The sequence below is a fragment of the Aythya marila genome (genome assembly GCF_965140915.1).
Source record: "Aythya marila genome assembly, chromosome: 10".
In the NCBI taxonomy this organism is placed as follows: Eukaryota; Metazoa; Chordata; class Aves; order Anseriformes; family Anatidae; genus Aythya; species Aythya marila.
The window spans coordinates 4,079,810-4,150,240 of NC_139051.1; the positions used below are offsets into that span (position 1 = coordinate 4,079,810).

Here is a 70,431-nt window from a genome sequence, read left to right on the forward strand (position 1 = left end):
GCTGCAGGGGACACTGAGGGGTTGTGCAGTGAGGGTGACAAGGGTTTGTCCTCGACCTGCCACCCTCGGCCACCCCAGGAGCGTTTCCACAGGCCCATGGGGCAGGCGTAGCACAGGCCTGGGGCCGAGCTTCTGGGCAAGAGCCACTCTTTGCCTCCTCAGGAGTTTCTCAGACCTACGGCTTGTGCTTTCTGGTGAAGCGCGCTTATGGATCTGCGAGGGATCGATGAGGATGTTGTTGGAAGGCTAGGGAAACGCTGTCAAAACGCCTTAAATTCAGAGCAGCCTCTGCATGGGCTGGTGACTTGACCCAAACGGAGAAGGGACTTGAAGGCAGCTGTTGAGGTGCTGATGAAGGCAGAGGGGGGTCTGTACCCCAGGAACACGAAGCCCTGAGGCGAGCGGTGCCCCCCTGCCCCTCAGGGCTGCCTGGGGGTGCCCTGCGGGCCCCGGCAGGAGGAGGAGGACGAGGACGAGGACGAGGAGGAGGAGGCATGCTCCGGCCTTCCTCCCCCGGCCCCTCTGCCCCTTGCATTTTGGGGAGCGGCCCCAAAACCCCCCCCGGGCCTTCCCCGTCCCTGCTGCGGGCTCCGGGGCGGGGGCGCCTCAGCCCCGAGCCCCTCGGGGGGGGACACGGGCGGGCGGGGAGCGGTCCTGGGGGCAATGAGGGAAGGGGAAGGGAAGGGAGACGAAGGGAATGGAAGGGCAGGGAATGGAAGGGCATGGAAGAACAGGGGTCGCTTGCAGCTCAAAGCACCCTCCCCGCTTTGGGGTCCCGGCACGGGGGGGTGGTTGTGTGCACTCCCCCCCAAACCCTGAGGGGCACAGCCCCGGCTCTGCACCCCCCACAGGGTGCTCCCCACCGCCTTCTCCCCAGCCCTAGGGGTGGGACCCCGCGGCCAGGGGGGCGCCCCCCGCCCCGCTCCCCTCTCTCCGCTCCGCTCCCCCGGCGGGGCTGGCGGCGGGGCCGCCTCCATTGGCCGCGGCGCGGCAGCGAGCTCCGCCCGCCGGAGCGGCGCGGGGAGGAGGAGGAGGAGGAGGAGGAGGGAGAGAGAAGGAGAGGGAGGGAGGGCGCCGGGCTGCGCTGCTAGTCTGGAGCCGAGCCTGGCAGCGGCAGGAGCGGCGGCGGCGCGGGGGTGAGGAGCAGCCCGGAGCCCGCTGGCCGCAGGCAGCCCCCGTCGCCCTCCCCTCCCTCCCTCCCTCCCTTCCACCCGCCCTCCCTCCCCCTCGCGGCTTTCTTTGTGCGCAGGGCAGGGGCGGCCCCGATCCATGGTCATGGGCGACAAGAAGAGCCCGACCAGGTGAGAGCGAGCGGCGGGGCAGCCGGGGAGGGAGGGAAGGAAGGAAGAAAGGTGGGAGGCAGGGAGAGAGAGAGAGAGAGGGGAGTCCGGGTAGGAGCCCCTAAGATGGAGGTGAGCGCGGGGAGGGGGCGGCTGGGCCGGCGGCTCGGCGCTGTAGGCCCCTGGCTGGCAGCGGTGTGCGTGCGCTCCGCCGCGGGCGGGCGGGCGGCGGCGAGGGGGCGCCTAAGATGGAGGGAGGGCGGGCGGGAGGAGAGGAGGGGGGGCCGCCGCGCCGCCCCGCCAGGTGGGCCAACTCCGCGCCGCCCCGGCCCCGCGGGGTGGCTTGCGGGCTGGGAGGGAGGCTCCTAAGATGGAGGGGAGCGTGGAAGGGCAGCGGGAGAACGAGGAGGAGGTGGTGGAGGAGAAGTGCTCGTGCCTCCCCGCTCGCCGGTGCCAGGGCTGCTGTGGTGTGAGAGCAGCCATGGCGGCGCGGCTCGCACACGCACTCCCGCCCCGCACACTCACTTCTCCCAGACAAAGGGAGATTTAACAAGGTGGAGGCGGCGGGCGGGTGCCGAACACGCCTCCCGGCCTTCAAACTCTTCGCCGCCCGCCCCTCCGAAAAAAAAAAAAAAAAAAAAAAAAAAAAAGGAGGGCGAGGGGAGGCGTGGGGGGGGAGACGGCCCCCGCCCCAACGCCGCTGCCCCCGCCCCGACGGCGGCGCCCCTCTGGGGCTGGGGGGCTCGGGGGGGCCCGGCCCGGCTCGGCCCGGCCCGGGCTGGCCCTCGGGGGGGGCCGGGGCACGGAGCCGCCAGCACCGCTGAGGGGCCCCGCGGGGCTCCGGAGCCCCCCGGTGATGAGGAGGGGAGCGGGGAGGGCAGGAGAAGGCGCTGGGCTGGAGGGCTGTGTAATATGGTTTCTAATGTGTGTGTTTTCCTTCTCTCCTCCTCCCCTCTCTCTCTCCTCTCTCTCTCTCTCTCCTCCTCCTGCTTCTTTTCTCCTCCTCCCCAAACACACACACACACACACACGCACACACACACGCGCTTTCCCTCTCCCTCCTCAAGGCCAAAAAGGCAAGCCAAACCTGCAGCCGACGAAGGCTTTTGGGATTGTAGCGTGTGCACCTTCAGGAACAGCGCCGAAGCCTTCAAATGCAGCATCTGCGATGTCCGGAAAGGCACCTCCACAAGGTAATGCCCGCCTTCAGCCGCGGCTCTCAGCCTCGCTGACTTGTTGATTTCCACCCTTTTCCACATCCCCCTTCTTCGTGTCCCCCCCCCGCTCCTTCCCCGAGATGTAGTCCCGGCTGTCCCCGTTGAAAATATTGGGGTTTTTAAAAATTCTCTTTCAAGCGCTTAATTAGAGCTGGAAAATGTGTTTTGTGACTGTGGCGGCGACCTGAATCTTTTTGTTGTGCCGTGCTTCTCTGTTGCTGTTGTGAGAAAGACTTCTTAAAGCTCTGCAGGCAGTCCGAAATGTTCGGGCTGTGTTTTGGGGCCGATGGTTTCCTGTGTTTTGGGGAGAGAGCTACCTGTGTTTTCCCCAGGAGTAAAAAACAAAAATAACTGAGGATTAGGGAGTGAGACGGGAAACAGCTGAAACCAAGGATGCCACAAGAACAACAGCTCCCTTCCTGAGATGTTGATCTCTCTGTCTGTTGTCATCTCAAAGGAATCGGCTTTCGTGGGAATGGTGCGGATTGCTGGAAGCTTTAGCTGTCACTTCTCGCTGGTTGCCTTATGCTGAGGACCTGGGAGTCTTTGCGAGGTTGTGCAGCTGGCGCACGGTGGCTAATTTAATTCCTAAAACCCCCAAATTGCACTTCTGCCGTTTAATTGGTCCAGAAAGTTGGTTCTGGAAATACCAGTTGGTGCTGAAATAGGCACGTGGTGGTCTGCTTTTTCTCTTTTCTTCTGATTTGTTCTATGATGTTGTCTTCTGATTTGCTTTTTGTGAATGTTGTATGGCCCGAATTCGAGTTCACGTTACTCTTCCGTCAAGGAAGCTGTGTGTAAGAGCTGCGTTGCGAAAAGTGTCATTTTCCTTCTTTGAAAGAAACAGTGTGTTGAGATGCCCTCATGGGCGGGCTGTTCTCGTGATTTGGGTGTCTTGACTTGATTGACAAAGGAGGTTAAAGTGTTTTTGGTTAGTTACTGTTCGCACTGTGCTTTAAGCAATGTGGAGTGCCTGCATTTGTAATGGGGAGCGTGCTTTTGGGCCATGGAAGCTCTGAGTTACAGCCATGGAGTTGTAGCACTTTGCTGGGTGTTTCGCTATGCATGTTGATTACAAGTATCCCTACACATTTTACAGAATATGCCGAGGTGTTGAACTTAACTATGCTATTTAAAATTGTTTTACATCATTGAATAAGGTCCGGGCTTTCGGGACAGTGGCGTTCTGTATGCGCATAGATCTGATTCTTCACTGGCTTTGTTCAATCTTGTTTTGTCATGCAACTAAACCTTCAAAGCGTGCCTGATTTCTGTGGGTTTCTGTTGTCTTGGCTTCCCCATTGATTCAGGTAAAACACGTTGGTCCTGCAGTTGTCTGGTATTTAGCTGTGCTGCTGCAGCACAGTGCAGCCTTGCAGGCAGTCGCTGAAAGTTCTCCCAGCATAATGCCGAGCATGTGCACGAGTGTTTGGAGGAGGAGAGTCGTAATGAGATGTAGGAGTCCACATGGATTGTATCTGCTATCATACCAGCTCATTTTCATTTGGCCACCATACTGACATTCATTTTGAGAGCAGAAGGCTTTTTTTTTCCTCCTTTTTTTTTTTTTAATGAGAAGTTTCAAAAGGTTTGTTGAGATAGTAAGATGTTTTTCTTTTAAAGGGCCCTTAAAAGGGGATAGCAATTGATTTCAGGTTAAGAACTGTAGCCTTACTTGCCAGATGTGATCCTCGTGTCTAGAACGTTGCACTTCTGCTTAGCTTTTAATAGACTCTTCTGAATGGCTTCTAATTTTAATTCATTTAATTCATCAGCTTTCTATTCATTTTTGCTGCTTTTTAAATTGCTTTTGTTTGTGGAGTTTGAGAGAAAGTATTCTAAATATTCAATGGACCATCATGTCTTCTTGCATATTGATGTGATTTGTGAATAAATCTAACCGAAAGCAGGAGGGGCTGGATGTTGAGTGAACTCGGTGCGTTGAGAAGACCTGGGAGGTCAGAGCTCTTTGTTGTGGTATTGCTCTGAGTGTTACAGGGTGAGAGGTACAAGGCAATGGCTGGGAAATTCATCAGAATTTTTTAATAAGTCACTGGTGGAAGAAAACCTAGTGAGTTATGATTGATAATTTATTACTTAAAATATGAGATGAGCTTGACCTTTAAGTTGTAATTTGATGGGTTGATGACACCTATCCCCCATTTAAAACCACCATGCTTCATTAAGGCTGGCTTTGGTAACACTTAACAGAAACTAAAAACAACAAAAAACTAACTCAACAGAGTAGTGAAAGAAGGACTTTGTAGATGTGATGAGGCAACTGGTTTTCATCAAATTGTAGTGGGAAATAACAGTATGCTCAGTATTTTAATAAGACCTAGTATGACCCACATCCCACCCCGAAGTCAGTTATTTGCTGTAGAATTTACTTTGGAGCCCAAATATTCTCCAATTTGAGAGCTAGTAAGGCCGTTAGCTAATTCTTACTGTGCGAGTGTTTTTTCAGACTTGATACGATCTTTGTGTGGTGTGTGTGGGAGGGGTGGCTGGCAGCCTGTAGGATTTTTGCTTTCTCAGATCCAACTATCCCCTTTCCATAGGCTCTAATAAAAGGAGCTTTAGCTCCGTGCAGTAACTCTTAGGGTTGATCTACAGTGATTTTTATTTGGTATGTGCTAAATAGTTGAGCTGCATCTGAATGCTTTCTCAAGGGATTGTTTGTAAATATTTCGGACTTTAAAAAAAAAAAAAAAAAAAAAAAAGGTCAAATCCATCTCAAGAGAATTGAGAGTTTTCAGGCAAAGATTATATTAAACCTTGAATACTGAATTTATTCCATGTCGCCAGCACACTTTCCCCAACTCGATCCTTGCTTTTTTATGGTTAAACTTCATTTCTCTGTACTTAGGCAGGTATAATGAGTATGGAGCATCTTGAGTTTTCCTTAAGTTTCCCTCTCAGAGGCTAGCAGCAAAGATGCAAGCTGTGTTCAGCACAACATCCAGTTCAGTGAGATGACAATTTAATTGGCTAGCTTGGGAATGAATAATGGTAATGTGCTTGCTGGGGTTTGCAATGATTTTCTTTCCTGGAGGTTTTTGTATTGGTGTAATGGCTCGGGGAAGTGGTGCTAGTCACTGCTTCCACTTGTGTCCTTTGGCTGTCCTGGCGGCTTGCTCTGCTAGAGCCCCGTCGGGTCCCGAACACAGAGGAAGACTCGAATTAAAACTTCTGCTGGGAATTTTGCTCCACAAACACACGTTCCCTTCCAATATCCATTACTACTTCAAACATGGAAAGAAAGTTTACTCTGGATTTCCTGAGAATGTTGGGGCAGAATTTGGCCTTGCATTTCCTACTGGGGGGGTTGTAGGTTCCTATGTGAGACCATCTCCCTGTTTACTTTTTTTTTTTTCCTAAGGGTATTCTTGCTCCTCTTCCCTGTTTTTTCTCTTCTGGTTCACATGTGTTATGTTCCTATGCACTTGTAGCTTTCTCTCTCCTCCCAGGCGTGGCTGTGCAGAATGTTTCCGTGTGCTTTAAAGCATCGTTATGAAGCAGATTATTCCCCCTTCCCTCTGATTCCTCACAGGTAGTTGTTTTCTGCAGTTTTCCATTTGGTTTAACAGGCGAGCAGTGCGAGGTGGCAGAGCTTCCATGATGGTAGGTTTTGTCTAACTTGAGGATAAGCACTTTGTTAGCTGAGTTTCATGTCCTTTATAGTGAAGAAGCATGCTGAAAGTAGTCACCAGAAGGTGTGAGGGCAGCAATTAGATACCTGACGTGCAAATTAAGAAGAAAAAAGGGGACTTTTTAATAGAAAAATAATAAATTGTAGCATACATGCCCTCTGGAAGGAATACACTTATTACTAGGAATTTGTTGTATTTGTTGCTAATATCTGCATACCCAACGTACGTGATATGGAGGCTGCATGGGGAGGTGAGCACTCCACAATGAAATACACGTTCAAGGAGCATGCATCTGTAGTGTTTCGCTCTCCTGCCATGCTTCCTTTTGAGGGGAGGCCGAGCAGAGTAATTTTAACATGGACTTTGTTTTGCGTGGAGCAGGTGCCTCGGATGCTGGTGCTCTTCCTCTTCAGTTCTTCAGAGAATCCCTTTGCACGTCTGCAGTATCTAAGCTAGCACCTTGAGGGACATCAGCTGCTGTCCATGTCACCAGCGCCAGTACTCTTGTTCTGTACCCAGGCCGGGCTGACCAGAATAGCCCCCAGATAGTCCTGCTATTCCTGGAATGAGGAATCAGGCTTCCGAGCCCAGCCTCTGTAGAGCCAAGATGTGCCCTGCTTATTTGCCATCTATTAGCAGGACCCTTCTAAAAATACGCGCTGGTGTGCCGTGGTGGTGTAGATTAGAGGCAAAGTGGTTTTCATTCAGTTCTTTAAGTATCTTTCACCTGCGTTAGGCGGGGTTTTATTTTTGCAGCAGGGCTGTCCTTTCTACAAATATGGAGTATGGGACTTTTAGGAGGAGCTGTCGGAGAAGGGAAGTTGGTTCTCAGTTGGTGATCGATGAGAGCAGCATAATCGTGCCTTGGTCACTCTGAGAGCTGGGCTTCACAACATGCATTTGCTAAACGTTCAACCACGTGTAGGGAGCTCTTCAGCCCCTGGTTTTCTCAAGTCTTGTTTACCAGCACTGCCTAAAACTAACCGGCTCTTACTCTCTGAATTTGTGGATGAAGAGTACTTTCGCTAAGTTTGGCAAGCCCACTGTGGCACGGCAGCTAAGAATAGGAGCCTTCTGCAAATCTTGCATCCAATCAGCCCTTCAGAAGCAGAAAATGCCGATTGTTCCCAGCCAGACCTGAACTCCGGGGCTGTGCTTTGGCGACACACCGCTTGACTTCATGACTTATATTGTCAGACCCGAAATGCATCAGCCATGAGCCATTATAAGCTGTCTGCTGGTACAGATTCATGGTGTGCTTTTCTAACCAGCATAGCCTTAGTCTGTAAGGCTTCATCTGAGCGGATGAAGCTATTCAGCTTCGGATCTGGTATTATCTGTCATCCTGGTGCAGGCAGAAAGCTGGCATAGGATCAGTCTCCTGTGCTTTGGCTGCTGGAAGGAGTACGAGTGGTGTCCTGATTTGCTCTTTGCCGGTGTTTGGGTCTGGCATTGATGATCTCATTACCACAAACGTAGTTTTTTTCCTCTTGGGCCTCAGCACCTCTGGGGAATTGTTCTGAGTGGGGAGGATCCTCTGCATTGATGTGGAGCGTCTCGGGATGGCTCCTGGCTCCACTTTGCAGCTTTGGGTACCTGAAATGCTGTAGGTGTGCTGGCAGCTGGGACTCGCTTCTCTGCTACCACTTTTTGGTCCTGAAGATCGTGGTCAGGCATACTGACTGCTTCTATCGTGGCCCTTTGGTAGCAGGGGAAGAAAAAAATGCATTTAATAGCACAGTAAAATGCTGAGTGTGGATGAGGTGTATTACAGTTCTCACGGAGGTTACATGTTCGGGTTAAGTGATCGCAGGTGGTAGGATTTAAAGCTCCGTCCCCTGCTTCCACTGAGACAGTCTAAAGGTCTAATTGATAAACCGCGGCGCTGAGTGTGTTAATCTGCCATCGATAGCACGCAGCGTGGATATTATTCATTTTCTCCTTCCTCCATGGACTGCTTTTTTTGGAGACGGGAATCTAAATCAAAGTCTGCATGTGCGCGTGGGAGGAGAGGGCACGCAACTTTCTCCTAGAGCTGAGAGCAGGCGGTGCAGACAGTGGGACGTGGGCCTCACAGGTCCTCGTGCAGGACTCGTGGGCTGAGGAATGCAGCCTGGCTTTCTCTGCCTGCCTGTCTCAAACCCACCGGGTTGTTTTCGTGCTGCTCCGGCTGCAGGATCAGCGCGTGTCCTGTGCCCTGATGCAGGTTTGTTCATCAAATAGCTGGGACCTCGTACGGCCTGGAAATGGGAACTTTTCTGCACAGCATCGCCCTGAGGAGCAGCTGCAAGGAGGGAAGTGGTGGATGCAGTTCTCTGTGGACACCCTTGGCTCACACACGGTCTGGCTTACTGTGTGTGCTGCATGCTAACATCCCCCGCCAGCCCCAGTGCTGTGGGGCTGCTTTGGCTGAATTATGAGGTCTCTGAAAACAATGCCTGTGACCCGAGACCCCGGAGGGATGAAAGGTGTCAGGGAACGTGCTGTGGGCCAGATGAATTATTTTGGTTGTCTTCATCCAGGCTTCGTGCTCGGGTACCTCTGCCATAACTCCAGGCCAGTTTGCTGCTGGTTGTGAATCAGGTGTCGCTTGTGCTCTGGCTACTGCAAGGCCCCCTCTGCTTCAGGCCTGAATTACTGACACAGCTTCACTGCTGTAGCTTCTGCTCCTTTCCTCCCTGCCTCGCCAGACCTGAAAGAGCGGGGTAAAAAATAGGATTTGCAGCGTGCTCCTGCCTTCGTTTGGTGAAGGACGCAATCTCAGTGCTCTTTGTTACGTCTGCGTCTTTTTGCCTGTGTAATTCTTCCTACCAGGAAACCCACTGACCTATTTTGTGGGCTTTCAGGTGGTTCTGTAGGTTAGTGGGTTTGAATTCCACAATGTAGGTCACTTGCAAGGTGTGCTGGAGTTTCGTAACACGCAGCGCTGACCTGAAATAAGACTCACACACACTACAGATGTGGCTGCGTCTTGCAGTGGCGCTTTGCATCTCTGTGCACTCTCCTTCTTCCCAAGGCAAAAGGAGAAATTTGGGCATTTCTGCTCAAATATTCATACCCTGAATATACATCCCTGCTGTAAGCAGATGTCCAGGATTAGATGGTGTAACAGAAATAAGGTGAAAATGCCTGTTTTGCTTATGAAAGTGCCTTTTGCAGGTTATATCTGCTAACTACAGTGATTTTCCTGTATATCAACCACAGCTCGATTCACACTTTTTCATTATGTCTGGAGGTATGACCGAATCCTCAGCGTTGTTCTTCCCATAAGCCAGCTATTAATTAGGAACGTGTTCTTTGGAGAAGACTGCTAATTGGTACGCCAACAAATTCACTCGCTGTTAAGCACTGGGAAGATTGTAATTCTGAGTGGCTCAACTAAAAGGAGAAAAAGCATCACTCCTTGCTGGCCTAGAGTGTTTCATTCGACTGTTCACTAACTTGGGATCTTCAGAGGTGGATCTTAACTCCTTAAAAGAAGCAAAACTGGTTAAAATTGGGCCTTATTTGGTAGTGTTCTGTTATTGAAAGTGCTGCCTGTGTTTCTTGAAGTGAAGAGTAGACCCACAGTTAACGTTCTGTTAATAAGCGATACTGGAATTAGGTGAGGATAAGGGGTTCTACGGATTTGAGGTTTAGATCCTGAAACCAGGAGGCCTGATTTTGAGAAGCATGGTGTGTTCTTGGGGCGCTGGCCTGTGATTGTGGAGTAGCAATCCGTGCTGCGAGGATCAGAATAGCAAGATGTGAAATTAGGTACCAGAGAAGCAGGATTCTTCTGATTTTTAGATGGATTTTAACTTTGGCTGATGCAGTTTGAACCTCCCTTGTTGAGCACGTTGCTGAGAGCTGGGCTGTTCCATGTTTAAACCCAGCCTGTGCTTTTTATCAGTTGTGATACGGAGGTGCAAACTTCCAGAAGTCCAACTTAATGCTTGGACATCTCCAGGAGTCCCAGAAACTCTAGCGTGAGGATCTTATCAGACTCGGTGGAGTCCCTTTAGGGGTAAGTGAGGAATAAATATTTAGATGTGTTTTCTGAGGCAGGCTGTTCGTTGGGATTTCAGAGTTGTGATGGATTGCTTGTAGCGTGCAGAGGTGCTAAGTGAGACAAAACGTCTTGCCTGAGATAAAGCTGCCTACTTTGGATTTATATTGTTGGGCAGACAAATGCGAGACTGATTACAATCAGAAATTTTTCCTCAACTAAATTATTTTCGTGCAGGCGGAGCGATGTCTGGGTAATTCATGTGCAATTTGACATAGTCAAATCGCAGAAGTGGACCTACGATGGGGGAGGACTGGATCAGAAAGTCGATCAGGACACTGCTGGATGGGGTTTAGTGCCCGTGTCCTGTTCCTGCTGCAGAATGTGCAGCATTTCTCAAATCACAGGGGTAGTTCCTGACTGAATAGATCCCTCCTTTTCCTTTTTCCATGTTATTATCAACATAGTAGATAAGATCTGTGTGTGCTCACTTCCATTTGCAGGTGTCAGTGGGGATAACACCGCGTTAGTGTCATTTGCGGCAGTGTGCAAGGAGCTGAAACTCACCTGGTAGCAAATCAGCTGCCTAAATACCCTCAAGGCTCCCTTCTTCAGTCTGTATGGCTGTATTTGCCGTTTGTGTTTTAGCTTGACCAGGTAAATTATGCCTAGAGTAGCTGTTTCATTCCTCTTCTTACAAACAAACAAAAAACCCAGCACCACCAGAAGACCTGGATTAGCATAAGGACGTAAATCATTTTTGTCCTGGTTGAACAAAGCGTACGTATGTACATTGGGGTTGCTGGAAATGTGTCTTTCTGCTGAAACATTTGGCTCTAATTGTGTGCCTTGGAGCTCTTATTCTGAAAGCGCTTCCCCTGTTTTCCCGAAGTGGTGCGAGCACTTTTTTCTCTTCCCGAGATGAGATTTCAATAAAGGAGGCAATACATTGATGGACGATGGCCCCGTGATGGAGTCAATCAGGCAGTGCAGTCATTTGTCTCCTGGGGATAGCAGGGTAGAGCACATCATTAGCATCGGCAGGAGAGGCTTTCCTCTGTGATGCTAATCCGGCGAGGGAGCTCGCTCGGTGCCTGTTTGCTGCTATTACTGAGTTATTACAGGTGCCGTATGGAGAAGGGAGGGGAAACAGGGCCATTGGCAGCGTTATCTGCAGCAGGCATGGCTGTGTGGATCAGCTGAACACAAATATTAAATGCGCTCTGTGTTTCCAGTTCGGCATGGTATTAGCTAAAGGGAATCCTACAGCAGGTAAAAACTTTGTCATAGAAATTGACTTATTTTGGGGGAATTGTGTGCCTTTTGTTGTTTTTACACACCTATCCCGAAGGAACTCTAGGACTGGGGTTCGGCTTTTGTCTGAGAAGTGAAGTATCGAAGGAGCAAGGACATCTTAAAAAGTTACTGGGTTTTGTGTTTTGCCTCATTGCAGCAGGAAGAGAAAGCAGGACTCATTCACCCACTTACGATGAGCATTTTCTGTCAGTACGAGCGGTGTTTTACGATTCAGTCAAATGTGGTGTGTGCTGCTTACACGTGAAGTTACGGTGTAAAATTGTAAACGCCCCTGACGTGGAGCAGCTGAGTGTCCATAGAGCTTCACCGTGTCACTGAGGAGCTGTGGCCTGCCTAACTCGGTAATCTGCTCCAGGGAGAAGTGATCACTGGAAAATTGTCAGCAATTTGGGCAGCTGCAACTGGAATGGACTTCTTTGGTGAATAGAGCCGGGCTCCTGAAAGCTGCTTTCCTCGGTTATTTATTTATTTCTACTATATTCCATGGCGCTTTTTCCAGTGGTTGGTTTCAGTCTTTACAAACCCTAAAATGTCTTTGGGAAAAAAAGGAGCTGTGTGGGATTTCTCCCACCCTCGGAAGTGCGAAGAAAACGTCAGAGGAGGAGCGTGGCAGACCTTCAGCGCCGAGCACAGCTGCGAGATGTGCTCTCCTAGGGGCTCCTTCCCTCAACTCCTACAAACCTCATGTGGCTTTACGGCAGGGAGTTGCTCTTTCGTGCTTAATCTCCGCTCGGCGTGCTGGTAGTGAGCTCCCTGGTTTTGCAGGGGACATCTCTTTGCTTGGATTTGAGGACGGCACATCTTAACTCGGAGGGAAACCACTGGAAACATGGGTGTTTGGGGTAACCGGTGTGATTTCAGGGCTGGGCGTCCTGCGTGAGTAGTGCCTCGTAGTGCCTCGGTGTCCAGAGCTGTTGAATTGCCACGTGATATAAAACGAAACCGAAATTGGCAGGAGTGGTGGCAGCAGGCATGGCTGAGCAGGGTGTTCAGGGGGCGAGGTGCTGCTCCTCTTCCCTTTAGCTCCCGGTCCCATCACAGCTGGGTGATGGCGTGCAGGTCGAGCAGGTGTAATTATAACTCCCCCCCACATACAGCTTGCAGGAGGGGAAGTCAATTTTTGGAAAATGCTTCAAAATCCTGAACTGTTCTCTGAAAAACCGCACATGGGGTCAGACTTCACAGCAAGTCTCCTGTTCTCCAAACGGCACAGAGGTGCTCATCTCAAACAAGAGCAAGTGCAGCAAGAAAGTGAATGGTGATGCAGCTGCAAATTGATTCCTGGAACGAGGTGGGCAGGCGTTGTCCACTGCTTTGCCCTCAAAAATGGTGATATCTTTGCTCTGTGGCTCCGGTGAAACCTCACGGCTGCCTTGTGCACGGCACCAGGAGCTGCATAACTTCACGTGCGGGCTAGCAGAGCGAGGAGCGTGCTCAGCTGTGGGTGTAGGAATACAGTGCTCTGGGAGCAATTAAGAGTCATTAACTCCAAGTACTTGTTAGCGGATGTGACGCAAGTTAGCTGCAAGTTGCTTAACTCCTGAGGTCAAGATGAGCTCACACATCTCCGGACAGGCTGCGACACCGGGGCTCAGCCTGCGAAACCCTGAGGTTTGTTACATGATTCAGGTGCAACGGCAGCTTCACAGCACCTCTGCCAGCTGGGACCACGTGTGTGTGCGTTGGGAGGTGCAGACCCGTGGGTTCCCAGCTTGTGTCTCTTGTGTTGAAGGGCTGGGAATTGACACCGCTGTGCTGGGACTGTCATTCAACCAGCCTTCAAAGATGCGATGGTGAAACTTGGTAATAAGCAACAGCCTCCTTACCTGCGTGAAGAGGATGATGGTTTTTTCCCTATTACAAATGAACCAACTGATACAGAAGTCAACAATGAACAGAGTGGAAGAGCACCATGTCTGCTCTGTAAATGCATAGGAGATGGCACCTTAATATTCAGTGTCTGCATTTATCACGATTTAAACGTGAGGACAGTCTCACCTCCTGTACTTGGGAGACTCATGCTTGTGCCAGATGTCAGTCATGGAAAGCAGCCCGTAATAAGGTACATGTGATGTTTCTCTGCCACTTCTCAGATATTTTTTTCTAATGTGTAGCAATAACACCTCACAGTACATGGGTTTTGTTTCCATCTCTTTAGTTTTTCTTCCTCCTGCCTTTTTTTTTGCACTGTAAACCAGGCACTCCAAATTCAAAGTTAGGAGATTGTACAGCTTTGTACTACGCTTGCTTGTTTCTAAAAGGCTGTTGCAAACACGAGAGGCTTTTTTTTTTAACGTATACAGCATGAGGAGCATGCTTACTTAGTCATGGGTGTGGGAATCCACAGTGCTGCTCTGAAATTAGTTTAATAACAGTTGGTGGCTTTATTTCTGAACGTGCTAGCATTTGAAACTCCATCGTGGTTCGGCAGGTAGCTGACACATGCAGAGAACATGACCTTTTGTTGTTCACATGGGGTTTTTCTGATTCATGTCCAGGGGCAGCAGCAGTGAGGGCAGCCCTTGGCTGTCAGTTGCAGGAGCCGGGTCGGGCGTCTGGGACTGACACGCTGAGAAGAATGGGAGTGAGATGACATTCAACTTAAGCAAGATCACAAAAAATAACTGCGTTTTTTCCAGGACTATTTTTTTTTTTTCTAGAGAGTGTTTTTTAATAGATAAAAAAGAATTGAGAAATGAATTGTATTGTATAAACCCTAAACGAGGCTCTGGGGAGTAGTTCTGTGCCCGTTTGAGCAGAGAACTCCTTCAGATTTCTCGTTGCTGTCCTTGTCCTGGTAGTCTCTGAAGTTAGGGCAGAGCTGAGACTGATAAACTTTCTTTTTTAAATTTAAATGCATGTCATAGGTAGCAATCAAACCCAACCCAGCTGATTTCTTGCTACTAAGTGGAAGGAAACAAAATAAGGCATGGTCCTGGTTCCTGATGAGTCTCATCTGTCAAAAGTTTCTTCTTTCTACTGCTAAATTCTTGGGTTTTGATCTTAGCATATAACTATAGAGACCATATTCCTTCCCCTGAGTTGTATCCCTGCCTGTGCTCATTTAGGTGGCAGGTGAGCAGTAGGTGTGATGAGACGACTACCAGCAGCACGCTGCTTTTCCTTGCTTCTCCTCCCTTCATCTCCAGTAGCTCAAAGCAAAGCTCCTCCTGGAAGAATTTCTGGCTCAAGGCGGGGGGGGGGAAAAAAAGTTTTGTTACCAGTTCTGAACTGCTGGGGCTATTGTGTTTTTTGAGATCCTATTCATCTCTTCACAAAAGTTTTACAAGTACATCTTGAATCATGCGTAGCCTGAAGAATATCCCGGGGGCAGGGTGGCACAAATAGCTGCTTGCTTGGGCTGCTCTGGTGTGTGGCTTGTGTCGTGTTGAGTACATGGACAGGACTGACTTTTATTTAGTGCTGTGCTAAGAGTTGTCCCAGTCTGAAGTGGAGCATTTATCTCACTAAAACTTAGTGTGCTGTTAAGCAAGACCACGCAAATATATTTTGACTTCAGTTTGTGAAAAGGTTGTGGGTCTGTCACCTTTCAAAAACTGGGCAGGTTCACCCACTGGAGTCTTAGAAGTCAAATGAAATCCTATTGTAAGGAAAACACTTTCTGGTTAATAATTACATCAGTTAATATATAATTTTCTATCTCACTAGATTTCTGGAAAAAAAAAACCCACATCTTGTGTATTCAGTGGTTGTTAGCAGGGAGAGCAGAAATGTGAGCCATGTATCAACATTGTTTTTATTAAAAATAAACTTAGCTTTTCCTACTGCAGGAAAATAAATTCTTGTGCTCAAAACATGCAGCAAAAGCAATCCCATGAAAATCAATTAGAATAATAGAGTACAGCCATTGCAAAATATCATTACAATGGTTAAGTAATTATCCCACTGCATGACTTAGCAAGAGGGATAAATAATGCATGCAGAATTGTGTTGGGGCTTGCGAGGGAGCTTCACGCTGGCGGAGGGGATGGAAAGGGCACACAGCTTCCAAGGGAGGGGGCTGCTGGGTGCAGTGGGTGCTGGTGATTGAGATCTTGTAGTGCCTGTGATGAGTAAGATGCAAAAGGGACACAATTTTCTATGTTTCTTACTGGTTTTTAGACAACCTTTAGGAGGAAGTCTTTCTTTGCTGTGTTAACAAATGAACTTGTGGTGTGTTGGAGAAAAAAGTGCATTCAAAAAAAAATGGAAGCAATATGTAAGTTTAATTTCAGACTAGTTTTAGCTCAGAATATGTTGAGGAGTCATCTGGTGAGTGTGCTTTTTGGCAGCTCTCTGGCCTGGAAAGCAGGAACGAAGCAGTGCCTGCAGGAGCAGAGCAGAACCTGCGTGGTGCCGCAGCCCTGCACACCGCGGGGATGCGCAGCTGTGGAAGGAGAGCAGGGGAAGGATCAGTGGAGCCAGCAACCCGCAGGAGCCAGCTTTGCTTCTTGAAGGCAGTGAAAAGGTAGAAAGCCCTGTGATGGCACTGCGTTGGGGTACAGATGGACACCAAGTGGTCCAGCTCCAGCATCTGGGCGAGCAGTTGCTTTCAGCTGCTACCTTTCCTTTTCTACATTTCGCCTGGTGAAGCTGTGGGGCTGGTCAGCAGGATCACTGTCCATTTTTTCCAGCCTTATTCCAGGGCTGATGAGGGTTTTGATTTCTTTTTCTTCCTTTTGTTTGGAACTGGATACTCCAAATCTGTCAGTGGCTGTTGCGCAATCAGAGGATTGCGCTTTGGGTTGTTAAACTTCTGGAAGCAGTTTGAACCATTGCAGGTGAATTATGCTGAACAACAGTATAATTAATGGTTATATTACATAATGCAATCTGCAAGCTTATAAAAATAGCAGGTAAGGTGAAAAGAAATGTCCTCTTGAGGGAAATTGTCCTTACAGCCCCGTGCAGTTCCCGCACAGCCCAAGGCACGTGGTGTATTGAAAGGGCGCCGCGTTTCTTCCTGGGGCTGTTCCGATTTCAGGGCAGGATGTGGTCCCACCTATGTGATCTGCAGCTTCTGCTGTTCCAGGAAAAAGCATGTGAACAAGACCAGCCACCGCACGTGGCTTTTTGTGAAGCTGACAAAGACTTTGGTGGTATTGACGGAGGTATTGTGGCTACTCTTCAGGAAACGGAGCTACCAGGACAGATTTTTTTTGCTGTTACGTTGGTTCCATCATGGTACAGTGTGGTGGCAGCTTCTTCTGCCTTTCCCCTTCCCCTCCTTGATACCTTTCCCATCAGCACAGGATCAAACCAAGAATCCTGCCCACTTTTATACTTGTTGGATCTATTTGTTGCTTTTGTAATTGCAGCAGTCTTCCACTGTTGTGTAATTACAGATAATACATGAAACAAATCTTCAGGTTGAGGTTGGTAAGCGTTTCTGTGGTTGCGTTTTGAATAGAAATTTCAGGGAAATTGTACAATATCCTTGTGCTGTGCGTTACTAGTAAAGCTGCACCACTTGTGTTTTTGGGGAAGCCAAAATGGTTACTGAGATTTCCAAGGAAGCTGCTGTTCTGTGGTGAGCTCAGACCTGTTGGGGAAAGCTACGTATGGCAGCTGGACAACAGAGGAGACCGTGTGCCTTGTCGGTGTCAGACTGGGGGTGTGATGCTTTCCAGTTAGCAGCATTTACTTCTGTGACTGTCCAGGGGACGCAGATCAAAATCCTGAGTTGCTGCTGTAACTCTGGATGAGTTTGATGAACGATTAATGTAATTATTCCACTTGCTGACTTCAGTTGTCTGAACCGTACTCCAACACTTGAAAATACTTTTTTCTTCTTAAAGCAAAAACGGGGAGACTTATGCTGGCACATAACTTGATAAAAGGTTTCTAAAAATGGCACTTAATCACATGTATTGATTGATTATTCACAAAGTGGTTCCCGTGCCTGAAAAGAGCAACTTTCTATTAAAATGTGCTACTGCTGCTAAGCACGTTTGAGACTGCCTGCCCTCCAGTTCTGCATCTACACGGATTCCCCGGGTGTTAGTTTGTTCAATATTCACTGCCACTGACCTTGGATAATTAAGAAGAAAGTCTGCTGTTCAGAGGAGATAAATGCAGCTTCTGTTTGGAACGTGGCTGATTAGCTCAGCTGGGGAAGCGTAATTTCTGCGGGCCCTGGCAGGACGGGCGCTGCCTCTGCAAAACTCGGCGTCCGTCAAGGTGCTGGGGGAAGGCTCCCAGGGCTCCAAAATCTGAGCCGTGCATCGAGCCTCTTCCCTTTAGTTAACACAAGCTGCTTTAATTACCGAACCACTCGGCTGTTCTCAGGGCAAACACAAGGCTACTGGTGTAGCTGAATCGGGTTTGAGATCGAGATCCAGCAGCGGGGTGGCTGGAGCAGATGCTGGAGCACGTGCACTTCTTCCAAAGCACCACTCATGGGACACTCCTCAAGGTACAGGCGTGTTTGCAGAGGACTGCAGTATCCTAAACATCTCCACGATGATCGTTTGCTCGTTCCTGTGGTATTTTGGTGGGCTTTTTTCGTAGGGTGGGATTTTCACTCGAGGTACTGCACTGGACTTGCAGGGTGCAGTACTCCAGAGGTGGAGGTGGCTGACAAGGTTGTGTTTCTGGGGCGTTTCTGGTCTCTTCTTACTGATTTAATAAAACCATCTTACCACTAGAAGAAACCAGGCAAACCTTAAAAGCAGCTTCAAAAGTGTAGCTGCATCTGTGCTGGGTTTTTGTAGCTGGTGTCAACCGCTCTGCTGTACGTTCTCTTTATGTGGGAGACAGAAACGTGGTGGTAAGTTGTGTATTCTCCTGGGTTGTCTTTTGGTTATCCGTGGTGGGACACCGTTCCTGATGGCATCTTTGGGTGCTGATGCAGTGTCAGTAGTTACCAGGAAGATTCAGGGTGGCGTGCAGTTTTTACAGACTCCTGGCTTCTGAAACCAAATCTGTAGCCTTGAAAATCTTTGGGACTTTGTAATCTTCCCTCCTGCGAGGGTATTATTTATTTGGGAAATTGCATAACACTTGTTATGCAAGCAGTCTCTTTTCAGCCACTGTGTAAAGTGTATTATGGAGACAAATGTAATAGATTTAAAAAAAAAATAAATCAGGCATCAAGTGGCACGAACTAAATCCCACAACTGAAATGTTTTAAAGAAGAGGGGCTTTAGGGAAGGTTGTGTTCTGTGTGCTACAGAAGTGAGGCAGGACAGGACGCAGCTCTATCATCCACACCTCTTCCCATGAAGAAGTTCACTTCCCAGCACGCCTCCAGTCCTGAGGAGCGGTGATGAAGTGGACGGGGCTGTGCTGCAGACAGAATCAGCACAGGGCTGCTAAACGGATCCATGTTTTTTTCCTGGAATGTTTTTAGTAAACAAAAGTTCGTTAAATACGTGCCTGCCTTACTTGATGGCGTTTCATTTAAGGATTTGCTGCTTGCGGTAATTTCTGGGTCCTCATTCACGTGCCCGTGCGTGTCCTGAAACAACTCATTGTGTAGCCTGGGTACCCGATGTGCAATTCTCCTTTTCCTTTGCAAACTGCGTGGTTTTGTTTTCATGTTTCCCTGAGAATCTGGATTACAGGCACCAGCAGCAGCTAACTGTGGGCAGTGACTGCTGCTGGGGTTGCAGGAGGACACTCACATTGTCCCCTGTGTAGCCATTGTCCCCTCAGCGGGGCTTGTGCAAGACTTGGCTGCCTCTGAATTCACCGGGCTGTGGCTGGAGGAGGTTGGCATGTGAGGAGTGGCTCCTGAGGGACGTTTTGGCCGGTACAGGCAGCGCTCTGGAGAAGGAGGTGGCAGATAACACGTGTCGCTGCTTCCCAGCTTACCTTGGTGGCTTACCAGGTGGCTCCGGGCCACCCGCAGGCCTTACAGGTTTTATATTCAATCTGGGTTTTCCTTCAGTGTATCTGCTTAATTCAGAAAGGTTTGTTTCATGTAATATATATGAGTAGAAAGAAGACTTATTGAACAAAGGAGACTTAAAACGAAGCTGCTGTCACGGCCACTGACTCTTTTCTCCCTGCGTGTTGCTGTCTGTTGAGAGCTTTTAAACTTGCCTCCAGCACAGGAGATCCATGCCCCGTGACTTTGTTAGTGGAACCTGTCTCACAAAAGCAGCAGTGGGTGTTTGTGAAACTACCCTGGTGGATTTATTTGTTTATGAAACACTACAAAATAATTTGTCGAAGGCTCTGGTCCTCGTTTTGCAGGGGACTCTGCACAGGCATGCTGCTGCTGCTGGTGAACAGGCCGGCTTCGTTAGACTTGACGTTTTAATGTTCTTTATATAAACTTACTTTGTCACCACACATCAGTCATTAAAATGATGGCTTTTAAGAGACAACGTCTGTCAAGGCTAAAAAGCGACTTTTTTTCCCCCGAAAGCTTTTTATACACGAGAAACACCTTACCTTAATGACTTCTTTCTATTAGAGACTTTGATGGGAGTCCGTGTCTGTTTTGGTAAGACTCTTGTTATAGCTGTAGCTTCAGACACCAAGGTGACCACCAACATCTGCACATGGAGGGACAGCATCCATGAGTCGTGTCCCCGTCCTTACAGCAGGGTCACCATGCCAGCCTCCTCGCCAGCAGCTTTACACCAGGCTCACCACCAAGCTGACATTTTCTACTCGCCACCAAGCCCTCGCTGCTCGCTTTGCCCCACGTGATAGTTTCAGCTGTCCCTCGCTGTACAAAACGTGACGGTGAGTTTGAACTCTGGACCGTGGCACAGGCCTGGCTGCGTGCCTGTGCCCCGCTGTGGGTGCTGACACCGGCGGGCTCTGGGGCGAAGATGTGCCAAATCCCAGCCCTGCAGCTTTTCGCTGCTGCTTTAACCCATTACAACACCACGAGCAGCACAGGGGTTTTGTATATCCTGCAGGCGTGTTTCTGCCTAGGTGTGCTTGAGATCAGGAGAACTGGACGCCTGGATTCACACCTCGATGCAGGTCTGAGAGGAAGGGGAATGAGACCTGTACTCTGTCAAAAATCTGGTGTTCTGTGGGAGTCCGCACAGAAGAGCTGTACCATTAATGTGGAAATGAAGGTATTTGGTAGCCAGGCTTCCTGCTGCAAATGTGTCTGCTTGAAAGGCTGGCCGTGGTACTCCTCCTTCAGTCCTAACCCTGCAGGAGCGCAGTCCCTTTGCAAAAAAAAAAAAAAAAAAGGTGTTTGGAAAAAGTCCCTTTGGAAAAAAAAGTGTTTTTTTTTTTTTTTTTTAAAGCAACGTGGGAGGTGATTTTCCACCTTCTCATTAAAAGCTGTGACAATCCTTGCCCGATTTGGGCAGGGAGCAGCCCCCGGGGCTCGGAGCAGCGCGGTACGCGGCAGGGCTGCGGGAGCGGCTGGCCGCAGGGGGAGTTTGTTGGTTTTGGACGAGGCCGCCCGCCCTGCACCGCAGCGACCAGCGAGGAGCCTGTGCTGCTCGGCCTGCTACCGGGAGAGGGAAGAAGCTGAATAAACAGGGAAGCTGTGAAATAAACAGAAACAAAACCAAACCTAGCCCCTGCGAAGGGGAGCGCGTCCTGGAGGGAGCGAGGCAGCTGTTCCAAAGTCAGGCTAAAGTGAGGCACGTCAAAGCTTTCTGCTTTTGTTTTTGTGCCATAAAGATAACTTCCATTCATTTTTCTGCGTTACTTCTGGGGTTTCTTCTGAGGAAATTCACCTGCAAAGCGAACAGCTCTCTTTTGCAGTTGTTCCTGCAGTGTTTACTGATGACTGCTGCAGCCTCTTCTGCTTTGTGCACCCCTGTCATAATTTCTGAGCACTGAATTGAAGCCTATGATGTTTTCTAAGTTACAGCATCTTCATGGAGTCAGTGGTGCGAACTGGGGTTTAGGGTCAGGCTGGACATCCTCGTGTCAGGGCAGTCCTGTCCTTCAGCAAAAGCCTTGGTTTGAATTCTGTGACTTGCTGCTACTGAGAGTCACCCCGGAGATTAATAAGGGACAAGATAACGAGGAAATACCTTCTGCTTTTCTTCTAGATGGCTTGTCTCAAAATTATGCCAATCGAGTGACTTCTGCTCTTTTTAGGTCCCGCGGGGGGTTACGAACTCCCTAGGAAGCGGCTGCTGCAGTCACTCCACGCCGCTTTCTGCAGCGCATTTGAGTAAAAACACGGTTCTGTTTTTAGCTTGCTTTTACTTGGAAATCCTGATGGTAAGCAATGAGGCGCACAAATCCAGGAAGAAATCGGAGGAGGAAGCAGTGTAAAATGGTAGCACCTCACTGACTCACTTCTGCAAATCTGTAGCGGCGAGCAGTATCTCTCATCTTGGAGATGTGCATCTCTGATGTGGTGTAATCCCGGGGCTCAGGAAGCCTTCAGAGATCTGCTGCCGCTGTAGTCACCCTCGAGCGAGTCACTGTGTGTCACGGCTTCGTCACAGTTAGATGGAAATGAACCGAACCTCGATGAATATCCGTGGGACTGAGGTGCCTGTGTGTTGTGGTGCCGGGTGCTGGTTGTCTGACCCCAGCTGTACGAAGCTCTCGGTGCGTGTGGGCAGCGTGGGGTGTCCGGGGGTGGTGAAGGACGCGCCACGTGCTGCTCTTGGGCTCTCTGATGGTGTCGTGCTGCACAGAGGAAGCGAAACTTCAGATGTATTTTGTCTCCTTTTCTTCCATTTCCAAGGAAGATCTCCCCTGGCATCTGTATTTCGTTCACCTACGAACAGGTTTCGCTTTGCTGACGCTTTTTAGTTGGACACACCATGAAATGTGCACCCCCCTGCTCTTTGCGCCTTGCCTGGTGTTTCCTTTTGCCCCCGGTTGTGTATTCAGCCTGTAAGAGGGAACAGCAGGATTTACGGGGCTGATGCATTGCCCCACACTTGAAAAGGGCTGTGCATGGTCCATATACTGAAGGTACCAATGCTTCATCTCTTCCTGCCATAACCACGTGCCTGGCACAAGAAAAGTTTAGCAGCAACTCCTTAATACAGCGAGCGCCGCTTTTTGAGCTCTCCCTACCCCAATTTCATTAGCAGAAGGTGGGCTCCGTGGTATCAGGAGTCACTCAACCCCAGCACCCTGACTTTGAGGTCCCGAGGCAGCACGAGGTGCGTGCAGGAGCACCCAGTGCCAGCCAGGACTCGGCGACACCGACCCCAAACCCGAAACCCCAGGAGGCTGCGGGATGCTGGCGCTGCCCTTCCCCTGCTGCTCGCCCCTCGGCGGGGGGAACCCGGCGGCGTCCTCCCCGGCACCACGGGAGCTTTGGGAAGCCGGCGGCCGCTGCAGATGCCACATTGCATTAGGCTGACGGTCCCACACGCGCTGCGGGTCGGGCGAGCTGCCAAACGCTCAGCCAGCGGGGGGGGGGAAGCATCAGGAATCCCAATAATCCCCACGGCGAGCTCCGCGCCGCCCTTGGGCAGCCGGGGCCGAGCGAGCTGTGGAGAGATTGTGGGTATTAAGTGGGACGGGTAATGAAAGGCTATCCCGGCATCGATGGGAGGCTCTTTAAATGGAAAAATGGCTCAAAATGATGGTGCCAGGGCGGTCGGGGTGATTTGCGGCTGGCACGGGCTCACGGTTTAAGCGGTAGTTATCAGCGAGGCTGACCGCTTCTTTAGGATGGAGAACCAGGGGAAAAAAAAAAAAAAAAAAAAAAGACTTTAACTGGATTTGCTTTCTTTCCCTCCTTGGGGCTCAGAAGGAGGGCAGCTCGAGGGTTTTTCTGCCTGTGCGTATACAAACACACGCAGGCTGTGCAAGCATGTGCGAGGCTGCAGCGCCTGTAGTCAGCAGGATGATAAATAACTGATAATGTGCTCAGAACGAGGAGAAAGGCAGTGTTTTAGGCTCAAAACTATCCGAGGGCTTAAATAAAAGGGATAGTTCTGCCTGGACAAGCGGTTATGATTGTTATCTGCGGATCAGAAGTTGACTTGTAGAGGACTCGGAAGCGTTTCTGTTGTTTTAATCAACTGCTCCCAGCTTCTTGTTGTGTTGGCCAGCTCGCTGCCGGCCCCATTTGGAGAGCTGATTGAGTTTCCTTATCCTGCGGGGGGGGTGTTGGATGCATGTGGGCATCAGCCCCGCTGCTCCGAGCGAGGAGTGGGCTGTTTATCTCCCTAAAGCTTTCTGGTTAGGGTGAGAAACGGAGCGGAGGTCGGTCCCTTCAGCCCAGGAGCAGTAATTGTGGAAACACGGGGTGTTGGGCTTTGCATTTCATGCAGGTGCTCCAACATCAGCTGCTGATTGCAGCTGAGCACCTGATTCCTCTCCGGGCTCCCTCTGGCAGAAACACGTGTGCAGGGCAGGGATTGCAGCACCTCGCCCCACCTGGCTGGGGCTGCAGCTGAGCTTTGGGACACCAGAAACCTGCCTGCTACGTCTGCCCTGACACCGCGTGCCGGCCAGCCCTGTGCCGATGTCCAAGGACTCTTAAAACGTCACCTAATATGAGAGGAAATCCTGCCATTGATGTTTCTTTACAAAAAGGTCTACCTCGCTGGAAAAGCTCCACGTCCCTCGTTGAGGTGAAGCCTGCGGTTTGTGATGTAGCTGAATTAAAATTTCTGCCTTGCTCAGCTGGCTCTTTTTTTTTTTTTTTTTTTTTTTTTATTGCATCCCTGGAGATTCAGAGCCTATTGAGACTCTCCGGCATCTGTTGTAGAACAGGTAGTTTCTCATTTTGCTTCTGTGGGGATTTAGGCTGGCTGGTAAGTGAGAGAGAAGCGTTTTCCCCAAGTGTATGCTGTTCCAGTGTCGTGCCAGCGCGGTACAATCTTGTTCTGAGAAACTCGTGCATCCTTGCATTGCTACAGAGCTCTGCAACACAGCTACTGCACAGACGTTTAGTGCTTGTTTTTAAGCAAAGCTCTCACGCTTCTCTGTCGGAAGGATAGGTGTTCAGATTGTCTGCATTTCTCAGATGGTGCTGTGCAAATTTCAGCATTATGCTCCCCAGCAGTGACTGCAAATCATGTCCCGTAGTTCTTGCTAGTGCCCATTGCTCCCAGATTTGTAGGCTGGCTCAGTCCTGCCGCTGCTTGTCTTAGGACAGCAATTGAAAGGGTGCTGGTGACAGCAAAAAAAAAAAAATAAATCACCCTGCATCAGAGCTGGTTTACAGGATAGGCTCCCAGTTTTACAATTCCAGTCCCAAAGTTTATAAATTTCCATCATTTTAGGGTTTGAGGTTTACCCTCCTTTTTCTAATAGAAATTATGGATATGTGAAATATGTTGTCAAAACTTAAAATCTGCACCAATGATGCTGTGCAACTTGTAAGCCTCAAAATGATGTTCAGCACTAGCTATGCAGCAGGTGGGATTTCGGTGGGATTGAAGCGTTGGTTTTTGCAGATTCAGATTAGAACACGTTAACTTTTCTCCTCCTTTAAAAAATATCATTAGGCATTGTATCTCTGATACGTACTCAAATTTTGAGGTGCTTGAGGATGTTCAGAGAAAATGCTGTTAGAGCTTGTGTTCCTGTCAGAGAAAAACGTGCCTTGGTACTTCTGCTCACCTGGCAGCGTGCTTTTAAGGATGCTCTTGGAAAAGTGTTTTACATACAGACTTTTGGGGATGGGAGCAACTTGAGAACTGGGTGTATCTGTTGTGGTTTTAGAGAATAGTCCATCACATCTCAGTAATTCAGGCAGGAAATTTGACAGCTGAATCTGTGTTTATTTATTTATTTAGGGACCTCACTTTACCAGCATTTCTCTTTTTCCTTGCTTGCAGCTTTTCAAATTTGGTCTCTTTCCTGCTGCTTTTTTTTTTTTTCCCTTATCCACATCCCACGTGGGGAAGCAGCCTGCTGCGTGTAGCTTGGGGTTGGTGTGGTTTTCCTCTCGGTGGATGGGCTGTGGGAGCGGGGACGAGGAGCTGGTGACGTCCGTATGAATCCTGCAGCTGCTGCTGAAGGCAATCCCCGCCCCAGCCTGAAGAACCATCAAGGCTAACCCTGGCTTTCAATTAGCACGAAACAAGAAATGCCTCAAAGCCTCGAGGCAGATGCTCCTGGATGGGACGTGTCAAGCTAAATTAAAAGATGATCCATACTTGACAATTTCCACTTCTTCTCAAGGTTTCAGTGTCAGATACTGAAATACGTATTAGCAGCGCTTACAAAAGGCTTCTGTAGTACCAAGTCTGGCAGTCCTAGTTTGTGGCTTCAGGTAGAGCTGCTAAAATTGCTGTTTTCCTCAATTTCTCATTGTTTCAATCCATAATGCAAAAGACGTGAGTGGTTGTTCTGGGGAACCTGCATGTTAAATTTTCATCCGACTCGTTTATACTTTGCTGCTGCCAAATGCACCTTGGTGCTAAAGTGGAAGCTTGAGACTTTGGCTTTCTGCAGGTTTATCCATAGCTTAATAAAGGGTCAAATGGGAAGAAGTATTCAAGGAATTGTTTTTGTTGTAAACCTGAGTATTTTATCACATGAATTCTGGTTGCTGCCACCTTCATGAGCTGTTTTCAAATTCTTGCTAGTGAGAGCAGCTTATTTTTGACAGGCAAGTGAAATCACTTTAGTTTTATTAGTTTTATCAGTTTTATCATCATTTTGGTGGTGGTAGGCAATAAGCTTTATGCTGGTATCAGCAAATTTTCCATAACAACTTCGTACGTCCTTGCAAATGGTAGGTTTACAATCGATAGTTTGGTATTGCCATTTTGCAATGAAGTGTGTCTGCAGATGAACATCACCAGAAGCAACTCAGCAACAACAAATTGTGCTGTTTTGGTCTACAACCTGATGCTGGCCGGGGTTTTCGGTGGTGGATTAACAAGTACCTGAAGCTCAGTGCATCAGCACACGGCCTGGTGAGGGGGGCTGCAAGCAGCGTCTCTAAATAAAGCTTGTGCAGTGCTTGCAGCGTAAGAGTAAGTGTGTTGGTGAGCAAAGAAAACACGTAAGAAACACTAGTCAGTAGTCTCAAGGCCATCTTCTTGAGTTCAGCTTTGGTCTGAGCTTTACAGCTGCATCCAACTTCATACAAACTCAGCTGTGGATTTTGTATATATTAGCATGGTTTTTCTTCCCTACAAATACAATAAATGAGTGGAGACAATGATTTATTTATTTTTTTTGAACGCTTTGCCGTGGAGCTAACAGCTAGTGTTGGTAAGCAAATGTTTAAGCGGAGTGAGAATTGTGAGGTTACTCTTGTTCAGCTGGAGCTTCGGGTGGTGGTGCAGTTGGGAATTGATGCTATTTTAATTGATTACATATTGCAAATCTTGCAGGAAAGATTGTGCTCTTTTTTCCTAAATTCATATTTTAAAATCTGCCATTAAAAAAAAAAACTAATCTTAGTAGAAGAAAGCACCTGAGAAGCTGTAGTTCTGATTGTCTGTTGTCGTCTGAGGTTTCTTAAGTGGACACGAATCAGCAGTAGCTTTACAATGTTTGCCAGTGAAGCACGATCCCTTCTTCTGCACCTTGATTGAATTAGAGATCCTTAAAATCTTTATGGGAGGAGAAGGTCTCCATTAAGACAAAAAGTGTGCTTAAAAGTTCAAATTGAGTGTTTTTGCCAAACTTTATATCATTTTTCAGTAGTCTAGGAGTGCATCTTGGTATTTAGGGGAACGTCCTGTATTTTGTCAGGAATGAAGGAGCTTGTCATTCCCCTGCCCCATCCTGAAAAGATGTTCCCATGGGAAGGAACTTCAAGAAATGAACGTGGCTACTTTTCCACCACAATCTGGTATCAAACAAGCCTCAGGAACAACTTGTGCTCCACTCTTCCTCCTGGCACGTGGCGGTTTGTAGTTTCGTAGCTGCAAGGAAGGAATTTTGCTCTCAGAAGTGCAGTTTTGCAGAAGACCTTGTAAGGCTGACTTGCTGCTCTTGGGACTGCAGGAGGAGCTTGTGTTTGCTGCTCCCACGTGCTCAGTGCTGTGAGCTCTGTCGCTTGTTCTAAGTATGGGAGGCTTCGGAGGAAACTGAGGGGAACTCTTCTGAGGCTTTTTGCCATGGCTTATGTGAGATGTTACATGAAGGACTTTAGTTCCTTGCCTGTCACTTGTATTCTTTGAGAATACCAGATCTGTCCTGTTTCAGGAGCCAGAGTGTACATGGAGGTGGGTGCAGCGGGTTCAGTAGAAGTGCTCTGCAAGAGGTATATCAGAAACCTTTAAAGTTTATATTTTTTTTGGTGTTTGGTACCTAGAGTGTGTCCTGTGGAAAGGACCCAGCACAGCCTCGGTGTTTCATTACAGGTGTTACTGTTCCTTGGTTCTCTGTCAGCAGCATTATCCTAGTCAAAATCCTGCAGTCCCAAACATGCACACCATGCACTCTTAGTCACAGTTTTTATTTTTTATTTTTCATAGGGGTTTGCAGTAGAGAAGGAAAAGGGCGCAGGGCAGCAGTGCTGGCAAGCAGAGCCCGTGAGGTTGGGTGAAGATCCAAGTTTATGATTGCTCCCTGGCTCAGTGCATTGTAACCAGAGAGTCTCATCTGTGATTTATCACTTTCCCTTTAAAGAAGGCAGCTTTGTGCCAGTCCTGCACGCTCACAATAATGCAGAGAGTGGTGCTTCCCCGGTGAAGACTGCTCCAAGAAATACCCCATCTGCCTGCTCTCGGGCTGTAACCTCGCAGCTGGTTATTCCTGGGGGCATTGCTGGGTTGGTGATGAGTGCTCCAGAAGTGGCCGAATGAAAAGCCTTGGTCTTCAGACAATGCCGGGCTGCTCTGGGAGGCTTCTACTGAAGAAAACCCACTGCACAAACACATCTGGTGCAGCCGCACGCTCCCATCCCGCACCGACCCAGCAGCTTCGGGAGGGCTCTGGGGTCTGGTGAGCACCGTGCTAGGCTCATTTTATTTAATTTAGTGCGAGGTTAATGCTGCTGCTCTGTTTCCACATTTGGATTTGTGGTAGTGCCTGTGCAACCGATCACATGAAATGGTATTTGCTGCTTTCTGCTTTGTGCTGCGCTGCAGTGAGCGCTCTGAGGAATTTGTGACCACTCGTGGCTTCACCACGGCAAAGCTCTGGTCAAACCGCTTCCAAAACCACCTTCTGGCCCTCATTTTAGTCTACTTTTCAATGGGATTCAATGAAATAACACTATGATTTGTACATACGCCCAAAAAATTAGGAATAAACAGTGTTGAGACTCATGGTAACATGCAAGAATCGGGTATTCTTTCTACAGGCATCACTGAAGGAGCCTCAATAGCACAGAGTGCTAGCGGGGCTGCAGCTGGCTGCTCCCTGCTAATACTTTCTTCAGCAATACTTGCATTTTATTTAATAACTTTTTATTATTAATTAAAAAAGGGAGGTGGGGAATTGGAGAAAAAGCAGCCTTTCCCAGTAAGAGGCAGGGGAGCTAGCAGCTTTGTGAGACCGCTGAGTAATTAAGTACTGCTCGTAATTTCAAACTTCTTGAAGGTTTAAATCCAAACTACTGCAGGAGGCATTCAAACTTTGAGAAATGTCCTCAAGTCTAACAACTTCTGGTAGACAACCGGATCACTCAAAATGCTGCTCCTTCGGGAATCTGCCAAGCTCAAGGTTTGTTGTCAGAGCTCGGGCGAGTTATCAGGAAACTGAGGCTCCTTTATCTCTGCCTCGCCTATTCTTAACTCCTAAGAGGACGCGGGTGACAGCAGGTGGGATGGTCAAGGAGTCACTGAGCAGTTTGTTGGAGGCTCTCTGGAGGTGGCCGTGCGTTTTTAACTGCACGTAGTGAATGCTGTGACGAGCAATTGTTTGGGGTTTTATGAATTCATTGTTTTCTTCAGCATTTTTCTAAAATGTTCAGACTGAACACTAACAGTTTTCAACACTAACAGTTTTAGGAACACTTTGGTGTGTCCTTCTGTATAAGGTCAGCAGCAAATCCTGTTCTTTCAGCTGAAAGATAATTGTCTTGCTTGTGATGCTGTGAAAAACTAAACCTGCAACCCTACAGAGGTGTTCCTTAGGTTAACTTCTGTATGTTTGAACATCTATTTTAGATAAAGTGCAAGATTAGTACATCAGTACTAAAGGAAAATCCTGTTCTTTCGACAAAATATTGCTCAATCCCGTATTTCTTGCTGTTTGTCCTTCTAATGCTGGCTGTCTTGCGGTCTTGTATTACACAGAGAACTTCAGATAAATGCATATAGCTTCCGTAGTGCTCTGCAGTGGGGCACTCAGGACAGCTTGTCCATTCATCTGTTTTCTTGTTGCTAAAAAGGACAGTGTGGTCATCACAAATGAGCTGGAAAATACGCATACAAGAATGAGTGCTCACCGTCCTGCTTATGGCTTAATTTCTCTAAAGTTTGGGGTCTTCTGGATGTAAAATTCTTTTAAAGAGGTGATTTATTTTTCCGGTTAACGTATTCATGGGTTCGTTTCTAACCTCCCTGTACAGTGTTTCTCAGAAGTAGGCTTATTGTACTGTTGTTCTGGCACTAATGGTTTCATAAATACTCACATAAATACTTCTAGTCTTGGTTTTCCTTTGAGCAAAGACATATTCATGTGTTACTAGGATTATTAAAATAATCATGTACTTCAACTTTACACTGTACTGCATATGAAACAGATTTCCTCAAAGAAACAGAGAGCCTCTCAGAGGTCTGCTGTATCACCACTTGCATCAAAGCTGGAACAGCATGAAATTATCCAAATCCTCAGTACTCCATGTTACATGAGGCTTTTGACTCTGAAATCCCACTTGATGCTACTTTCATTCTTGTGATAACACTGTTGCAGGAAAGTAAGAGCAATTTTAATTAGATCCACATTTCTGGGGATTGGTGGAGTCCCGCAAGGTCTGCGGGTGTTGCTGTGGGTATGGGGCAGGCTGCGATTTCCGCTCCTCCGATGCTTCCAGGAGATGAGTGGCTTGCATTTGCTCAAGCAGGATCCAAGAAATCTCAAACAGATATAGAAATTAGGGTTACAAAGAAGGAAAAAAAAAAGTGTAACTTATCCTCCTTTATCCTTCTGTAAGCTCAGGTCCATGTAAGCATTAATAGGTTGAAGGTGTGGGGTGGGATCTGTGCGTGCAGATGGCTGCATGTAAAGCAGCAGAATTGCTGACCATGGGTGTTCTGCATTTAGTCCCAAAGCAGGTTTGTAAAGGCACGCTTTGAGATATGGAAGGAAATGCACTGGGAAATATTTGCAGAACCTTAGAAATACCTTTTTTTTTTTTTTTTTTTTTTTTTTTTTTTTTTCTTTAATTTTGAGAACACAGCAGCAGATGCAGGGAGCCCTTCACGCAAGGGCTGGTGCTTACTCTGCTTGCCATGAGCCAGCCTTGCCAGTGCCACTTACTGGGACAGTCCCAGGTGCAGTAGGTGCAGGCACAACACTTCTGGGCAGGTCTGTTGGTTCAGATTTGGTAAGGACCTAAGTGCCAAAATCACGCTCTAAATAGAAAAATGTTTCAGCTTTCGCATGTATCAGTATTTCCTTCCTGCAAGGATCAGGAGGGTTTTGCAAATACCTGCTCCTGTGATGCAAATTGCTGTGCAGCACTTCAACTAATGTGAAACAATTTGGCTGAACACACCTTTGAAAGCACGGTTTAATTTAGTTTAATTGCTCTTAGTTTGGGAGTGGGAGAAGACAATCTTTTTCACGTGATGCTGAAGAAGTGGGTAATGTTCATTTGTTTGTCACATCAGGGCTGGATCGTGACAGCTGAGTCTACCCAGGCTGTCACTTTAATTAGGCTTTGCTTGGACAATTTTCCCTTTACTTAATGTCAGGTAGAAGGAAACTTAGCTCTTTCAGACGCTTGTGCTGAAGAACTGTTGGTTTGAGCCAATCTGGTAAATCCTTGCTTCTGGCTGGGCTCTTGATTAAACCCTGGGGTGTGTGTGTGTGTGTGGAGCAATAATTGGGAGAACGCATCTTGTCCTGCTCTTGGTGTTTGCAAGACGGAACCGAGCACCGGGGCTCAGTGCTTGGTGGGGATTTGTGCACCCAATGCAGCACCAAGAATGGCAGCTCTTCACATCGCTGCTTTGGGAAGCTGAGGTTTGCTGGCTGTGCTCTGTGTCAGACCTACTGAATGGCACGGTGAGATCACAGAATCACAGAATTGGCTGGGTTAGGTTGGAAGAGACCTCAAGATCTTCGAGTCCAACCTCTGACCTAACACTAACAGGCCATCCGCTACGTTCATGAAGTGTGAGTGCTGGTTGGAAGGCTTAGAAGAGCCTGAGCTGGGGTTTGGTTTCTGTCACCTAAACGTGTTTGTGGCTTACATGAATTGTTTTAATGTTAGAGAGTAAGCTGCCAGGCAGATTTGGGGTAAAAATGGTTAATGCGCATTTCTGAGGCTCTTCAGTCTTACAAAAGATTTGGAAGGGGCTTCGAGTTTCTGTTCAGGTTATTCTGCTCGAATGATACACCATTATTATTTTAATATAAGTTATTTGAGTTGAAGCATTCTCTTTGGAGAGTGCCAAAAAAAAAAAAGTGCCAGATGGGAACAAAATTAGGGGCAGAGAGACTCAGCCACATAGTACTGCTCAAAAAAAAAAAAAAAAGAGGAGGAAAAAAGCAGTAAAAAGGGATCCTTCTGGTTTTATGACTTCAAATTCTGTGGTATAAGCCAAAGGATGCTAAGTCATTGTAGCCCACATGGGAACGAGGCTTGTTTCTCCACTCTGTTTTTTTATTTTTATTTTTTTATTGCTCATACTCTGAAAGGGAAGACGGCGAGTATCCGCTGCGAACCCTGATTGAATTCATACCCGTTCCTGTTTCTGGAAGGCAGCTCAAGCTGGAGGAGAGCTCGCAGCCTAGGGCAAGGGGTGGCAGCGAGGTGGTGAGTGCCACCTGGCTGCCACCAGCCTGCCCAGTGCCACCAGTGCCACCTGGTCGTGCCTGGGGAGCCGAGGTGACATCGGTGCCAGCCCTCGCCGTGTGGTTTTGGTGGGCAGGGAGACTTGGAGCAAGGCTTGGATATCGCAGATATTTCTCTCGGTTGTGGTTACTATGGTTATAGCTCGCGGTGGTGAAATGTGCTGTTGGACTTGCTTTGCTTGGCTTTTTCGTAAAGGGCTTGTAACCAGTGTGTGCTGGCTGTAGCAGGAGTGTGGGCCTGCCTCTGAGGATTTTATGACTCCAATTATTATTATTATTATTATGCCAGTTGCTTAGCGGACCTGTTCTTGAGCCTTCCTGAGCTTGCTGCTAGTGTGAGTGAAATGGGGCCAAATCATGAATTGGAAAGCCACTCAGGCAGTTGCATTATTTTTAAACCAAACAAAAACAGTAAAAAACCTGTTCCTCGGATCCTGAAACATGTTGACTGGCAGCTTTTTGGCTGGGTGCAGAAGACACCCCCAGTGCTGCTGGGCCCCCTCTCCTCGGGCACGCGCCTCCCGCCCGCGGGGCTTTCGCTTTCACGTCTGCTCGTAGCAGCGAGCAGGGGAGAGCGTAAGGAGGAGTATGCAAATGCGTTTTTTGGAGAAGTTGTGCTAGTTGTGTCAGTGGCTGGCCAGAAAATGATAAAACTTAATAAATGGAGTGTGCTGTCAGACCCACAGATAAGGAGTGGGAGGTCATGGAGGGAGGCGGCTCTGCAGGAAGCTTTTTTTTTTTTTTTTTTTTTTTTTTTAATACGTAACCTTCCCTGGGGAAATACGGTGTGATTATTGTAGTTTTCTTTTAGTTGATAAGTTTCCATTTTAAAATTCACATCTTTATTCAAGCCGTGCAGCGCTCCTTCAACGCCAAATGCATGGTGGTAGCCGTTAAGGTTAGAAATAAGGTTTGGAAATAACATCACAACCAGGCACAGCAGAAAGACTTTGAAGGTGCTCTCAGATTCTTGAATTGGGATTTCCCATGAATAGCTCAAGTTTCTGATTTAACTGGCTGTGTAAACAGCAAATAACTGTAAGTCTGGGCAGAGGAGGCAGCTTCAAGCAGTGAGGTTAATCACGTAGGGAGATAGTATCTACCCTTCCTTTGAAGGTTTCTTGATGCTTTTTTTTACTTTATTTTTTTAAGATATGGGAAATGAAGATCAGGAAACAGTGTGTGAACATCCCTTTTTTTTTTTTTTTTTAATAGTATTTGCTGCTGGCAAGGAAAGGTTTCACGGCTCCGCCATTCCTGGAAGAGCAGCAGGTCAACAGGTTGCTTTAGACAAGCTGCTGCAGCTTTTATTGTACTCGCATCAATCTGAAAATCTCTTCTGTATAACCCAAACGCTTACTCTTATGTGTTTATTCACAGTCACCCAGACAGAAGTTGCTGTATATACCAGGGTTTTAAATGCAAGGATGCTAAATACCTTCACTGCTCTGTAAAATATTCGGTGGAACAGGTGACTGCTTGATCTGATCTGCAGAGCTTTTCAGGATCTTCCCAGGATCATAGTTATCTAAGGCTATAGTCCAAATCTTCTTTGTTTCATCACTTGGAAATACATGTGGATTGTTGCATAAAATGTATTTTAGTTTCTGTAATGGGTGAAAAATACAAACACCAGTGTTGTTGAGATAGATTAGTGGCCTGATTCCAACCTGTGGACTTGATGATAACCTGTGGTAGTGAAATCAAATATCTAGGTATATACGGCTTCAGTTACGAGCCTCTTCATACTCTTGTACAGAAAAACATCAAGAGAGGTGTATTAGGAATTTGGATTTTTCTGTGACAGGAAGGTAGGACTATAGAGTCCCACTGTCTGCATTTCTCTCTAAACGCAGATGCTACATTTCAGCAATTTGCGTTTTGTATGTTTGTTTAAACACATGAAAACACTGCATAGCTCCTTAAGAAAGGCTCTGAATGTGTAGATAAAGCACGGGAGGTGGTTCTGGAGGGTACCGGTGCTTCTTGCCGGAGCAGGTTTACCAGAGCTCCTTGTCCCCAGGGACAGCAGCCGCCAGCGCCCAGGGCGTGTGGAGCTGCCGCGGGTTTCGTGCTCGCTAACACTGAGCAGGGCCAAAGGATGACATTTTGGAGAGCCGGGTAATCAGCAGTGCAGCGCTAATGAAGTAGGTGATGATCAGACTAACAGGGTTCAGCGCTTCGGGGTGCGTGTTTCAGCAGCAGTCATGGCAGGCACTGCGGCGTGGTCACACTCGGGCCGCGCGGGCGCCTCAGCGAGGCCTGGTGGTGGCGGTGGCCGCGGCCTTGGCGCTCCCGCTGGTGGCACCAGCAGGGCTGGCATCAGGCCCCATGATTCCCCGACATTCCTGGTGGTTGTGTGCTGCCCCTCCAGGGCTCTTGTTCACAAGGTGTTAATGTCTGACCTATGCAGGAAACCCAAGTTGTGTTTGTACCCCGTGTAACAGCTGTGGGCAGGTACGGACAACTGCCGCAATTAGCGTGCGGCTCATAATTGAGGACGGATGGAGCTGATAACCCGGCCTTCTTCCCCTCCTAAGCTGTGTGGATGGTGCAGGGGGCGTTAGATCCCTCTGGCAGGTCCATCCATCACCGGCAATCAGAGCATTTGGAGAATAAACTGCTTTGTGATGTGCCGGGCCACGAGGGTGAGATTTCAAGTTGTTAAGCGGAGAGGAGCTGAAGGTCTGGATGAGGAATGCAGAAGAGACGAAGGCATAAATCTGAGAGACTGCGTGAGCACCAGGTTCTCCTTGCATGCTAAGGCATTTTTCTGTATTAATCATAATTTGAAATGCCCTTTGAAAGACAGCTTTGCTTACCTCTTTCCCTTTTCTCTTTGACTCCAACCTCTGAGTTTTATTCTTTGGGCTGTGCACTGCCCTTGAACTCCATTATCTCCCTCAAACTGGAGCCTGCTGCTGGGGGTCCCAGCACAAGTCAGTCGCTTCCCTCGCCTTACCTTGGCCTGCCCCGTGCTCTGGCAGCAAAAAGCCACGCTGGCATGTTCTCCGGCCCCTTGCTGTGTTAATCGGCCTGTTGGGAATCTCGGTGTGCTCTGCAAGTGCCTGACTCTCTTCTGCTGCTTTTCCAGTCTGAACATACAGCGTGCGTAGCACTGAGCACCATTCAGGGACTTCAGACAATTGTATGAGGACAGTGTGTCGGAGGCTGGCACAGCCTTTCTGCCGATGGAGTACTGAATGCCTGTTTGTTTTCTGTGTTCTTTCCAGTGAATTTCAGTCCCAGTGTTTGGAACAAAGTCATCTCAGTTACCTTCTCTTGTTCTTTGTTACATGTGCTGTTCGCTGCGTCAGCAAACTTCGAAACTCATTTGAGAAATTAAGTTGGAAAATACTAAGGAAACCAATGTTTGAATTTGAAAACTTATGTCTTGTTTGGTAGCAACAGTAGTACTCAACATTAAATAAGTGCGTCCATGTGGTATGTCAGTAGTGAAGTATTCTTCCCCAGTTGCTGAAATAGATGCTTTTTGTGAAGTGGTCTTTGCTGTATGAATTCTGACTACAGATCTCTTTATTGTCATTATAGAAAACCTAGGATAAACTCTCAGTTGGTGGCACAACAAGTTGCCCAGCAATATGCAACCCCACCACCACCTAAGAAGGAGAAGAAGGAAAAGGTGGAAAAACAAGACAAAGAAAAGCCTGACAAAGAGAAGGAAATTAGTCCAAGTGTTACAAAGAAGAACACTAACAAGAAGACTAAGTAAGTTTCAATGATGCTCTATTGCGTGTAGTGTGACTTCATTACCGTGCATTGATTAATTAAGTTAAAAGTTAATTTAACTAACATCATGATCTCCCCTCTTCCCTCCAATTCTTACAGACCAAAGTCGGATATTGTGAAAGATCCTCCTAGCGAAGCAAATAGTATACAATCTGGGAATACTACAACAAAGACGAGTGATTCAAATCACACTTCAAGGTAACTTTATAGAAAAATTAAGCTCTTAATATTTGAGAATTGTATAAATAGCAGACACTGCTCTTTTTGGTGGACTGGCAGAGTACAGTCTAACTGACAGTATGATGATGCCACCAGTGGCTACGAGCCTTGTATGCATGCAGTAAGCGTTCAGCCACCCTTCTGGTGAGGACAGATTCAGGCATTTGAAATGCTCATTCTATTAGCCACTCAGTTCCCGTTTTTCTGCTTAAATAATCATGTGTCAACCGGGCAGTAATGCCTCTTGGCTGTAAAATACACTGGGCAGAATTCACCAGCAATCATAGTGGTCTTTATCAAATTCATACCGTCATTTGGTAGCAGTAACGAAGGTTGCTTTTAAAAAAATTCCTTACCTGTAGCTAAATAATTGTAATTGTCAGGATAATCCTCTGAGTATACTGGAGTTAAGACTGGATGAGCAGATTTGTTGGAATCTTGCTATCAACAAAAGGCATGAATGGTTGGCTTTGTATTTGTCTATTTCAAATGAGCAGCTGTTTGTGGAGAGCTGTTTAGTCTACACTGATGCTCCATGCTTGTTTTCTTTAGGGTGGTGTCTTGTGCTTTTTTCATAATTCAAAAATTCAGAGTCAAAGTACAGTCCTTATGTTTTTGAACTTACAGAACTGCAAGAAGCAGAATTCAACTGGGTACTTTCCTAGTGTGGGACACACAAGAATTGCATCCATTCTGTAATTGCATAATGTTTTATAGGGAAGCTAAGTGAACAGAAGCACAATTTTTGTTAGTTGCAACCAGTCATAAAGTATATGCAAAACAAAACATGGCTTCCACCGCTGTGTTAGCATAAAGACGGGCAAGGCATGACTGCAGAAAACTGTCTTGGAAGATTTTAAATAATAACATGAAAACATTTAGTAATAGCGACTGCCCTGTACAGAGTAATTCACTGGAATGTAGCGAAGGCATTGTGAGATTTGCTGTGCTTAAACTGGAAGACCGAGCTGTTTGTGGTGACTACTGCCAACTCTTCCTCAATCCCCAAAGATTTAACTGTCCATTCCTGATTCGATTATAGAAATACAGCTTCATTGCAGTGATATTTCTGTCTTGTTTTTTTCAAAACAGTACTTACTTTGAGGCTTAGGATGCAGGGGACTTGATGCACTTGACTAATGAGATAACATTAAATTGATAGATTGCATCAAATAATTGTTTTTACTCCTTAAAGGAGTCACTTTGTCTAGTGCAGAATCATCTAGTCCATCTTTTGCGGCAAGATTTTTGTCATTCCTAATTAGTCCTTAATAATAGTATCAAGACTAGCTGGAGTATTTTTAAGGGATACATCATTTCCTTCAGTTATTAAACTGTCTTTTTAAGTGCTTAGTTTAGTGGAACTTTTCGTGCAGCTCACTGCCCTCAAGAGTGCTCTCAAGAATCTTTTAAAAGAACAGGATTTTTTTTACAGAGTTCCAAGTTATCTATTCAATTATTTTTTGTGCCCAGGTTTCCTAGCTTTTTTGGGGAACTTGTATTCTAAGGGCTGCTGTTTGAACTTCTTGGTTACCATGCCTGTTTCTGAAAAAAATACCTTCTGCATCTTCCTGTGCTCTTTGATTGTTTTGAAACACATTTCGAGCTTAGCCATAAACCTTTTCAGCTGTAAAAGAGGATGTGAAGCATCGGCGTGTTTAAATCAGCGATGGCTTCTGACAAGCAATAGCAGGAATGCACGTTCAGCCCTGCAGAAAGGTGGAGGCAGTAAGGTCTGTTCCGGTATCTGGGCCGGCATTTCTTTGGCTGTTTCATAGTACAAGAGAAAACAAATGACCTAGTCAAATTACAGGAAGAACCGGGTTTCCTAGAGGAACTCAGAGTTTAAGGAGGAAAATACGTACGTGTACTACGCTTCCGGGAATGTTTACTGCTGCCTCCGCTGCCAGTGCTCTGGGGGCAGCGCTGATCTGCTGAGACACTAGCCGAAAGCTGATGGAAACCCCAAAAGTTGCTGAGCTGGCCGGCCTTTCTTGTTACCCACAAACACAGTGACATCATTTCATCTAGTCTGTGGTTATGTGTTAAGTTTGCCAGCTCTCACAAGTGCGTCCGTACAGCGCATACACGTGGGCGTATGTTTCGCTGCTGCAATTCAGTAAGCACCGGTACTGCTTTGGAAAGAGCAGTCTCTGACCCGAGGGGCAGATTCAAGTAGGAAGTTTTATCCGTAGTTGTTATTACATGGTTGCATTTTAATTGTATTTTCTGTGTATTAGAAATGCTGCTCCTCTTGTGCGTGTGATATGTTGAAGCAGCCTCCTAGGTTAGACATAAAAACACTGTTTTTGGTGCAGTAAATTCTGTTTTGCTAAGGAAGTTTGCAGAAATACTGTTGTTTATTTCTGAAGCTGTGCATCCATCCTTAATACTTCCAGTTCTGGAATACCACTTGGACAGCTGCTTCTTAAGGGCTTCCCTCTTGTTAACTTAACGCTGCAAGCTAATGAGTATACGTGGCAAACACAAAGTCAGCTTGATTTCCTCTGGTTTTGTTTAGGCTGCATTAGCCTAATATTCCGTAGACAAAGAGAAGATAGGTTTAAAAGCTGGAGCTTGATCCCCAAGTACGCTACCCTTCCCTCCATCTCTTGAAATAAGGCAGTTCTCAGCAAGCTACTTTTCACTGAAGTATAAAGACTCTCCTTTTTAATTTCCCTACTGGGAATATTCCACTGCTTAAGTCTGACCCTTAATTAGGAGCAAAAGCTGTAAATTGCAGCAGTTGCTGCAGCTGACTTGGAATTGGTTGGTAGTTGGAGGAGTGTCCAAGAGCTTGTTGTTTCCGAGCTTTGGACCAGCCCCTGAAATGCACATGAATGTCAGCTTCCTAGAGTCTAGACCCTTATTAGCTACATTACTAATTGAATGATAGCACAGCATGCAAATTACTGAGATAATCCTGAGCTATAAAAATCAATGTGTTCTCTTCTGTTGTGTTTTTCTTTTTTTTTTCCCCTAACCAAAAAGAGCTAGCTGCAAGAAATATCATTGCACGTTCTGGATTTTATTTTCAAAAGCCTTGTTTCCAGAGGGAATGTTTTTGAGCGATTTTATCCATAGCCTGATTGGGCATCTGATTTGTATGAGCTCAAAGCAGCTGAAAGAGAAGCCAAGTTGTCCCAGTGCCTGCGTTGTTTGCAGCTGCAGAGTTCCAATATGGGAATGAAAGAACCGTGTTCAAATGCTTTCATGTGGTTTTGTATTGCGGAGTCACAGCCTTGTCTCATAACATCAGGGCACATGATGAGATGGGGAATTTAGATAACAGAATTCTTTCATCTGCCCCTTGGGGAGGAGATCCCTAGGTCTCCCTGGCTCCTGTCTGCTTGGCTCTGTTCTAGTGTCCTCCTTTCTGGCTGAGCTGGATTAAAGATAACCGTCTATAGCACAGCACCTTCTGCTGAGCTCTACAAGACAGGTCCTCCCCTCGGGATCCAACGTGCTGCTGCAGCCCTCACAGGCTGTGCTGCTGCTGGGAGCAGAAGGTCAAACCTTTGTCCTCTGCTGAGCAGCACTTACTGCTACCTAGATGCTCTTCCCGATTGTTGCAGTCTGTGCAGGCGAGTGGAGAAGTCACCAAGTTTGTTGAATGCTGTTTTTTGTAACAAACTCTTCCTTTCTCGTTTATTTTTATCCTGTTTATAAATGTTTTCTCCTTTATTTTAGACCCAGACTGAAAAATGTGGACAGAAGTACTGCGCAGCAGCTGGCAGTCACAGTGGGAAATGTCACAGTAATTATCACAGACTTTAAAGAAAAGACTCGCTCCTCTTCCACGTCGTCTTCTACAGTGACCTCCAGTGCAGGATCAGAACAACAGAATCAGAGCAGCTCGGGCTCTGAGAGCACAGACAAGGGCTCGTCCCGTTCCTCCACGCCAAAGGGGGACATGTCGGCAGTCAATGACGAATCTTTCTGAAAATTGCACATGGAGTTGTGGAAACTATGAATCAGGGTATGAAATTCAAACACTCCACCTGCCCATGCTGTTCAGATCCTGGAGAGCCTCTTTTGTGCTTGAACACACACTTTCTTGGACATCGACCTCTTACTGATGCAACCAGGATAATTTCTGCTTGCCGTGGGCATCTGGCCACCAAGGAATTTCTCACCCTAACGATTACTCTTGACACTTTTATGTATTCCATTGTTTTATATGATTTTCCTAACAATCATTTATAATTGGATGTGCTCCTGAATCTACTTTTTTATAATATCTGCTGTGCACAATTTTCCATGAACATTACAACTTTTTGTTTTGGGATAGGGAGTGGGTGGGGAGGGAAGGGGGCTTTATTTATTGCATTCACAAACTCCATCCTCTCTCAACATATCCTTTTTAAGTTCAGTTCTTCTTCCAGTTATACTGTGTACTATCAGTTTTGATATAAATTATATATAAATATATATATAAATAAATATATATAAAGGGTTATTTGAAACCAATACATGGAAACGCTGGTGCTTGAAACACTGTGAAGTGAAAAAAAAATATTGAACAGTTAAAGATCTGGGACAGTCCCCTTCTGTGAAAGTGCTGAAACTGAAATGGAACTGGTCTTAGGTGAAAAGCGTTCCTGAAGGTTTGAACCTAGATGGGACCCATTCTCTCAATTTGTTCCTTCCCCATTTTTTCCCTAGGCAATGGCTATAAGTGTACTGGACACAGTTTTGATTTTTTTTTTTAATACCTTGGGATTTGAAATCAGGAGATTGTTCCAGATAATGTGTATTTCTACTAGGGTAACTCAGCTTGACAGCTTGCAGGTTTGTGTCCAGCTGGAGCGTAAGTGTTTAGAACTAGTCTGGTGCCAGCACGCCACGGATTCACGCGTTTCAGTAACATCAGCACTGCTATGTCGTGCATAGCCAGCCCCCCAGAAGTTCGGTATCCTTAGGTTTAACGACTTTTTTCTCAGTTTTCCAGTCCTGCATCGATGACTGGGGTAACTTTAAAACTGGAGCTGTTTGCTGTGGGCTTTGCAGCGCCCAGCAGTGCGCGGCTCGCTCATCGTCCGCTCCCTCCGACCTGTCCTGTCCGTGCTGCCAGCATCGCTGTTCTGTTTGAATTCCAGCCCTGTCCCGGGGGTGATCTCTGAGCAGCATGTTGCCCGGTGAGGACGTTAGGCTTGTCCACACCAGGACACCCTGGGCATGCTGCTGGGGGAGCAGACATAGCGATGAGCTGCCCCGCTGGCGAGCCAGCAGCGCGTGCAACTCCTGCTGGTACCCAGTACCTCTTGGGTTGCGTTCTGAAGCTGTTCAGGCTGTAACTTCTTTTCCTGGCCTGTTAGTGTTGCTTTACAGTTTACCTTCCATGCATTATCCTGCTAAAACACTAGTCTGAAGAGGTGAAACAAACCTTTTTTTAAAAAAAAAAAGAAGCAAAACACCTCTTTGGCTTTTCATCTTCGTTCAGTGGCCCCAGGGTGCCCTGCAGTAATTTCAGGCACAGAGGCTGTGGCTTTATTCGACATCAAATGCATAACTTCTGGGTGTGAGGATAGAGGGCCACTTCTTGGCAACTTTGTGCCAGCTTGTTGTGTTGTGAACTATTTGCTTAGCAAGAGTGATTTCTCTTTGTGGAGGCAACGGATTTGAAATTTCCTTTAAAATCGGTGTGGTTTTGAGTAGCAGACGTAGGTTCCTTTCACACTAGCGACAGAAATCTGTGAGGTACCAATCCATTACCACCTCCGCTCGAAGGCACGTGCGGTGGCAATGCCTTTGTGGTGGCGGTTTTATTCCGGATACGTCGATATGGACACCCCAACTTAATTCTGCTTATATTCACAGTATAGGCTGTCTGTACCTTTTTAAGCATTTTTGAAGTATTTATTAAAGAACCAAAGGAAAACAGATGCTTCCTACGAGCATCAAGACAATTTATTATACATAGTTTTAAATACTATGAATTTCTCAATCCACGTTTTAACATTGGTGGGATATTGCAAAGACATTCCTTTTCCAGTTTTTACTATTCCTTTAAGGGTCTCAGGGAGGGTAAACTGGTCAGCCATATTTATTTATTTTACTGAAATGTATTGGAATAATTTTTTAAGAGAGATTTTTTGAAGATGCCCCTGAACTTGTATATTTTGCACTGCTTTATAAATGATCCATTATCGATTAGGCTTGCGTGCATTTTGGCCGTGATCCAGCAAAGCGTGTAAGCGAGTGGCAAGTCCCTTCGGCGGGGCTCTTTCTGGTGCTTAGTCAAACACGTGCTTGCATTCTTTGTTGAATCTGGGAATTTGTGCAAAAAAAAAAAAAAAAAAAAAAAAGCATTGTGTGTACCAGGAAATCGCTTCTTTTTAAAGTGAATGGACCTGTAGATTAGTTGAAAAAGCTTTAACGCAGTAACCAGCTACTCATAGGCTACTGATTAAGTCAGTGAAATCTGTTTCTTTGGGTGTGCCTCCTTGATAAAGTAGCTTACTATACATAAGTGGGAAAATTTCTTTGGAACAAGTGACCTGTAATTCTGCATTTCGTAGAAATTGCTAGCTAAGCGTTGAACTTACCCGGCCTCATTCGTAGCTGTTGTGTTGTGGATTTGGAGGATAGCGTTTGCTTTTACACTTGGTTTCTGAAGTTAGCACCCCCAAGGCATGTGTCTGGAAATGGGATTCCCTTCGCACGTTGCGTCCTCTGGTTATCCTGCTGTTGTTGGGGAGCATGTTTAAAGCCAACCAAGCCAACAAAAACACTAGTATAGAGGAAGGACCAGGCTCTTGGTATTCAGTGGCACAGAAAGCAGGTAAGTAAAGCACAGTGTTACGTTCGCTAAGTTTCAACTTTTACACAGACACACACATACACCAACACAGCTTGCCTGACTTGCTCAGTTTGACATAGTTATGCAAAGGAGAAAAAAAAAAAAAAAAGGCATTTTACACAACCAGGCTATTTATTTTAATTGGAACACTTTGCTCGTTTCGAATTGGACAGATCTAAAACATGGCAGTAGCTTCCGCGAGTTTATTTCCACTGAGACGTCTTCACCTGCCTTACCAAGATCATTCTCAGTCTACTTTTTTAAGCTCTACCATAAACTTAAATTATTGAAAATTTATTAATTGCTGACTATATAATAACCTTTGCTTGTATGTAACCGACTGGTTTTAAGAGCCAACATTTAGAGTATGACAATGGAGCTGAACAGTTTTTAATGCGCAAGCAGTTCTGTTCTTGTGTATGACTTGTAACCTTAATTTACTGTGTAAAGATGGTTACATTATTTCCTTAGCTTTGTTTGTTGGAGACAAATATAGAATGCTTGTTTAAGTATGTCAAAACATAATCTTATCTTGTGGATTTTTATGTTAATGTATTATACGAGCTATATTTTTCATTTGCCCAGAAAGACAGCTTGTATAACGCTTTTGAAAGTTTTTCCGCTCTGTAAAGTCTTTAGAGCTGACAGTCCTGTTAGGTTTGTTTTAATCTTCATGCTAAAGTGTCAATGGTGGTTTTGTGAACTGGTCAGAAATTCACAGGTCTTAAATGTTTTCGGGAAATTTATATTGGACACTGCTCTTTGTCTAGCAAATAAAAGATGTTAATATATTCCTGTTACTGGCATGTGCACGACTGTTATTAGAAGCCACTTTATCATTTTCCTGCTTTAAATAGAAATGTCTATTTATGAATTCTGCTTGTAGTTTTTTCACAAATAAAATAGTAAAATTTAATTAAATCTGAAAGCTCTCTTTTTTGGGAGATGCCAGCATTCAGGGCCAGCGGAGTCCTGCTGAAGCACTTTGTCTCTCCGTACATCTTGCCCGTGAGCCGTCCCCGAGCACCCCAGTTCTGCAGACATGGTTGCACACGTGGAAAGCTTCAGGCGTGTCAGTACGTCCGTGTTGTTCCCCGGGACTGCCGGTACAAGGAAAGCTCATGGTGGGTGTCTGCAGAATTTGGGTTCTCTTACCGTGATGTAATCATTTTTCCCCTTTCTGTGGCTGCAGAAGCGCAGTGCAGATCTTAGTGAGAGCCCTTGGGAGTTCCTTCTGGTGTCTTGTGCTAACAAACTCCCACGAGTAAAATTAATAGAACTTAATTGAGGGCCTAATTATATTTTTTGTGACATAAAAATGCAGGTATTTTGTAAGCATTTTTTTTCCTCTGCTAGGAAGCAAGCTGATGGAAATTGCTGTGCTCCCTTCTAGTTGGTGTTTGTTTTTTCCCCACCTGAGAGGGCAGACATTTGGTGTAACTGTGCCAGTCCAAATGCGAAGCTGAAATTCAGAAACCAAGCGATTGGTAAAATGCAAAGAAAAATATCTTAACTGCAGAGGTGTGGGTGCTGTCATTTCTCCCCCCCTCCAGCCCTGAAGGAATAAGAGACAGTTACTAAACCAAAAGCAACCTGGATATTTTCGTGTGTGCTGGGGGAGGTGTCTGTTACAACCAGAGGTCGCTTTAAAAAAAAAAAAAAAAAAAAAAAAAAAAGCACACTATGCAAACACACTCTTAAATGCTTTTAACCTCAGCTGGAAACGAGTCAAAACGCTTGGTGCCAAGAATAAGAAGAAACAGGAAAGGTAGTGCTTGTCGTACAGACCCGAGGAGCGCTGGCTCGCCGTGCCAGGAGCGAGCGGAGAAGCGGGCTGGCCGCGAGGAGCGGAGGCTCCTGGCCCCACGGGCTGGCAGTGATGGCATGGGCAAGGCTGGGGCTGAGCCATGGCTTGGTAAGGCTGGGGATGAGCTGTGCTGGTGCCACTGGCTTGGGTAGCACGGGTTTGGCCAGCCCATCGTGGGACGATGTCTGTGTGGAGCCGTGGAAAGGCAGCAGGCGGCTGCGGCAGCGAGGGCACCAAGTCCTTAAGGTATGTGCTGAACTTAGTGTCGTGGCCAAAGGCTTACGTCGCTACCTGTAGGGGATGTAAACTTAAATCTGAGCTTACCTCCCTTACATAAGGGAGGAAAAAAAAGTCTGGAGAGCGCTGTGGCAGCGGCGGCAGGCCGGTGCTTGCTCTCGAAGCATCTGATGAGCGGCCCGTGTCCTGCAGCAGCTTTGTTGCTCATCACTGTGGGAGTTTCCAGGGGCCGAAGCGAGAAGTTTCACCACGAAAGCTGTGGCAGAGGTGACAAATGGCTGTTCCTGGCCCACTGTGTTGAGGCGTGAGGTTGGGTGGAAGTGCTGAGTGCTGTCAGACCAGCAACGTGCCCTAAGACAGGGGTTGTGCTTGGAGCCTGACTGCTGGCAAGCTCCTTGCTGTCTCACAAAAAACTGCACCAGAAGAAATCACTCTTGGCACGGTGGAGCTACTGCCCAAATTTCCTTTTTCACATACCCACCAAAAAAAAACCCAAATCCTCATTATTTAATACCCACACGCCAGCTGTGAGGATGGGCTGGGGGTGCTGCTGGCAGCAGCGCGGTGCTGGGTGCTGTGGCAGGGCAGGGCAGCGAGGCCGTGCTGTGCTGCTGGCCGGGGCTGTGGTTCCTCCGTGGCTAAATTTGGGCCTTCAGGCAAGTGCCTTGGCTCGCAGAGGGCCTGCTGCCACCCCGCTGGTGTGGTTGGGTAGGTGGAAACCCGAGGCTCCAGTACTTCAAAGGGAGCAGTGTGAGACTTCGCCTGTGATTCACGAACTGGGAGGAAATAAAAAGAAGAAAAAGCTGGTATATAATTTTCATGCAAGAATCCATGTTTTGCAGACCTTTTTTTTTCCTTCTTTCGTGCTGTGCTCCTTTCCCATCAACCCCTAAAAAGAAATCGCTCACACCAAAACGGTAGAGTTCACATCGAATGCATGTCTTGTTTCAGGTTTTTATTAAATCTCCTTTTTCTTGGCATTCAGGTAAATTCACAGAAGGTTGGGTTGACCATCTTTCACTTTTCTTTCATTTGGGTCTGCTGCTCCATTTGTGGAGGCCCAAAGTGGCCCTGCAGGGGGGACGGACACCCTCCAGCAGCTGGGGTTTCACAGCCGGGGTGCCGGGGCTGGCAGATTTTCCTTGTGTGGGATCTGCAATGCTTCAAGTCTATTCATGGCTTTTGTAGCAGCAATAAGGACAGGGAAACCTCAGGTGTCCCTGCCTTTCCTTTTCTCTGTTGTTCCATTCTTCAGTACTCAGGTAGGTGAGCCCTGCTCCTTGTCTTTGCTGCTGGTTGGTGCGGTGAGGGTTTGCTGGGTTTGGTCCTGGTGGAGGGCTGCTTGGTGCTGTAAGCAGCCCTTTTCTAGCCAGGGTTGAGGCCAATGCTGATCCTGTCTGAACCTGTCTAATAGGAAGACTTTAGAAGCGTCTGCAGTGTTTTCTTTTGGCTCGTTTATGTATCTCGGCAAAGAATAAGATGTGCTCAGAAATCACCAGTAACATCAAACAGTGACCTCAGAGATCCTGAACTCAAAGCATTTCAGGTCACGCCAGCAACTTTTCCACTCGCAAAACTCCTACAGGATAGTGTGGAAGCTTGCAATAGTGCAGAGCAATCTGTACGTAACTCTGGTCTTCATTTAATATGAAGCTAGGAACTAATAGTGTAATTCGTGTACTGCAACTCTTGCACATCTTTTCCAACATCCCCTGTCACTCCTCAAACAGGGACTGCTGTCCCCGGAGCAGGGAGACCAGCTCCTGGCAGCATGGGAAGCACCGAGGCATGAGATGTGCTCGCCCCTGGGTGAGGAATTGAGAGATAAATACCTCTTTGTCTGCACACCGAAAAACAAGTCTCCACCATGCCAGTTTTTATTCTTTCCAGGACCCTAAAAATCTCACAACTTCCTTACACCTCCATTTTTTCCCCCAACTACTTCTTACAGCATTTGGAGTTGTCAAAACTGGTCCAGCTTAAGAGGATGTTCCAGCTCCCGGATCACCTCCCTTTACAGCATCATTGTGAGAAGGACTTAACCTGGCACGTTAAATACTAGGAAGTTATGGTGTGAAAATCCGCATTGTTCTGCTCTCCCTGCTTTGGCAGTCCTCCTTTCCTCCCGCCAGCAGGTGAGTCAGGGGCGGTCCAGGCGTGTAATGCTGAGAGTGCTCTCTCAAACGCCGTGAAATTCTCGGTGTAACGCGCGCTTGATAACAGCACATCAAAAGCTTTTAGGAAGCATTAATTGGCCATGGCCGCTGGAGCTGGCCAGAGCAGAGGGAGGAGGTCCGAGGTGTCTCATGGCTGCTGTAAGCTCCTTGAGACCACTGGGGAAAATGAGCCTGGGAGCTGAATTTGGGCAGAAAATACCCGCAAGGCAAGGAGCAGGCTGGTGTGCTGCAGGAACAGTGCACTGCTGCCCAGGTGAGAGGAACAGGAATGAACAAACTTGTGTCTGGTCATCTCCAAAATGCGGTCCTGGGGCTTGATGTGGACTCTGCAGGAGGAATTTTCGGTGTTTGTGTGTGTATTTTGGGAGAGATTAAAGCTTGGAGCGGTGCATGGAGCCACGGAGGTTTTAATTCTACCTTCCTCTGCACGCTAATAGCTAATGTATATAATCTGTTATGTGTAATCATATACATTAGTTTTCAAATGGGCTGTAGGGATGCTCTGCGTGGCAGGTTAATGGGGTGGTGGGTTTACAAGCACGACCCTCACCAGGCTGTCCCTGATGGGGGTTTCCCACATCCCACCCACCCCGTCTGTCCTTCGGGTGGGTTCAGCAGCAGGCAGGCTGCACCCCGCTCGCCACGTGCTTTGATTCCCAGGGTGGCTTGTAAAATCGAGTAAGAAAGACACAGTTCTCGGTTAAATTCATTTTTTTCTGATCCAAAAAGGACAAAATTAGTGTCACGAGGAACCCCGCGTGCTGCTGAGGGGTGGCACGGGGTGACTGGACACAGCCTGGTCAGGGCTCAATGCTGCTGCTCTTGGGGAGGGTTGATTTATTCACCCATCCTGCATGCCACACATCTGTGGGAACCCTCTGAAATCTCCACATCTCAGCACACAGTGAAAGGTTTTGGCTTTTGCTGAGGGCTAGGACCACATTCAGCCACTGCAGGCTCCGTGATGGCAGCGGGAGGGAGCCGGCGGGGTGCCAGGGCTCGGGGGCAGCCCTCGCAGTGCCCTGTGGTGGCTGCCTCCATTTCCATGCTGCTCCCACCACATTCAGCCCTTCTCCTCGGGGTTCACAGCACAGGATCAGCACTGTGGCATGGGAACAGCCCCGCTGGCCACCCTTGGTGGTCACCGTGCCAGCCCTTGCTCTGTTTTCTTGCCTCGTTTGCCCCCCAGCGCAGCACCAGCCTCAGCCCCCCTAAGGGCCCATCCACCCACTCGCCATCGTCCTGTAATGATGCCAGGCGGCGCTTCCTTCCCATGCCAAGCTATAAATCCTGCAGATTTACATGCCAAGAGGCCTCATAAATCAAAAGCGTCAGAGAAAGGCGGTGAGTTGGAACAACGGGGAGGCGCCCGGAGTTCCCCTGCCCGCGGAGCTGGGAGGAGGCCGGGGCAGGCAGGAGATGTGTGCTGCACAGCACGGGTTTGAAGCTGCTGGGGCATCATTTGTGGGCACTGCTGGCATCCAGAGAGCCCTCTCGTCCAGATCCTGGTGCCCTGAGCAGGGTACGTGGGGCTTGCCAAGCCCTCCAGCCAGCATGGAGAAGTTCCTTGCCTGAAGGGCTGCGGACGAGGGGCCTCTTTCCTCATGATTTTTGGCAAGTGACGGGCCCTGGGGGTGGCCTTGCAGCACGTCCCAAGCTGCTCTGCCCGAGCAGGAGGCAGAGCTCAGCCCAGCAGCTCTGGTGTGTGCGACCCTGCCATTAAATGGATTTAAAAAAAAAAATAAATACAATAAACAGTGGTGCTCTTACCTCAGGCGATCCATTAGGAGTGTGATTTAGTGCAGGGAGGGCTATAAAGGCAGTTGGTAAATCTTCTGTGCAGCACAAATAACATTCCTCTTGGGGGAAAAGGGCCCCTGATGATGGAACAGGGAGGGGGCCCCCAGCTCTAATTGTGGCATCCAAGAGAAGGTGATGTAAAATGAAAAACCCAGATCCTCTGAACCTTAGGAAGGGCTTCATCCCCTTAAATTATCAGGCGAAGACCTCATTCAGCGCTGCTTTGAAGGAAATCAACTGGCAGTGCTATTCACTGCGGCGGAGGGCTCAGCACTGGGCTCCGTGTGATTATGGCACCTTCTGAAGAGCTCTCTTGTGTTTCCATTGAATGCTCCTATTTTTATCCTCCTCCAGTCCCGTCGGGTATTTCCAAGCGGGAGGCAGCAGAGAGAACAGAGACCTTAGCTCTGCTCCACATAACAATGTCTGCAAGAAGAAGGGGGCAAGGATCGAGATAGCTCCCAGCTATTTTTGGTGCCGCAGTGCAGCAGGGGGGCACGGGGGTCCCCGGGGGGCTGCCGTGGGTTGGGTGGGAAGTGTCCGACCCCACGGGGCAGAACGTGGTGGTGGGATGGGGATGGCCAACGCTGAGGTGCGAAGAGCTTCAAGTCCTCAAGCTTAACGCCCCAAAACACCATCGCTTTGGTTTGGGAACGTGGCCGTGCAGAGCTGGGTGCTGCAAGGCAGTTTTTGCCTCGTGCTCTTTCCTGCAGCCCTGGGTTGTGCTCTTGTGTGTGCTCACCTTCCCCAGAGCTGAGCTCGATGCTGGCACACACAGCGCGGTCCTGTGCCGGGCAGCAGCAGCCGGCTTTGCTCAAACACGAAATATAAATCAGAGATCAAGTGAGTTAGTGTGCCATGCCGCTGCTTGGGCAATGGGGAGTCTTTAAATCAATCAGCCCCCAAATAAATAAAGAAGTGTGCAGCAGACATGCTGAAGTGCGTGTCTGATTCCTATCAGAGGCAGTAATTTAAGTCAGACGGCTTCTTCGCGTTACCTGGGCTGCTGGAGTCACAGGAGAGAGAAAGCAAAATTTTCTCCGAGTGTTCGCTATTGTTGCCAAAGAAACCATTTCATTTGGTTGCCACGTGTGCAGCAAACCCGGCTCCATCCGTCTGGATGCCGAGGGCCGAAGCAAAGGGCGTTGGGGAAGGAAGCCTGCAGAGCACAGCCCGGTGCTGAGCACCAGGCTGGAGGAGGAGGAAGGGTTGGAGGGGCTGGGGCAGGCTCTGGAGGGCTTCATCCAGCTGCACGTCCCCACGAGCATCCCCAAAGCTGTGGGGCCACTCAGGGGGGGTGCAAGGATGCTGCTCACCCTCAGGGTGCTGCTCAGGGGAACAGCTACATGTGAATTGCTCCCCAAAAACCCCGAAGCCGCAGCTTAAAACATCTTATTTCTTCTCCTTTCAGCCCATGCATCCGCTCAGGAGAGAAATGTTGAAAGCTTTCATCTTTCTGGGAGGCTGCTGGCTCCGGAGGGCTGCCCCAGGGCTGAGGAGCTGCTGCGGGCTCTGGGGTATCACCAGCACTGGCTGAACACCCTGAGGTGCTTATGGGCAAGCACACAGGGCAGGGAGCAGTCGGTGGGTGCCCGGGATGTGCTCTCCTGATGTCCAGCTCTGGGGACAGCCATGAATTTGGGAGCTTGTTCTCTTTTCCAGGGCAGCTGTCATTGCTCGCAGATGGGACGGGGCTCCCTGCCCAGCCTCTAAAGCTGGAGGTGTTTGGATTTCAGCAGCGCTCCGAGCTGCCCTGCCCTCGTGTACCTGGTACAAAGCCACCCGTGTGGCCCTGCAGGACTTCCCTTCACTCCATCCGAGCTGTCCGAGGTGGGGCTGGCAGTGTCCTGCCAGGCTGTCAGCGTGCTGCTGACTCAGCCTCCTCTTCCCCGAGATCCCCCAGGAGCTGATGAGGCCGAACCTTGGACCGACAAAGCCAATATTTTCCCAGCACTTTGTGACAGAAGATAAAGCAACCGCAAAGCTGGGAATTCAGCCTGCGTTCCCAAAGCTTTATCCCTGGGCAGCACTGAGCACGGGGAGGTTTCCTCCCAAAGCTCCGCTGTGACCCCAAACAAATAAAGGCCCATCAGCTGCATCCAGTCAGCACCTAACCCCGTGTCCTCCCACCTTAGCAGAGCCCCTATAACCACTGGGGCTGTGGGTACAAACTGTGGGACTGGCTGCCCGGCTGTGCACCCAGGCAGGGTGCAGCAGGGCCACCCCTCAGGCCTGCAGCCCCGCTGCTCTCCTCCTGCTGCCCTGCATCCCTGCCCCGCGCCGCCGTGTAAATCCTGCCTCGCAAATCATTGACCCGAGAGGTCATAAAAGTTCCTTTACGGTCTGTCAAGACAAACTAGATTCTTTACGTGCACCCTAAGTCAGCACAGTAAAACTTTTATGATGTTTTTAATAACAAGAGCTACTGCACATGAACGGCAACTAATTTTTAAGGCCCCGGTATTTCAGCTGAGATGGGTTTTTCCCCCTCTGTGCTGGAAAAACACTTAGGTCAGTGCTTTCAGAAGTCCGTGTCTAAAGCTAACTTCTTGGCCAGAACTTCTTCAAACACCGAGCACCCTCGGAAAGCAACTTCTGAAACCAGGCTGCGCGTCTGGGAGCATCTGTGCAGACAGAGATGTTGAGCTCCGGGTTCCCATCTTAAAAACATTCGGGGCTTGATCTGTCCTGTGATATTATGGCTTTAAGTCTTTGCAAAAGGAAATCCTTGTGCAGTTGCAGTTGTTGTAGGAGTGCTCAGTGTGTGTTTATTTAGTAAGAAGGTCAGTGCAGGTGAACAGCAAACCTTTCTGCTGTGGAATGGGGTGCAGATGGGCAGATCTCCTGCGGGCACGCTGGCCCCTGATGCTGCCAGCCCTGCTGGGGTCGGGATTTGCAAAGTGGGGAGAATTAATCTGGCTGCTCAGGGAGGTGCTGCTTCACTGGCTGGGTTGGCTCTGGGCAGGGCAGAGCCCGTGGGATTTGCTGACCTGGCCAGGGGAGTTGTTTGTGCTTTGGGCACTGAAGCCACGCGAGGGCGGCCAGCACGGACCCCAGCCTCCAGAGCAGCAGGGGACAGGGGATGCAGCTCAGGTTTCCTTTGCAGCAGTTCCATCACCCATGGATCATCTGCTTATCCTCGGTTTGTTTGTTTTAAAAACCTTACTGGCAGCAGGTGGGAGGAAAAGCCTCCCCTTGGGTTGTGTTGCTCCCCGTGGGCAGCCAGGGGGGAGCCCTGGGGCTTTGGGGTTTTCTGCACGGTGTCGGGAGGGTTTTTTGCTGCAGCACAATGCCAGCTGCAGCCAAATCCCATGGGCTTAGCCAGCCCCATCGTCACCAGCCCCGTGTGGTTACTGCTCCAGCTCAAATCCCCCTGGGGAGCTCCCTGCACCCTCAACAAACCCGTGGGGTGTCTCAGGGATATTGGGGTGCCACACCAGCCCTGCAGCAAAGCCAGGACCTGGGGTCCTGGGATGGGGGGGACCCTCCTGGTCCCAACCCCACAGTTTGCTACGAGGAGATGCATTTCTGCTCAGCCAGGTGCAGAAGGGCCCTGGGGGAGCAGCCTGGGGGCTGCAGCACGGAGCTGCCCCGGATTTGTGCAGGATTTGGCCCTGGCTCCGGTGGGAGCAGCCAGGCTGCCGGCGCGGCTCAGCGCTGCGAAAGCCAGCGAAGGCTGCGAATGCTCAGGGGAGCTGCAGGGAGGAACTGTTGCTGTCGATCTGTTAATTAAGATTAATGTGCTAGCTGATAAGGATGACTCTGCGCCAATTGCTATTATAAGCCAAGATCCTGCGAGGCAGCGAGGGGTGCGCTCCTGCTTCCTCAGCAGCGGGAGGCCCCGGCCGCTGCACATGGGGCTCGCGGCGCAAAAAGGGGCCCTGGGCAGCAGAAAGAGGGGGGCTGCAGTAAAAAAGGGGGTGCTGCAATAAAAAGGGGGGTGCTGAGCAGCTCTCCCTCTCATTTCAGTGCCTGCTGGCAGGGTGCTCGGGGGCTTGCTGGGGTTCTGTTGTGGCAGAACAATTTTCAGCTTTTTGGATGGTGTCAAGGCAGAGCTTTGTATCCTCCTGTCCCAAAGAGCAGAGGGGGAAAGAGGAATGTCATTTAAGATGTGTGTGTGTGTTCCTGCCCTCTGCCTTGTGTCTCTCAGCTGGCTGTGCCCCTGCAGGGAGGCGCCGTGGCTCAGGGTTGTTTGATGCTGGCTGCTGGTGCATCCCCGAGCTCTGCCTCTGGGCTTGCCAAGGAGCTCACTCCAGTGCTCCTTACCCACTGCTCTGGCTTAACAGCCCTCCTCACCTTGTTTTTTGTGTCTGGCACCGGCTGAAATCAGGGCTGGAAGCTTGTCCAGTCCCCAGCCACCCTGAGCCGACGCCAGCACAGTTGTTGGAGCCCCTGACCGATGTTTTTGCACAGCCTCGGTTTATTAACAGAAGGTAAAATTAGAGGAGTGCTGCCTGGGTCCCAGCTGGGTTCCTCCCAGCCCTGCCCTGGTGCTCCCCACAGAAACCCCTGGCACCAGCCCTAATGAGGAAGCACTAATTAACCTGGAGCTGCAAAATTTAAGGGGGTATAAGAAAAAGAGCTATTTTCTTTCTTTTTTTTTTTTTTTTTTTTTTTTGGATTTAGGAACCTGGTCTGCTCCTGGAGCCTTGCTGGAGCCGAGCGCTCCCCCCACCATCCCATAACCAGTTTCCCCATACAGGTGCTGCTGGGCAGCCCCATCCCGGGGCACCACACCACTCCCCAGCTTTGGAGCTGAGCCGAAGCCCTCCTGACCTCCGTGGCCGAAGTCATATTTAGCGCAAATTCATCCCAGTCCCACATGCAGAATTAGATAACCTTATCACCGCATCCTGCACAGATCAGTAACTCTGTATGGCTGTCAGCTCCTTTCAGCCAGCCGTAATTGCCTAGCAACGTCGCGCTGTCTCTTTGGAGGCAGCCTAATTCGGTTTCTGGTCATCCATACCAGAGCCCCACGCAGGCATCTGGCAAAGCAGGGGGCAGACGGGCACGGGGAGCAGCCAGAGCAGCGGGCACCACGATGGGCAGGCAGCTCTAAGGTCCTCCTGAGCAGGCTGAGACCCTGGTTAGTCTCTATGCCCACCCCTGTGCCACCGTTTATCCATTTATCCCAAGGAATAAGGTGGGATTTAGGCAGGGGTGGGCATCTTTTGTTGTGCGTCCCTGCCCAAACCACAGCGAGCGATGCTGGCTGCGAAGGGATTTACCCGTATCTGCTGCTGCGTCTGGGGGAGCCGTACAGCAAGGGCCAGCAGCAGGCTTGGTGCTGGGAGCTGCCAGCGGAAAGTCTGAGTATCGCTGCGTTGTGGGGCAGCCTTGGCTCAGGACGGGTTACAAAACCTTCCTTTTGGCATTTACTGACCAGGGAGCGTTTGGCTGCGGGGTCTGAACTCTGTAGAAGCCACACGTAAGAAGCAGCGAGCCTCTTTAAGATAAATTAAATGCTAATGCTGATTTAGAAAGGGTTTCCGGGAGGTAGCCCATGGCTCAGGCTGGCAATGCAGAGGTGGAAAACCGAGGCTGGGTGCAGGAACAGGGGCCAGGACAGCAGTTCTGGCCCCTGTTCCTTTCCCATCCCCGCAGGGGTGGGAAATGGGTGCCTGGTGCTGCAGGGTGCTGAGCGTCTCCTACACTGCTGAGCCCTGCCCAGCTCCCTGGGGATCGGCTGGAGCTGAGCCTAAGTGTCTTATGGTGCTGGGGGTGTTAAAATGTAAATATAGGTAATTTCATAGGTGAGGACCTTGTGCTGCCACAGAAATGCCCCCGTTTGGCTCAATGATTTCCAGCAGGGATGGGCTCGTGCCGCAGACTTCTCCAGGTCTGAGACTTCCCCAGAGCTGCAGGTTTGGAGCCAGCCTCCCCCCCAACCCAGCTGTACCTGTGAATTTAAACCCAGACCCAGATGGGAAGTCTTGGGGGGGCAGTGGTGGAGGCTTTTCCTTTGGGCTCATCCCAAACTGAGACCTCCAACCCCATCAACGCAGCTGCCGCGGTTCGGTCTCGCACTGGGCTCCTGCCCTGCCCCGGACCCTCACAGAGCACCCCGGGGGCATGGGGCCGGTTTGAGATCTCACCATCACAGCCTCGCCTTCAAGAATTACTACTACTATTATTTCCAAGGAAACAAGGACTCACGCTCGTATCTTTTATGTGATTTCTCACATCCGGAGGTTTTCACGTGACTTTGCTGCCTATTTTTAGCTCCTCAAATATCTCTGCCAGGATGAAAGCTTTAAAGAAAACCCACCCTCGAAACTGATGAAGCGGGCATTTGCCTTAGTGCTAAATTTGTGACTGCAGCCCCCGGTCCCTAAACAAACGTGCCCGGGGACAGAAAGCACGAAGCAAGGCTGCAGCTGACTCTTGCCTTGTTTGCTCTCACCTCCTCCAGGTCCACCTACGAGACACACACGAGCCTCCTACCCCCATTTCGCAGGTAAAGTGTTAGTCTAACAGGAACAGCAAGGCGGGGTTTCCCCCATAGCTGCTCTCTGATGGGTTTGTGGGAGGAGAAGAGCTGGAGCCCTGCTGGCCACAGCGCTCCTGCTCTCCCTCCTGCCCCTTCGGGTACCCACGGGCTCGGCTGACGAAGCCCAGATATTTGCATCCTGCAGAAGTGCTTTCTCCCCTGTTCCACGCCATGCAGCTGGCAGGATGCTTCCCTAATCGCCTTGCTGAGCCAGGCCTGCGGGGGCCACGCTCCGGGCCAACAGTCCCCAGATCCGCCTGGCGCAAGCAGTTGTGCCCAGCTATGAGAGCGAGTGGAAAAACCCTTCCCGTTTTCACAGACTTTCACTTCTGCTTTTGCCAAGTTCAGCTTTGTTAACGCTTTCTGAGCTGCCTTATCAATTCCAGCAATCGGTAACCCGATGTCGGGACAGCCTTCTGGGTGCGGAAACCTTCCCCATGCCTCTCACCGCCACCAAATGGGACAGGCAGCACTGACACCCTCCCCGCTGCCACACAGCTACACACAGCTGGCTCAGCCCTGCTGCGAATATGGCAAATTTATCCCAGATGAGTCAGGGCTAAATTTGCTCTCCTTTCACAAGCTCATCCCGCAACACGCAGCCTGTGGCTGTGGACAGCTGCCGCTGTGGGGCTTCGTCCCAAAAATCACATCCGTGCCCTGCCCCGGGGTACCCCGGTGCCAGGGGACACGGGGGCATTTTGGCAGCCAGATGGGGGCTGCAGGGATCCAGGGGAGAGGCTGGGGCTGCTGCAGCAGCAGGTGGAGGAATTTATGTGGCCTCTCGGTGTCTGCTTTGCTTTTAAACAGCAGTCCCCAGGGCAGAGTGCTTCTGGCAGGCAGCTTTGTGGGCTGGGGCTGAGCATGGCAGCACCCACCTGCCTCCAGCATCTCGTTAGTGGTGCTGCTGATAAAGGTGCTCCAGGCAGTCCCTGCTGAGCCCTGTCTCTGTCTTGTTGCCCTTCTGATCAGGCCATCGGGCGGGGAGAGCTGCCTTCACGCGGGGGACCTGGGGCCCCCATCCCTGGTTGGGGCCAGCCCCTCACAGGGAAAGGACAGCCCTATTATCAGGGCCCCATGGATGGATTTACCTTTTCACCCTGAAGTTACGAAGCTGTGGAGACCCCATGGCCCCTGGCCACGTGCTGCCCTGCCGAGGTGACGGCTAATTGAGACGTGACAGCCAGCAAAACAAACCCAGCCATGCCTCGATGGAGCTGGGTAACGGCTGGAGTCCTGCGGCTCTGGGAGGCTCTGGGGAGCCGTGTTCGATCCAGGTGAGGCCATAAATCCTCTTGAGGCACCTGATCTCCAGGGAGGTGTGCTGAGGGACTGCTGTGTGACTGTCTCTGTCCCCCTGAGTACCATGCATGCAGCAGTCCCTGTGTGTGCTGCTCCCACCCCGCGGCGTGCTGTCACGGTGCCACTGGAGACAAATGAGCCCCATCGTGGCACTTGTCCTCCTGCTGTCCCCAAGGACCCCGTGCTGTGCTGGCAGCTGCTTCAGCCCCGTGAGGCGGTGGCTGAGGTGCACGGCGTGTCTCGCAGCACTTGGTCCTGTGGATGTGTCTGTGCACACGTGTGTCTGTGCAGGTGGTGTCTGCAAGAGCTCTTCACTGGGTCCTGCTCTTAAAATATGTTTCTGTGCCTTGGGAGGGTGCTGAGAGCACACCACAGCGTCCCTGCCAAGAAGAAGCCTGAAGTCGGGGTCTCTGGGGTTGGGAGATGGCATCTTCTGCAGCTGGGCCTCGAGGTCTCCTGCACCGCATCCCTTTTGCCAGGACTGTACCAGATGGGCTGGCCCAGCCTCTGCTTTGATTTTATGGTTGGAAAAGCAGAGATAAGCAGCAAAATACTATGGCAATGAGATGCACACCTGTTGTACCGTTTTAATCCTTCCACCTCCTATTTGACCCATCTTTTCTTCCTGGGGGGGAGCACAAGTGACCCATGGAGAGGAGGTCGGTGAGAAGCAGCAGAAGGCATGCCGGGGTTTGGGGTTATCTCCAGCATCCATCCAGCTGGAAACCTGCCTTGGGGTGAAATCCATGCGGTGCCCAGGTTTCACAAACCTCTGGCAGGGCCCAGGACTGATGTGTGGGACTCATTTCACCCCAGCCCTCTCCTCGTGGGTGCCCTGTCCTGGGGCTGGCAGCTCAGCGGGGTGCTGGAGGCAGCCACGGAGACCTTGGTTGTGGGCTCAGCATGGCTGGGAGCTGCCTGCAGCAATGCTGGGCAAAGCGAATGCTCTCACCCCGGGACCTGGCCCGGCATCTGGAGGATGCTGAGAACTCGGGGATGTACCCAGTCATCTGAGCCGTTTAATTCTATTACTCACAAGCTTTGAATAGCTGGTTTAAACACCCTTGACCTTCTGCTACAGAGCAGATCAAAGCAAATCTCTCTGCAGTGATACGCTTTATCTGATTCAGAAGGGAAGCATCCAATGAACTGCTTGTTTTGAAAACATTATTTTACGTTGTGCCCTATTAAATTGTTGACATGTCGCCCTCCGGCTATTTGGCATTAGTTATACTCAAAAGTTATCTGCAGCATTAATCTAATTTTGCCTTTCCTCATCTTTATTCCTTGTTCACCATATTACATTGTTTAATGAATCTGTTCAAGGCCCAAATTGCTTCAAGACGGAGCTTGATAATCCAGTGGAGAGGCCTGCAAAGCGGCGTGGGACACGGGCTCCATGTCACCAGCTCCAGGCCGCCTGGTGGGAAAGGGACCCCTGTTTGCCTGAACTTTCCTTTTTCCTCTTATGGGCCCGGGCTTCTCCTTGTCCTGAGCTAGATGATGAGGGATCTGGGGCTTGTACCACTGATGTACATCTGAATTTTGGGGCTGGTTTTCACCCGGATGGGGCATAGTGAGTGCTGGAGCTCTGTGAGTGCCACAGGACAACTCCAGTCCTTCTGAACTTTTCAACACCCCCCTGGGGCTGTAAGGTTTGGAGTTATTGGTGGTACTTTTCCCCTCATCTGCTCTTTTCCTGCAGCCTTTAAGTTCTGTGGCCTTTCTCTACTGGTCTGAGTGTGCTGGAGATGTTTTTGGTGTGTGAGGCATGGACCCCCAGCCTGGGTTACTATTGCCTGGCTGCAGTAGCTGCAGGGTTGAGTCAACAGCTGCCCTGAACCCTCCAGTCCTACCATTCAGTGGCATTTTTTGAGATTTCTTTTGAAGAAATTGATTCTTAAGCAAGCGCTAGATCCAAATTGGCATCTTTTTTGTGTGTGTGAACCCATTAAACCATCGACAGGGAGTAAGAAGTGTTGGCGCCTTGCAGCCATCAAAGCACCAGAGGGGAGGGAGGGCCCTTTTCCACCACCCCTCTGAGCTGCTCCAGGCCTTTGAGGGTTTTTGTCATGTACAGAGTTGTATTTGTTTTGTGCTCCTGTGTGATCCACTGCAGGATCTGGTGGACAGTTTGGAAGCAGTGAGGCTTGCTGTGCCAGAAGCTCTCATGCTCTCGCTCACTCCCTCGGTGGATGCTCTCACTCTTCGTTTGTGTTGCAATAGTGTCCAGATTGGAACCAGGTGAAAAAACGTGCTCACAAAGCTCTCGGTGAAAAAAAGGCTTGATTTAAAAAGTGTTTCATTTTGAGAAGGGGAAGAAAACCTAAACAATCAGCGTTGTTAAAATTTTCCATCACTATCTTTTTTTATGCAATGCCATTTCTTTCAGTGCGTACCAAACCCCTAGCTTTCAGCAGCAATATGGGGCTCCTGGGAAACAGTTTTCATTAGGAGAGCATGGAAAAGCCCCCCAGAAATGGACCAGAGGTTTACAAAATGGAAACAACACTTCTCAAGAAGTTGTTTTTCCAAGTTTGTAGTCTTTTCTAGTGGGATTAGAGTGGATCCACTTTGCTGTTCCCTGCATGAGCAGAACATGCAGCAACGGAGTCGTCATACCCAAAGAGCCACAACCGATAGCATCTGTGCATGCAAGTCCCCGCATGACAACCCGCTGGCTCTGTCAATCCCTTCCAGAGCTTTAGACAAGAATTTGAGCAATTTTCCTAAGACTGAAATACAGATTTGTACCTTCTGTTGCTATTAAATTGTCTCATGCATAAAAAAAATGACCCGTGACAAGATAAGGAGACTCAAGTGTTTCTAAAACCTTTCTGTGAGTTGAAAAACTGAATGAAGCCACGACAAACTGAACGTATTTAACACCCTCTCATCTCCTTCTGACATGCCAGCGGTTGAAAATAGAGATGTAATTAAAAGGATTTGCAAAGCTGGTCTTACGCTACAGAGGCTTTTATATGATTTTTATAACGAACTTGGGTATTTGTAGTATTACACCAGGAATCCAAATAAATGTTCGTGGTTTGTCTCTTTTCAGCCCCCAGTATTTTGACTTTGGCCAAACATTTTTATCTGTGCAATGCTGGCTATAAAAATGAAAGAAACAAATGAACAAATGTATAGCGAAGCTGAGCAGCCCATGAGGGAGGTGGGTCCATCTACAGTTTGTAATTCTGGACTGGGGTGGGGTGGTAATCCACCTATACTGCACAAAAACAACGTCATTTACCAACATGGTCTGGATCTACAAGGGTTTATAAGGCCTGAAAGCTACAGATAAGCATTTAGTAGGATTTGCTGAAGAGCTTTAAATGAGACTCTCAGCTCCTCCTGACTTTCAGCAGAACTTAAGTACTTTTTGTGAGTCTTGCTATTTTTTTTCTGAACTTTCAGAGGTCTAAATACCTTCTGAAAATCTAACAGCCCCTCTCCTATTACCATATACACCAAAATATGATAGCCCAAAGGACGGTGGCAGGATCCCGACTAGCAAAACCAAAAGTGCTTCTTCCCACAGTGTGTCCTCTATGTGTGGGAATCACCGCCGCTAGGCTTTGAGGATGGTAACATTTCAGATGAGTCCTAAAACAATGCCTTTCATTCAGGAGAGAGAACGGCACCAACTTCCAGAAACACCAGAGCGGTGCTCAGAGTGATGGAAAGCTTTGGGCTGCTCAACACCAGGGTTCCCTGGGGAAATCCCCCTGTAAGCTTGCTCCATGCTCTGCTGCTGGACCCTGCCAGAGATGGGACACTGGGTTACTGGGATTACTGCTCCTCGTCTGGAGAGGACAGACATTGGGAGGTAACTTGGAACAGATTCCTGGGTGACCCTGTTTCCTCATGGGAAAGAACAGCACAAGGCTGCCTATACATCTGCTTTTTTAAAGATAAAATCCTTCCTCTGAAGTTAAGGGGAAAAAAAATGATGCAGCAGAGACAAGGAAGAAGATCAGCTTCAAAACTAACACACAAACAAACAATTAAAAACAAATAACCCCCAAACCCAGAAGCTATAGATCATAAGGAGCTGGATCCCCTCATGGCTATTAAATGTGACGGTTCAGATGGGCTCCAGCTCCCCAGGTCTCCATACACAGCGGAGTGCCAGAAAGCGAGGAGATGCGTGGTGGGGATGTCTCTCTGCTCCTCACTCTGTCTGTGTTGAGATGATCCATTGCTCTCCTCGTGAAGTCTGGCAATTCCTCTACCTGTGGGCTTAGAGGGTTTCCTGAAGGGTTTGCTGGAGCACATCCCCATAGCAGGGAGCAGAGCGGAGATCAGGCTCTTACCAGGCTGTGCAAGCAGCCAGCTGCAGGGCTTTTTGGGGAAAAAAAAAAAAAAAAAAGAAAAGGATTGTGGTAGAGTGCCTGGTTGATTTAGAAGTAAATCTTAGGAAGCAAGAGCAGAGTGCAGCTCCTTACATCTAGCTTTAAAACTAATTGATCGCCTTCCCCGAGCACACAGACCTGTCTTTATTTTGAGTCCGTAAGGAAAAGTTCCCTCAAAGTCACCAGAGACGAATAATCCTTCAGGAGTCACTGCTGACATGGAATTATATTTTCAGTCATTTTTCAGTTGTGTGCGTCTACATCCTGTCACATTAGTTTGCTAACACTTGCAATGTAACAATGAGACAAACAGAGCATTGTGCTGGTCCAAGCCAAACATTCATCTCTGCTTGGCACCGGTTCAACAGGCCTGTCAAAACTCCTTGCGAGCTGGCCAAAGCTCATTAACAGTGGTTGGATGCATATTTAGCATGGAAAAGAGCTTTACCAAGGGCTCTTAGTAACGTGGAGACTGAGTGGGGAGGAAAGAGTGGGGACATACTCCTTGCAAAGTATTTGTACCCAAAGTCGAAATAAAGGGGAAAATGTAAGTATCTGTGGAGGGAACATATTTCAAGGCAGTGCTTTGTGTGGAATAAAGTGAGTTGCAAAATCCCTGGGCCCAACGCCAATCCTAAAGCTGTCTCAGAAGAGGCATCGATGTTATCACTCCTCGATGTGCACGCACGTAGGAGCTTGGTCTCCCTGGAACGGGAGCGGATCTGCTGACTCCAACTTTCCTTCCCAGACCGCCTGTGGTGGGCTGACAGAGCTTTGGCTGCAGCCATCTCCCACTCCCACTACCCGGGGTTCACCGAAGTCAACGCAAGGATCTGGTTTTTGGGTCTCGCACGAGTTCTGGTGAAACATCCTGGGGTGCTGGCTCGGCACGAGCTCAGCCCCCGGCAGCCTCCTGTACCTGTTGGGGCTGGTGAGGCACTTCACCAGGAGTGAGGTCATTACGGAGCCCAAACGTTTGTGTTGAGCTCAAGTCAAGAAAAGAACGATCAGGGTGTGAGCGACAATTTCCTGCTCGTCCAAGATATTCTTCTGGTTTTACTTTCAGCATCGTCCAGCTTCAGCACATCTTTGCAGCAGATCCTGCGGGAAGGCTGCTGACTTACAAAGACAAAATGTCTGAGGAAATTTACTTCCAAACACACATACATGAGATAGAGAGAAATCCCTTCCTATTTCATGTGCCCATTTTCATACACCAGTGTCTTAATTAGCCTGAGAGCATCTATTCCTAAATTCCTATCTCCTAAAACTCCTAGCATAATTCCAGTAAGTTCACTCTCGGACAAGGAACCATGAGAGACAAAAAGCCTATTGCAGGAGAAAAGCAGAAAAAAAAGAGAAAATCTATTGATACTTAAAAAAACTTTTATTTCCTTTGCACCTAGGTGATTCTTTATGAAGGTGAATAATTAAGATGATAGAATTGAGAAGATCTTTGAAAAAAAAGATGATGAAAGAATCTATTCACGGACTAATTAACAGAATGCTAGAAGCAAATGTTAACAGTTAACTGATTGAGTATTTCAAGGTGTGGTTCATTTAAACCTAGCACCTCTGATTGCTTGCTTACTTCAACACTTGTATGCTTGCTTGCAAACAATTGCGGCATTTGCTCTGCTTGTTTTTTTCCTCCCATCTCTCTATGAGCTCTTGAATGCCCTGAGAGGAAGCCCTATAAAAGCCCTATAACTTGCATTTCTGCCCATCCAGAGATGTGCAAGTAATTTAGGGTCATCCAGGAGAGGGGTCTCTGTGTCAGGACTTTTCTGTGCCCAGGTGAGTATCTTCTGAGATCTATTTGGGAAATGCTGAGAAGTTATTGGATTGCTTGTTGTAACTGTTAATCCATTATCAATTGCTGGACTTGAGTGTTTATGATTTTAAAATGGAAACCACTTTAATATTAATACTTAAAGGTGTACAGAACTATCAGAGCTGTTTGAAGTTTGCAAAACCTAAAGAAGCTCATAAGAGTGGAGAAGGCATCCAGAGCAGGGTTTTCCTTATCTCGCTGGCCTTTGGGTGAGAGCAGTTTTCTCTGCATGCATCCCGCCTGTCCCCTGCCCTGGGGCTGGCTCCTCCACAGAGCCTTCTCCCACAGAAGATGCTGTAGCGTACAGCTGTAGGCTCCAGCACATCTGTTAAGAATCTAGTGAGTGTAGCTAACAGGATTTTTCACCTTAAATGAGGTTTCTGTAAACTAATCTGCGTGTTTTTGTTTGTGGGCCTCCAGGTGATGAGGGAAAACTTAGCTGCAAGGCTTTAATGTCTACTGCACCCTTATCCCAAGGCGCTGAGAGGCCTAATTGCGTGAGATGTTACTCTGTTAAAGCAGTGCTTAGATTTTAAGTAGATTTAGATTTGTAGTTAAAATAACAAAGCATAGAGCGTACCAAAAGGGAAGGTTCCAACCACGTTAGCCTGACTGTGTTGCATATCCTGTGTATTTTTTTATGATGTGAACCCTAATACACATTTTTTACCGAACCCCCCTGACTTTAATATTGGGTTGCTTGTAAAAACTCGTTCCATAAAACATGAGCGAGGCGAGCCTGGCTGGCAGGGGAGCATGGCTCCAGCGGTGCTGAGGTCCCCAGCTTGCACCACAGCTGCTGGGACTCCGGCACCTCGCTTTAGGAAGCCCTGGCACCCACCAGGCTGAGGCACCGGCACCCTCCAGCATGCGGCTCTGCTGCTGCACAGGCCTATGTGCAGATATTATCTTGCTCAGGGCTGCTTCCAGCCCCCTGCAGAAGCGTACCAGAGGTGACTGGGTTTGGCACCTCAGTTCCTCATCTGTCCTGTTTCACCACTCGAAAACACTGCTGGAGCACCGGCCAGTGACATAGGTGGTACTGGTGACAGTCTGATAGTAGTGATGGTAGTGGGCATTTGCAGGACAAAGCAATGAGGTATGACAGCACAGGAGTAAAGCTTCATCTCTGGCAATAAGATTTGTACTAGGGAAAGGGAATAGCAATATTTTTTTTAAGAGTCGCTATGAAACTTTAGAGTTTCTTAAAATAAATTACTTCGCACTTCAAAGAGACTGACTTAATTTTATTTTTACTTTTTTAATAATGCAATAATCAATAATAGATTAAATCTCCATTCCCTTACAAATCCTCTTGCATAGTAACAACAGAGGAAAAAATCTCTGGAGGTACATTAGGAAAAGCAATTTGAACACAAACCTGGATGGAGTGAGTTTCGTTCCAGAGGTAGCAAGAGCATCCACCTGGCCCTTTCCCTTTTACAGGCTGCGTGCTTGATGAAGCCCTGCCTGAAAAACTGTAGCCTGTGAATATTACCCAGCCTTTTTTTTTTTTTTTTTTTTTTTTTCCCTACAGTAAGTGTGAAGACACTTCAGTGCCTGTGAATTAATTTTCACAGGCCCTTTAGTCACAGAAACCAACTTAAGGGAGATTTGCTGCCAGCGTGGCATAGCCTGGGGGTGCCCATGTCCTGCAGCAGGGTGGGGACAGACCTACAGCCCTGCTGCAGCCCGTGGCCCCAGGGAACCTGGCGTGTCTTTAAAAAACGATGTGTTTCTCTCTAGTTTCTGGCCATGACTCATTAAACAGAGAGGTGAGGTACGTGGTCAAGTGAGTTACGGCTGGGAGGTGGGGGTGAGCCTGAAGTGAGCAGAGCTGCGTGGCAGGGTGCTGGGGCTGCTGCTCTGCGCTGTAGGGTTGGTGGAACAGGGAGGGGAGCGGGGGCTTTCTGCTCGGCAGGAGGCTCTTCTGGAGCAGTTATCACCGGGACATCTAATGAGCCTGCCTGCTGGGGTGGAACGTGCTATCTCTTCTGGAAGCAGAAAATTTTGCTTCTCGTGCCGTCTGACTTGCATCTCTCCTGAGCATTAAGATTAGCACAGAGAGAAGTGTTTGGGAAGGAAAATTTAAGTGCAAAACTGCTTACTTGGTAAAATGTGTTTTAAAGTGCAGGGGAAGGAGGGAGGGTGTATTTGTGGACCTTGAGCTTCTGACACACGATGATGCTAAAGTACATGTGTGATGTTTCTTCCGTTGACATCTTAAAAGTGCAAAGTCAGCACTGGCCAGGATGTAGATAAGCGTGGAGCTGATGAATGCTTGCATGGGAGAAGCTTAGCTGGAAACCATATGGGCAATAAAAAGGCTGAGAGCACCGCAGGCAGGTACTTCTGCAGCAAGTTCCCCATTAAACCGGGCTTTTCTGCCCAGCCTCAGTGCAGGGGTAGCGCAGCCTGGCCAAACCCAAAGCAGATCGGTTAAGCCTTGGCCGGCTTGGCTTCAAATTGGCATTCAGTGCTCGTGGCATCTCGCATCGATTGTGTAAGATGCACAAATGATCTGCTGTTAGCCTCTGCCTTGCAGAAACCCCGAATGCCCGCTCTGCACCGAAGCAAACGAATAATTGAGAACATCGCCGCTGCTCTCCAGGACACGTGCGCTCTCCTGGATGCAGAGGTTGACAAGTTGCATTAAGTGCAGGATGTTTTATTAATCACCAGAGTAAACTAACACATAAAACCTCCAGAGCTCGCTGGCAGGAAGGCAAGTCACTGCTGCCCCAAGGCTGGAATAATTTATGCTCTTTTCTTTTAATGTACTGCCTTTTCCTGCAACTCCGCAAGATTTAAAGCCCTTTGGAAAAGGGCGTGTGTTTGTGCATGGACTCCCAGCTCAGACAGTTGGAGTACCTCCTCTGGGGGGTCACAGTGGTGTGTATTTGCTGAAGGAGAAGCTGACATCTGTCCCTGGGACATGCAGGTTTTGTGTAGAAGTGCAGCCAGCTCAGCACGGAGCAGGGCTGGCCGCTGGAGTCAACGAGAGATTTGCCACTGACCTTGAAGGATCCAGGATTTCACCCCTGACTATACAGTAGCTGATCCAGCCCTTTTGTTCATCAATCTCCTGGAGGAGAGCTTCCCCATAAATCGTGTCTTGAAAGGGAAGAATGGACCTGACCTCGGCGTCCTCCCTGCACTGGGCGTTGCAAGGCCCAGAGCCTCCTCGGTGCTGAGGGGTTCCTCATCCTGCTGCCAGCGAGACAGGAATTTATTGGGCAGCTTTTACTGCCTGTTTTGACCAGCAGGCCTGTCCATAAGTCGAGGATCCACTTGACAAAATGAGAAAGTATTTCTAACACATTTGTACGGGGAGGTAATAGGTACAGTAGAGGGGGAGAGGCGCACTGCCTGCGGGCAGCCCCAGAGCTCCTTGTGGGCAGAGGGGACATTTTGGGGTGCTGAGCCCACCAGGCATGGGCTGTTGGGGCTGGGACAGCCGTGCCCAGCCCCTGGGACAGGGCAGCCTCTGCAGAACACCTTATGGACAGCAATCCTCAGTGCCGAGGAGATGGAGAGAGGGCCCCAGCAGCAGGGAAGGCTGCTCCCACTTTGCCGACGGCATTCTCGAGCTCTCACAACATCCTCGGAGTTGCTGGAAGTTTTTCCCCCGTTGGGAGCCCCCCGCTGACTTGTGGGCCTCTCGCTGGCAATTTGGGCAGAATCTTCTTTGTTCAAGGGCCTCCTGCTGCTCTTTTCTTTCCACATTCCCCCCACCCCCTTTCTCTTTTCTTTAAAAGCTTTATGGCGAAGCAATAAGTCGTTTCCCACCTCCGTGCCTCTCCATTCTCAGACCCCTCTCCTAAGTTACAGGAGTTTTTTTCACCTATACGTTTAGGTCAACCCCAATAACACTGTTCTCAGCTTGTGAAATAACCGGATTGAGAACTGGACAGTAAGGGGAATCTGAAACCAGAACTTTTTTTTAACTTTATAGCAATCTGTACTGGTGGGAGTGGGCTCTGCAGCTGCCCCTCTGGCACCCACTGCAGCATGGGCACTTGCTGCTGCGTGTGATGGGCTCCAGTCCTGGTCACCCCTGTCAAGATGGAGAAAGGGGTCAGACAGAGCTACTTGAAATATATATATATATAAAATAAATACAACCTTCCATGTGATATTTTGTCCACTTCTCCATTGAGCAGCTTAGTTCCATTGGCTGGGTGAGCCCGGCAGTAGTGGGGCTCTCCTGCTCCCAGGTGCTCCAGTCCACAAGTGCCTCATTTTAGGAGCAGCTAATGGGTGAAATTAATGATGAAGCCACGGTTTTCCAAAGGGATGCTTAGTCTGAAAGGAAAAGGCAGCCCCATCAGGCTGTTCTCACCTCTGGACTTTGCTGTCTGCCTAGGGTTTGGTGCAAAGACATTTATTTCTTAAGGCCCTGGGGGAGAGCCATGCATGGAGGCTGCAGAGGTGCAGGGATGATGGAAGGTGGGGAAGGAGAGGCGTGCTTCCTTCTTTTGCCCCGTTTCAGGGCATGAAGCAGCGTGTTGCAATAACAAGGTGGCAAAAGCCGATGGGATGTCAGTGGGGCTGGTGTCAGGGTCACTCACCATGATGATCCATGGGTCTCTGTGATGTGGGCAGGAAAGCACTTTGCTGTAATAGACCTCTGTGTTACTTTGGGTGGAAAAGATGGGTTAATAGAGTCAAAATATGATTGAGTCTCTGCTACAGTGCAGTGCGAAGCAGTTAACTGAGGTCCAGGGTATGAAATCCTAAGAGCTTCACTTGCCTTTGTCCAGAGTAACCATTGCCATTACAAATCATTTGCTCCTTTCACTAAAGCTATAGTGAAAAGAAAATAGGCTTCAAAATTTCAGAGGTAAAGCACCTAAATTGGAGACATTAGCTGCAGAAGGTTACAGCAGCACCCTTTTGGGGCAGTCTTATTAAAATCTCACAGTGTGTTGCTTAGGCCCAAGCCATAAAAGCCTCCAAAAGCAAGAGGGAAGAGCTAAGGTAGGCAATGCAGCTTGCACCTATGTAGCAGACCAGAAGCACTGTTATTATTTTGTCCTTGGTGAGGTCCCATTGCGGACACAGGACTGATGCTCCAGTCCCCTCCAAGCACAGCTCTGCGTGCAGTTCCATCGATGCTGATCTTTCTTCTTGAGCTAGCTCAGGCTCCTTCCCATCTGTATCCTTTAAAGGCAGTTTTCTGCATCAGTCCAAGGTGCACAGATAACCTGCTCAGCGGGAGACGTGGCCCTCCTGGGAAATCTGTGCTGGCTTCAGATAGACCTTAATTTATTTGATAAAGGCAAAAGTGTAAACAACCTAATCTCCCCTTCAGGCCTCACAAGTCCTCCTAATTATTAACACCAGAAGGAAGCTGAGTTAGGTTCCTACTCTACCAACCTTGCAAATTATATCCATTTCTAGGTGTCTCATTTTTATTATTATTATTATTTTATCCACTAGCACGTTTGGGTCTATTTTGGCAATCAATAACAAATCCTTGCTCTTTGCTGTGAGCTCCCAATTTGCTGGGGCTGGGAGCACCACCAATGACTTCTGATGTTTTTCGGAAGTGAGTCCTGGGACCAGGGATTTCTGGCTCACTGCTTACCGGTTTCTGTGCATCTTAGGGAAAATAAAGGATGCAAAGAAGGTATACTGAGATTTTTTTTTTTCTAGTGTCTTTTTATTTCTCTTCTTCATACCTCCTAGGTGAAGACTACTTTTTTTTTTTTTTTTTTTCTCCTTTTTTCTCGCCGGCCTCTTTTTATCTCAGAAGCTTTAATATTCAGAACTAAAAAAAGAAAGTAAATGGAAGAGGTAAATCTCCAAAGTCTGGACACTACAAAGCTGCTGAGTAAGACGGAGCTGTGTGCAAGTAATTGCAGGGGGATAAAGGAAGCCAGCCCTCGTAGCAGGGCACAGCTATTGGACATGTGTTTCCTCTGTCTTGTGGCACTTCATGATACTCACAGAGTGTTTTGGTAGTCAGCTAGAGCTGTGGGATGTATAGAAACCAGCTGTGTGCATTTAGGAAATTCAGTTATCTGGACCCACAGGCCTACATTTTTACCCCTGATATGAAAGGCTAAAGGTACACATCCTATTGTACCTATGGCCAGGCCCTTTTGTTTGCTCTCTGTTTTGTCTCCCAGACTCCTAAAGTCAATGCTGGATCCACATGTCCCATAGTAGAGGCCTTTTTTAAAAGGTGCCTATGGCAAATTGGAGGTTCTTGAGCAACCCTATTGCTCAGGTAGTGATATTCTTACCCTGCTCCTGCGCAAAATACTTCCTCATACAGTACTTGCAAGGATACTTTCCCCTATCCTTCTTTTCTCCTCCCTGCCTGGGCAATTGCCTGCTCTGTTCTCCTCTTTTCTTGTGTGAACCTTCATTGCATTCCTCAGGTTCACTTTGGATTTCTTCCTAAGTAACTTTCTTTTTCTTTATTTTTAATGTCTGTTTTCATCTAAATCTAGCTCTTTATGGAAAACATGAGCAAGTTTCCGCTCTCCATCCTGCTGCAATGCAAAGCTCAGCCCCCAAAGAGAGAAGCTGACAGAAGTCCATGCTTCTCGTGGAGCACAGGGCAGAGCAGCACACTCTGGAAGGATGAAGGTGGCTGTGCTCCTTCTGTGACTTTCCCCTGGGTATGCTGTAGCCTGGGCACCAGCTGAGCACCCTAGGGGCTTCTCAGGGCCTGGAGGTTCAGCATCTGAGTTACTGTCATCTTCCCCTCCCTGTCCCTTTTCCGCCAAACCCTGCTTCTGAATGTGGAGGAGGTTGAGGCAGGGGAGACTGAAGAGTTCACAGTTTTTAGGCAGGCTGGAAGATAGCAGTGATAGGCACCAGTGCCAAGCCTGGCTTAAGTTTAGTGACACAGCTTGGCTGGGACCAAAAGATCCCATAAAACCCAAAGGAAAGATTTCCATCAGCCTTAATGGGCTTCTGGTTTGACCTGATGTGGAAAGGCTCCCAGTGACTCCAGTGGGATCTGTGTGCTGGTTTCACACATTGATGAAGTTAATCTTTTTTTTTTTTTCAAAACAACAAGAAATATCTCTTAAAGCACTCTTATGCCTGGGCTCAAGGCAACTTGTGGCTGGCTCCTGCTTTGGCAAAAGGGGCTCAAACTGCAGAGCTCCCTTGGGGAATGCGGGTGCTTCGGGTGATGTGAGGTACAGCCCCTTATCCTGTGCTCATCCTGGCTGGTCCCTTCAGGAGCTGCGTTTGTCCAGGGCTGCTGGAAGTGGAGCATTTCCTAATATGTAACTTATTTCAGTGCTGTTCCAGAGGCTGCTGGAATGCAGGAGACTTCCAGAGTATTTTAATAAATACAAAAATTTAAAGCAAGTGCAGACATGCTGGTTCTTGCCAACTCTCCTTCCTTTCTCATTCAGGGTGTGTGTTGCTTTTATTTCATTTTTT

General features: G+C 48.5%; 1 protein-coding gene across 1 annotated transcript; it reads left to right on the forward strand.

The window, feature by feature from the left end:
• Nucleotides 1-1,142: 1,142 nt before the first annotated feature.
• Nucleotides 1,143-40,520, forward strand: RYBP (RING1 and YY1 binding protein). The gene is made up of 5 exons (XM_082768017.1): nucleotides 1,143-1,301; nucleotides 2,348-2,473; nucleotides 35,798-35,974; nucleotides 36,095-36,193; nucleotides 39,905-40,520. Exons 1-5 carry the CDS (start codon nucleotides 1,270-1,272, stop codon nucleotides 40,155-40,157), a joined length of 687 nt encoding a protein of 228 aa, XP_082624143.1. The 5' UTR covers nucleotides 1,143-1,269; the 3' UTR covers nucleotides 40,158-40,520.
• The last annotated feature ends 29,911 nt before the right edge of the window (nucleotides 40,521-70,431 follow it).

Bases quoted from the DNA above. Each gene is read 5' to 3' on its own strand.
- RYBP (XM_082768017.1), top strand. From the start codon at position 1,270: ATGGTCATGGGCGACAAGAAGAGCCCGACCAG. The intron at 1,302-2,347 runs GTGAGAGCGAGC...TCCCTCCTCAAG, and splicing joins GACAAGAAGAGCCCGACCAG to GCCAAAAAGGCAAGCCAAAC. The intron at 36,194-39,904 runs GTAACTTTATAG...CCTTTATTTTAG, and splicing joins GATTCAAATCACACTTCAAG to ACCCAGACTGAAAAATGTGG.